At 41.0% G+C, this 67,389-nt stretch overlaps 12 protein-coding genes and 1 long non-coding RNA gene across 18 annotated transcripts in view; 7 read left to right on the forward strand and 6 right to left on the reverse strand.

Moving 5' to 3' along the window:
- Positions 1-806, reverse strand: part of LOC109723416 (uncharacterized protein At4g22758-like) — a 1,959-nt gene extending 1,153 nt beyond the window's left edge. Inside the window, exon 1 of the mRNA XM_020251775.1 lies at positions 1-806. This exon is cut by the window's left edge and continues 593 nt beyond it. The gene's annotated coding sequence lies outside the window, so the exon portion shown is untranslated.
- LOC109723405 (protein TIC 100) lies at positions 2,628-10,288 on the forward strand. Of its 2 annotated transcripts, XM_020251752.1 has the most exons (12): positions 2,628-2,789; positions 2,919-3,606; positions 4,128-4,199; positions 4,524-4,613; positions 4,684-4,857; positions 5,415-5,505; positions 5,730-5,792; positions 5,867-5,933; positions 6,469-6,572; positions 6,651-6,777; positions 7,596-8,332; positions 8,925-10,288. In XM_020251752.1, exons 2-12 carry the CDS (start codon positions 2,963-2,965, stop codon positions 9,276-9,278), a joined length of 2,523 nt encoding a protein of 840 aa, XP_020107341.1. In that variant the 5' UTR covers positions 2,628-2,789; positions 2,919-2,962; the 3' UTR covers positions 9,279-10,288. The 2 variants fall into 2 exon arrangements, with proteins under 2 accessions (XP_020107341.1, XP_020107340.1); XM_020251751.1 differs by having other exon boundaries at positions 2,628-3,606.
- Positions 10,375-12,687, forward strand: LOC109723287 (arogenate dehydratase/prephenate dehydratase 6, chloroplastic-like). The gene is made up of 2 exons (XM_020251612.1): positions 10,375-10,407; positions 11,221-12,687. The coding sequence occupies exons 1-2, from the start codon at positions 10,375-10,377 to the stop codon at positions 12,364-12,366; spliced, it is 1,179 nt and encodes a 392-aa protein (XP_020107201.1). The 3' UTR covers positions 12,367-12,687.
- Positions 19,482-20,770, forward strand: LOC109723417. Its single transcript, XR_002219662.1, has 3 exons — positions 19,482-19,819; positions 20,028-20,113; positions 20,267-20,770. It is a non-coding gene; the product is annotated as an uncharacterized LOC109723417 (long non-coding RNA).
- On the reverse strand, positions 25,047-29,243 carry LOC109723407 (heat stress transcription factor A-3-like). Its single transcript, XM_020251755.1, has 2 exons — positions 28,426-29,243; positions 25,047-26,346 (listed from the first exon to the last, which is right to left on the reverse strand). Exons 1-2 carry the CDS (start codon positions 28,945-28,947, stop codon positions 25,264-25,266), a joined length of 1,605 nt encoding a protein of 534 aa, XP_020107344.1. The 5' UTR covers positions 28,948-29,243; the 3' UTR covers positions 25,047-25,263.
- On the forward strand, positions 31,785-33,485 carry LOC109723412 (serine/arginine repetitive matrix protein 3-like). The gene is made up of 3 exons (XM_020251762.1): positions 31,785-33,105; positions 33,280-33,296; positions 33,335-33,485. The coding sequence occupies exons 1-3, from the start codon at positions 32,117-32,119 to the stop codon at positions 33,361-33,363; spliced, it is 1,035 nt and encodes a 344-aa protein (XP_020107351.1). The 5' UTR covers positions 31,785-32,116; the 3' UTR covers positions 33,364-33,485.
- On the reverse strand, positions 36,179-39,046 carry LOC109723409 (methyltransferase-like protein 13). The gene has a single exon (XM_020251757.1). The coding sequence runs from the start codon at positions 39,016-39,018 to the stop codon at positions 37,612-37,614; it is 1,407 nt and encodes a 468-aa protein (XP_020107346.1). The 5' UTR covers positions 39,019-39,046; the 3' UTR covers positions 36,179-37,611.
- Positions 39,565-42,629, reverse strand: LOC109723404 (pentatricopeptide repeat-containing protein At4g02750-like). Its single transcript, XM_020251750.1, has one exon. It carries the CDS (start codon positions 42,388-42,390, stop codon positions 39,592-39,594), a length of 2,799 nt encoding a protein of 932 aa, XP_020107339.1. The 5' UTR covers positions 42,391-42,629; the 3' UTR covers positions 39,565-39,591.
- Positions 42,734-46,894, forward strand: LOC109723406 (2-carboxy-D-arabinitol-1-phosphatase). The gene is made up of 9 exons (XM_020251754.1): positions 42,734-43,254; positions 43,510-43,615; positions 43,716-43,932; positions 44,019-44,137; positions 44,386-44,484; positions 44,704-44,757; positions 44,836-44,934; positions 45,844-45,951; positions 46,200-46,894. The coding sequence occupies exons 1-9, from the start codon at positions 42,749-42,751 to the stop codon at positions 46,575-46,577; spliced, it is 1,686 nt and encodes a 561-aa protein (XP_020107343.1). The 5' UTR covers positions 42,734-42,748; the 3' UTR covers positions 46,578-46,894.
- Positions 48,350-53,953, forward strand: LOC109723413. Of its 3 annotated transcripts, XM_020251765.1 has the most exons (3): positions 48,350-48,933; positions 52,874-53,493; positions 53,578-53,953. In XM_020251765.1, exons 1-2 carry the CDS (start codon positions 48,490-48,492, stop codon positions 53,456-53,458), a joined length of 1,029 nt encoding a protein of 342 aa, XP_020107354.1. In that variant the 5' UTR covers positions 48,350-48,489; the 3' UTR covers positions 53,459-53,493; positions 53,578-53,953. The 3 variants fall into 3 exon arrangements, with proteins under 3 accessions (XP_020107354.1, XP_020107353.1, XP_020107352.1); XM_020251764.1 differs by having other exon boundaries at positions 48,350-49,038; positions 52,979-53,953; XM_020251763.1 differs by having other exon boundaries at positions 52,874-53,953.
- LOC109723411 lies at positions 49,914-52,833 on the reverse strand. Of its 2 annotated transcripts, XM_020251760.1 has the most exons (3): positions 51,990-52,833; positions 50,934-51,341; positions 49,914-50,838 (listed from the first exon to the last, which is right to left on the reverse strand). In XM_020251760.1, the coding sequence occupies exons 2-3, from the start codon at positions 51,339-51,341 to the stop codon at positions 50,107-50,109; spliced, it is 1,140 nt and encodes a 379-aa protein (XP_020107349.1). In that variant the 5' UTR covers positions 51,990-52,833; the 3' UTR covers positions 49,914-50,106. The 2 variants fall into 2 exon arrangements, with proteins under 2 accessions (XP_020107349.1, XP_020107348.1); XM_020251759.1 differs by lacking the exon at positions 51,990-52,833 and having other exon boundaries at positions 50,934-51,980.
- LOC109723415 (dehydration-responsive element-binding protein 1F-like) lies at positions 56,991-57,966 on the reverse strand. The gene has a single exon (XM_020251774.1). The coding sequence runs from the start codon at positions 57,802-57,804 to the stop codon at positions 57,088-57,090; it is 717 nt and encodes a 238-aa protein (XP_020107363.1). The 5' UTR covers positions 57,805-57,966; the 3' UTR covers positions 56,991-57,087.
- LOC109723606 overlaps positions 64,725-67,389 on the forward strand; it is a 6,647-nt gene continuing 3,982 nt past the window's right edge. The window contains exons 1-2 of one of the 2 annotated variants that reach the window (XM_020252045.1): positions 64,725-64,900; positions 65,024-67,099. In XM_020252045.1, the coding sequence (XP_020107634.1) occupies positions 65,217-67,099 (1,883 nt within the window). In that variant the 5' untranslated portion in view covers positions 64,725-64,900; positions 65,024-65,216. The remainder of the gene's footprint in view (positions 64,901-65,023; positions 67,100-67,389) is intronic. The other variant, XM_020252044.1, reaches the window with a different exon arrangement.

Below are 67,389 nucleotides of genomic sequence, written 5' to 3' on the forward strand. Positions count from 1 at the left end.
ATATGCTCAGGGGGGCTTGCGAGTTGGACGGCGAGGAGCGGTAGTAGAAGCAGCCTTAACAATAAGCGGCGCTGGTGAGGGAATCCGATGGGAGGAGAGGCGCTGCTACTCTCCGCCTCCCTTCTCCCACCCTCATGTCGCATAACCCGCGGACTATGTATATCAGGCCTACGTCCAAAATAACGAACGCTCCAAAGAGGGAGAAAAGCCAGAGAGCCGGGGAGTGAACGAACAAACAGCGCCGATGATCACTGGTTAGGAGCTGGCTTTATCTCGCTCACATTATCGGGTGGGACGGCCTGTGGGGCAGGAGGGCGCTGATCATTTATGGTGCGAAAGATAGATGTGATTGCTGGCACCTGCAAGTGGGAAACTTTTCGAGAGGCTTGTAGAGGTCCGTCACAATTTCCTCCTCTCTTCTCCTCTCGTGGCGTGACGCAATAAAGCGGGTAAGGCCCTTGTGCGATCGACAGTACAAAAGAAAACCACCAATACTTTAATTAATACCCAAAAAAAAGAAAAGAAAAAAAATTGGAAGAAGACGTAAGATTCGCAAGCTGGGAGGGGGCGGATGATGAAGACGGAGATATTAGGATTTGGCTAATCAGAATGAATGAATGTATGAGTTTAATAGGGGACGGAACTCGGAAGGTGTGCAAGGAAGGAGGACGTCCCTTTCTCCGCTCTCTGTCGCTTTTGTCGGTTCACGGTCCACCGCCCCGACCTCCAAATCCAATGAACCACTTGTGTGCCCGCCCAAGCATTCGCTATTGGTGCAGCTTCGCTATAAAATTTTATTCTTCCATTATTTATACTTCCTAAAAATACCTATATTGTTTTCAAGAGCAACATGCCAATATCTACAGAACAAATAGGTGTATCCAAAATTAGCCCTCTTATTAGTGCCCTCTCTTGAAATGAATAAATAGCCTTCCACCAGACCCACCTGGCTCAGCCGTTGAGCGAACGAATTGAAGCTAGAAATAGATTCAAAATAGTCGTTTCGTTTCATTTCTTTGCACGATGTGATGCAACCAAAGTGCTGTAGTACTGTACACATCGAAAAAACCCAATTTTGCCTCCCTCTTTTACTCAAAAAAAAAAAAACAAAAACAAAAATTACCACACTCTGTTCTTTCTTTAAAAAAAATTTTCTTTTCTTTATTTAGATACTTTAACGGGCTCATATTCTTTCTAGAGCAGCGGTAATAATCTTCTTTTTTTTTTTTATAGAAAAATAATATACTATCCGTTTCGTTTATTTTATTTAAAAATAAATTTAGCTGAAAATATAAATTAATTAGAATTCGAATTTAGATCTCAGATATCAATCATCAAATATTTTTACCATTTACGCTAGAGACAGTCGGTCGGTAATGATCTTGTCGTCGTGCTTTCCCTTCCGTCGCTTTTAGTTATCGTCTTCAAGCAGGGGCAAGCAAGGGACGCGGGAAAGTGAGTGGAAGAGCTGGGGAAGGTGCGATCTCGATCAATCCATCCGTGTCAGCCCATGGCAGCGTGGCGCTGCTTGTGACCACCAATAGTTTACTGCACACTGCACACTCTCTCTCACGTGTACAAGATGCAAAACGAGGAGAAGCAGAAAAGAACGGACTGCACACTATTGCTTCACCCACCCTTCCCCTCGTCGAAAAAGTCTAAAACGTAACATTTATTTATTTATATTTATGATGTAATAATTTAAATTAATTATTTTTAAAAAATTTTATCCATTCAATTATAATTTTTATTATACTTTTTTTTCTCTAATGAAAATATGTAATTAATTGGGAATATATAATATAGTATAAGTGTTATATAGTAGACTTCCTCTCCCCCACAATTTTTTACCGTCCGCCCCTACCTCTCAACATATCTATTTGTGTTTGTTTGCCGATTTTTGATTAGTTATCGAATGTACTATATCTAGCGCTATACAGATCTCTACTTACAGACATTGGTATAGCAGATTAAATTGCATTGTGTTAGAAAAATCACCAATTGAAACATATTCATTATAGTAATAATTTGATTCAACTGACAGTAATCAGTTATATTTCTACATAATAGTATGTTTGATTACGCGATCATTAGTTTAGCTGGTCCAAATGAAAAAAAAGAAAAAATCAGATAATAATTTTCATTATTGCTATGCATACAATAGGCTGCAATTATTAGAGAAAGGGATAGTTTTTGGGTTAGGCGAGGCGTCAGAGTAGGGAATACATATGCTCTTATCCGATTGCAATTTGGAAATTAAGCCAAACTGTTTGTCCGGTAGAGCCGGCCAAAAGTTAATTCCTACACCAGATTAGACTGGGATGAGTTCGCATCCTGATGGTGCCTCTCCCAGTCCCAAACACGGCCCATGTGGGCTCCACCCATCCTTATCTACGGAGCACACTTGGACCGCCCAATTGACACGTTTGAGGAATTAAGAGTCCCTCCTTGTATAGATGGGTAGCTAGATACATTTAGACGCAGCCAGATGCTATACGGGCCTTTGTTGATTTCTGCCTCGTTTCGTTTTCGGGGCCCAGTCCGGGTCAGCCTTCTTACTCAGATAGAGAATATTGTCTGGCTTCGAGTCTCCGTACTATTGTCCGCCTAGGCCGAGCCCGAACTGTATCTAGGCGGAAGTAGCTTTTGGCCCAGGCAATACAAAGGGGATGGGAAGAAGGAGCGGCGGCCCATCAATAAACCGCTGAAATCGCCGGGCGCCAAATAGACGGCCAAGATCAACCCTCACCAGACTTGAGCGCCAACAAGCGAGAGGGCAAGAGGACAAGGCACGGTGACGGAGCTCACTTTCGTTCGGATTGCCTCGCGTAGATTAATTAGAACGCACAAGCGCAGCCGCACCCACAACTATCTTCTATCTGCACGCACACCTTATCCTCCTCCTCCTCCTCCTCCAGGCTCCAGCTCTCTCTCTGTCTATATCTCTATCCGCGCGGCTGCCATGGCGGGCGATGACGATCAGCAGCAAGGAGGAGGAGGAGGAGGAGGAGGAGGACCAGAAGAAGCGGGAGAAGAAGAAGCGAAGGCCGCCGCGTGGGGGGAGGACAACGAGAAGGCAGCGTCCGCGTCCTCGTCCGATGAATCCGAGGACGAGTCGGAGTACTCGTCGGACGACTACGAGGCGGGGGGTTACGAGTCGAGCGAGGCGGAGGAGGACGACAACTCGGCGGAGAGCAACGTGCGCAAGTTCGCGGAGGCGCTGGAGAGCCGGGCGAACCGGAAGCGCGCGGAGGAGGAGGAGCGCGACTACGTGTACCACGAGGACCTCTTCGACTTCCCCCGCGACCCGGAGAAGTGGCGCGAGGAGGACCTGCGCGAGCTCTGGGCCGACGCCCCACTCGAGATGACCAAGCCCGGCTGGGACCCCGCCTGGGCCGACGACGACGACTGGGAGGTCGTCCGCCAGGAGCTCGCCGCCGGAAGGGACCCCCCCATCGCCCCCTTCTACCTCCCCTACCGCAAGTATTACCCCGCCATCCCCGACAACCACTACGACATCTCCAACCCCAGGTCCGTCGTCGAGGAGCTCGACCGCATCGAGGAGTTCCTCAAATGGGTCAGCTACGTCTTCCCCGACGGAAGCACGTGAGTCCTCCGCCCGCCCTTTGCTCTCATTAATTTGTCCGTGAGCTGAGCGGCCAATAGAATGCCTATTGTCTGCTGGAGAAAACTCGGCTCGTAAGCTGTTTGTCGAAATGCTGCTCTGCTTGTTTCCCTTCCTTTTCAGTGCTGCAGCTCCCGAGTGCCTGCCTGCGGCCTGCGGGGCGCCCTTTGTCACTTGTAACTCGACTCGTACCATTGCCATCTCCAGCCGCCTTTTATACGATGCAACATGTTTCTCCTTTTTCTGTTTATTTGCTATCTAAATAAGCAGCTGAGCGAGTAGAACAATTTGAAGTTATTGCTTGATAGAGTATCACGAGGGAAATTCTAGATGTATATGTATGTGATATAAATGCGGTTCGTTTCATTACTGCTGATACGTACTATGTTTAGCATCTTTCTCTGTGATATTTTCTGCCTGCCATGTATAATTAGCATGGATACCACTTTCAAGTGTCAAAAGTAACTACTTTGCTATGCTTTGATTTATTTTGCTGTTACAGTTATGAAGGAACTGTTTGGGATGATTTGGCTCACGGGAAAGGAGTTTATGTTGCTGAAGATGGGCTTGTCAGGTGAGATCGCGTATTTGTTTGAAGCCATCAAATGCTGTTGCACCTCGTGGTTCTAAAATTACTATTTCGACATCTTCAAATTACGATTGTTTGGTTTCCTCGTACTAATGGCTCTGAAACAGCTAATTGTGTTCATATAAACTACGAGCAGTTATTACGCAGTTTCTGATAGTTACTTCCTTTTCTTTTCTCTTTTTTTTTGTGAAATTTTTTCCTCCTCCTTTTGCATGACATGGTTGTAGAGTTGCAATTACTTGAGTATATTAATTTTGTTGACCCAAGTAAGACATAGGACTGTCTATGAGGGATGCCTTCTAAATGTAGATATGAAGGGGAGTGGCTTCAGAATCAAATGGAAGGTCATGGAGTTATTGAAGTAGATATTCCTGGCGTAGAGCCTGCACCTGGTTCAGAGTACGTTGCAAATTGAGCGTGTTACAGCTAATCTCATGCTACAAGTCTGACACTCTATTTTAATGACCAGGCTTGAAGCTAAAATGCGTGCTGAAGGTAGAATTATATCCAGAGATTTCATGTCCCCGGAGGACAAAAGGTGGCTGGAGATGGACATGGAAGATAGCTTATTGCTTGCTGGAAATAAAGTAGAAATCCCATTCTACGAAAGGGATGAATGGATCAAGGTGTTCGGAGAAAAACCGTAAGTGTTTGATTTTTTGCTTTTTGTTTATTTTTAGTAATGATCTCTTTGTAGATTACATGATCATTTACCTTCATATTTAGCATGCTTCAGTTTATTAAATAATTTGTGTGATCCATCAATAAAGCTATTTTTATATCTTTTGCTGCTGCTGTAACGTTGGTTTTCGTTCTGTTTAGAAATTAATAGGGTTGCATTAACAATGCAAAGCTGTTATTGTAATGTACAATCAATGGTTCAACCTAATATGGCAAGATTTTATTTTTGTTTGCTAATTAATAGGACCGCATTAACAGTGCAGATTTTGTTTCTCGTTGCAATCTGATGATGATGAAATATTGGTGTCGATGCGTGCGTGGACCTTTGGCTGTATATCTTTATTCATAAAGAGATAAAACTTTGGCTCCTAGTTGAGTTGTTGATGTCTTAGTTGAACAGATGCGGCTTGGTCCATGACGTTTCCTAGTTTCTACTCGTTCTTGAACTTTTTTTGAGCTTACATTGGGAAATTCTTTCTTCTCATATCTTATATGTTTGCAATTATGTTCCTCTGACAGAGAAAAAGGTCGATACAGATACGCTGGGCAGTGGAAGCATGGAAGAATGCATGGCTGTGGGGTATATGAAGTTAATGAAAGGGCTATATATGTATGTGCATGCTGACTGGATGCAAAATCTCATCTCGCTTAACTTATTGTATACAGCTTTTCATGATTGGAAAGAAATTGATGCCTGAGTTATTAAAATTTATCTAGCCTAGCATTAGTTGACCAAAGGCTGTGCAGAATGGGTTATTTACAGCCTGAGACAACCACTGTTTCTATAACTTGTACAAGTTGTTTAGGACCTAAAAATTTTTTTATCCTTGACAGGGAAGGTTCTACTTTGGAGAGCATCTAGAGGATTCAACGGGTTGTGATGAAGATGTTTCGGCGGTATGGCACCTTGTTACCATGTTGGATATTAAGTGCTTTCTCTCGAATTTGTGTTCACGAACAGGTTTTTTCAGTTGCATTTTGGTATTGCTGAAGTAGCTGCTGCAAAGGCACGGATGTTCGTTAACAAGCCTGATGGAAGTATATCTCAAACTTTAACTTTTATTCCTATCACTGCTTTCTTGCTATAGAAGATATATGAAGGAAAGACAGTTGCATATTTACTAGGTTGAAATAATAAAACTCTGGAGTCTCTGATTGCCTGCAAAAAGTGATGTTCATGTTAATATGCCCTAGATCCCTTTTTCAATAGGATTAACCTATCTGTATCAGATCTAACGCTTCCTATTTGGATGCTTTCTTTGTTATCGGGAGCCAGTAGTGGGAGATATTTCTTCTATCTTTGAGATGAACTGATATAATCCTATATGTATGCTAGCATGGCATTTGTTTCACACATGCTGTATAATGATGATCTAAGTTAGTATTACTTAGCAACAGTGTTAAACTGTTTTTTCCTCTACATCTATATAATATATCCTTTTTTATTGTGAACAGATTTATCCCTTCTTTTGTCCTTCAAATTTCAGTACACTTGATGACTCTTTAACATGCATACAGTAAGATTTTATTGAAGACTAATTACTATTTTATTCCCACTTAAAATTTTCTATAGTGGTTAGGGAAGAGAGAGGTCCTTATGGTGATCCTCAACATCCATACTTCTATGAAGAAGATGATGTATGGATGGCTCCTGGGTTTATCAATCAATTTTATGAAGTAAGCCAAGTGCTACGTTCTTTTTCTGTATGATGAACTATTATCATTTCTCTTGCGACAATAATTTGCTGGGCTCAGGTTCCAGATTACTGGAAGACATATGTGCAAGAAGTCGATCAAGAAAGGGAGCTATGGTTAGGTTCTTTCTATAAAGCACCATTGAGGATCCCTATGCCTGCTGAACTTGAATATTGGTGGTCTAAAGGTGACTTAATTTTTCTAGTTAGATGTGCATCATCTCAGTCTTTTTGAGTTTTTAATTTGTTTTTGTTCCTCTCCTGCCTACATCTGCCCTCATATATATATACACAGTCGTACATGAAACTTCTATCTACATAATGCTGTATGAACTTATCTCTTCTTTTCATTTAATTGTTTTGTTTTAAATGGTTGGGCTTTCTAGATGAACTCATTCATGGTGAAAATTGTCCAAAACAAGAAATCCATTGTATGAACCGAGTTGTCCCTTTGAGCTATGCAGCATCTTTAGTTTCTGGTCATGGGCCTAAAGGAAAAAAAAAAGAAGTAAAAGTAGCTCTTGTTCTTTTGTTTTTTTGAATGTCTCTGTAGTTGCCTATTAAATTGTGTCAGATCGTTTTTCAGTAGTTATGCATTTAAAAGATTGCTCGGCCTTTGTCTTTCACATGATACTCTGGACACTTGTACGCACAGGGATTGCTGGTGGTGTTGTCTATAGTAGTCATCTGTGCTTAATTTTCTTCTTTTTTCTCTGCTTGTTCCATTACATCCATTTGGTTGTTGGATTTTCCCTAAAACAGGAAGTATGCATTAATTTAATGATCTTCATCACTCTTCATGTAAGTTTAACTGTAGTATCATTTGTACTTGGCGTGAATGCTTGCGAGTGTTTATCCAGTATTATAACTTAAAACCTCTTTTTTGTGTGGAAAATTGAATGGTCTAGTTGCAGCATGTTTTCCCTAAACTTGGGTAATCTCATTTTCTTGTAGTTGATTGTATCAATAGCTCCATCTAATGCTAGCTCTTTTTCACATGAGCTAGGTGATGACGATCCTGAATTTGTTCTCATAAACAAGGAACCTGAACCTGACCCTGAAGATCCATCAAAGCTCATCTATACAGAAGATCCTCTCATATTTCACACTCGTACCGGCAGGCTTATTAATTATGTGGATGACGAGAAATATGGTGTTCGCTTATTTTGGCAACCTCGCTTAAAAGAGGGTGAGGATGTGGATCCTGAAAAAGTTGAGTTTTTGCCTCTCGAATACGATGAATTCTTTGGAAAAACATCAGGTGCAAAGAAGGAGAGCAAATTGTCACGCCTAATAACAAAAGTAGAGAATGCATTGAAGCCTTTATTTGAGAAATTTGAGAAGTGGGCTGAGGAGAAGAAGAAAGCTAGTGAAATGAATCTGAAACTTATAGAGAAGGAGCTGGATTTCATCGAGGCTGAAATATGCCTGGAAGAGACATTGGAAGATATGGAAAATGAGTTGAAGATGAAGCAAGAAGAGGAAGAGAAGAGAGCTGCAGCTGGAAAGGACAAAGATGAGTCATCCCCTGCTGCAGCTGATCAGGATGCAGCTGCTTCGGATGATGGAGATGACGAGGAAGATGAAGATGGAGATGAAAGTGCACCTGCAAGCTTTGGTACAGTTCGCCAAGGGAGAGCTGATGAAGATACAAGCACAAATTCTCTAGGGGAAAGTAAACCTGGGAATTCTCCTTTCTCTTCTCTCACCTTGTCAGTTGCCTCTGGGAATCTGATTTCACTTGTGAGTTTCTTTCCTCTTTCTCTTTATTTATTGGTACTTATTAGCTTTCCCTTGGCCAGTGCTCGGACTATGCAATTCCGCTGCCTTGATGTCTTCATTTCATTTTCAATTTTACCATAAATTCTTCCAGTTCTGGTTCGCGGCGTCAGCTTGGACGCTCAGTTATTTTGAGACCCATCCCATCTCTTACTTATAACAACCACTATTGAGCTGCAGCCATTCCCCTATTTCAAAATGATTTTCCTTATGAAGAGTGGGATTTGGAAGCGGAAATGATATATATGGCAGATCATGTAGGCAAGTGAATCAGTAATTATGTCATTTCCAAGAGATGAATAGTAGCCATGTCAACATCTCTTGCGGAGATGGCAGAGCATCTATCTTTGATGTCACTTAAATATTTGGTTATAAAAACTATGTGGAACTTGACGATGTTATCCAATTCAAACATAAATCAGTTAGTGCCTTAATTGGAACAAATGAAATTTCGGCAACCTAAACCACACTTCCGCTTTTAAGTTCTGTGAACGGTGGTGGTTGAACCTTTGTTTAGTTTGCAGCTGGTGATTAACGTTATTTTATGTGTTTGCAGGTTCCCGCAAAACTGCAAGAATCCTATCTGTTCTGGAGGAAACATGCACATCCTTCTATTACAGAGCAGTCCTCTCTGCGTAAACATGATCGTGATACCCCAAGAAGTATTCATTCAGTCAATTTCCCTCTCACATTTAATTATGGAACAAACTTGAGGGCGCGGCAGCAGCTGCAACATTGTGAAGAGAGCAAGCGCAGGTACTCTCAGAAGAGTTCTTTAGCTCGGAGTCTCTCGTCTTGCCGGACTTGCAAGAAGTCCCAAGCGGATCAGTTGAATGATAACGCAATCGGTGCTCAAAATTTCAGCATTTTGTCATTGCATGTCCCAGTTAGTGATGTTTTTACTATCTGAGGACACCTGTTGTTCAGCTGCTGTTTTCATTGTTTTTTATCAATTTTTTTTCTCCAAAAGAATATAAATTTTTTAGATGAGATGGACCAGATTAGTCTTCTTTTATTTTTTTTGGGGGTCCAGAATGAACTAGATGCTCCATTCTTTTACCCGAAAATGGAAGTGTGAAGAACGAGTTGCATTGAGGGGCAAGTCAACCACTTAGGCTAAAAATGAGTTGAGCTGAGGGTGGCTATCTTTCTGTTGTTATATTGGTGCAATGATCGAGATGCAATGAATGCTCAACCACTAGTATGGCAAGAGAGAGCCCAAGGTAGAATCCTCTTGGGTTGTGTATGTTATGGAACAAAGATCTGTTCCAATGGGAGGAGCTTTCCCCCGGTGTTCGCAATTGGGAAGCTTATACTACGTAATGCTGAGGAGAGAAGTTTACTAAGCTTTATTTGGAATTCAATTGGGCAGGTGCATGATCCTTTGTTGAAATTTGTGAAAAGTTAGCCTGAAGAAATGGAATGCCCAAACCAGGCCCGCTTCTGGATGCGTCGAACTTGCCCCCTACGGCGTCTGGGTCCAGCCCGGTTCCCTGCAGCACTCGATGTTTCTGCTAATTTATTTGGATTTATTATTTATTATTTGCAGTCCCTTCAACTAGCATTGCTGTTGCATCACCAATAGACTTTGGACACCGTGAGTCTACCACGGCGGCCGCTCTCAAGACTAACCTCGGTAGTACACGGCAGTTGTGCTGACTGATGCTTCAAAAGTTCTACCAACTAGTAACCGGCAAAGGACCGAAAAGAAGCGGAGCAGTAGACACAATTATCTTGAGTTATTATTATAACACTGAATGCAAATATGCGGATCCAGAGTGTCGAGATTTAATTTGCAGACCCCACGAGAAAGTCATGTTTCCCGTCCGATTTTCATACTATGCAGAAAATGTAATTGATAGTTTATTGGCGGACGTCTGAGAAAATAATACCATTTTACGCCCTCAATGGTTATGATGATGATGATGATGATTTTTTTTTTTTTTTGAGAAATAGGTAGCAAGCTACCCGCTTCATTCAATAAGAGGATGAACTAAGCTTACAGAATGGAAGCAGTCAGGACTTCCGAAGGAAAAAGAGTAAAACAACGTAAACAAGAGAAAGGAAAGTAAACAGAAAAAAGAAAAAAGAAAGAAAGAAAAAAACAAAAGAAGTCAGGAGTCAGGAGCGTTCCAGTCGGCCAAAAGTGCGAAACTCGATCCAAACATCGGGTAGGATTGGGAAGGGTCTCGCGAAATAAGAAGTCATTCCTCTCCGACCAAATTACCCACCAGATAGTTAAAAGAAGAGACAGAGAAGAAAGTCTCTTTTTGGTGTCAGATGATGATGATGATTATTATTCTTATTATTATAGGAAGGAAAAGAAGTAATTTTATTGAAGCGTGCAGAGCGATGATATATATATATATATATATATACACACACAACGGAGCTGGTGAGCAGGAGAAAAGCATGGCATTTGGCAAGTTTTACATTTGAAATTTCCGACGTGAATATACTACAATAGAACGGATCAAAGGTAGCAGTAGTAGTAGTAGTAAAGGGGCAATTTCTCGTGGTAGGTGGCCGAGAGATTTTGACCAGGCCCATCACCACCAAACCCCCTCCATTAATTTACCTCCTAATTTCCTTGGCGCCCCCCACCAAACCCTTTTTCTTCTCCCTCGCCACCATATATTAAACCCCGCATTCCCCCACCTTGGCCGTCTTAAGCTTTCTACTCCAGAAAGCTAGGCTGCAGAAAGAAACAATAAAGCAACAAACAGACAAACAAACAGACCAGTTAGATAATACTAATATTGAGGAGGCCTTCATCCAAATTAATTTGCGCTCCTCTTTTATCTTTCTTTCTTGCTTTTTTTGGTAGCAGTTGGCTGTTGGTTATTTCATAGGTTGAGATCAGGCGGGGCGACCCCTCCTCCTCCAACTCCTCCTCCACCGTCCGCTACCTACCCCCCGCCGCCGCCGACGACGACGCCGAGGGGCAGCATCAGCCCCTGCAGCTCGTCCCCGTCGAGCGGAGCCCGCCGGGATTTCTGACGATAGCGGACCTGTCGGCGCCGCCGCTGCACGGGTCGCAGCTGCGCGTGGCGTACCAGGGCGTCCCGGGCGCCTACAGCGAGGCGGCGGCCGCGAAGGCCTACTCGGACTGCGAGGCCATCCCCTGCGACCAGTTCGAGGCGGCGTTCCAGGCGGTGGAGCACTGGATCGCGGACCGCGCGGTGCTGCCCGTGGAGAACTCGCTGGGGGGCAGCATCCACCGCAACTACGACCTGCTGCTGCGGCACCGGCTCCACATCGTGGGCGAGGTGCAGTTCAACGTCCACCACTGCCTGCTGGCCCTCCCGGGGGTCCGCCGGGAGGCGCTGACCCGCGTGATCAGCCACCCGCAGGCCCTGGCGCAGTGCGAGCTCACGCTGACGGGCATGGGCCTCAACGTGGCCCGCGAGGCCTTCGACGACACCGCGGGCGCCGCCGAGCACGTGGCGGCCCAGGGGCTGCGGGACACGGCGGCCATCGCGTCGGCGCGGGCGGCGGAGCTGTACGGGCTGGAGGTGCTGGCGGACGGCATCCAGGACGACGGCAGCAACGTGACCCGGTTCCTGATGCTGGCCCGCGAGCCCATCGTGCCCCGGACGGACCGCCCCTTCAAGACCAGCATCGTGCTGGCCCACCCGGAGGACGGCACCTCCCTGCTCTTCAAGGTGCTCGCCGCCTTCGCCTTCCGCGACATCCGCCTCTCCAAGATCGAGAGCCGCCCCCACAAGCACCGCCCCGTCCGCCTCGTCGACGACGCCGGCGCCGGCGGCACCGCCAAGCGCTTCGAGTACACCTTCTACATCGACTTCGAGGCCTCCCTCGCCGAGCCGCGCGCCCAGAGAGCGCTGGCCGAGATCCAGGAGTTCACCTCCTTCCTCCGCGTCCTCGGAAGCTATCCCATGGACATGACCCCCTGGACTCCCTCGGCCTCAGCCAACACGCCTCCTCCTCCTACTACTACTCACAATAATAATGCAACAAGACGATACCACTACTGAATGAATATCCACTTGCATGCGCCACTAGCGACTTTGTTTGTCTGTCTATACACGGAGCTAGCTATCTCGCGAGCTAGGCGCCACATAAAAAGGTAAATAAGATTGGTTTTGATTCTCTCTCTCTCTCTCTCTCTCTCTCTCTCTCTCTCTCTCTCTCTCCTTAATTTAATTATTATATACTTGGTGAATGAATGATTGTATAAACAAACAATTATCTATCTGTTTGGCCGACTTTCTATGAGCAAATGAATGAAATGTAATAATAAAGAGCACGTTCAGATTTCTTCAGCAATTAATTTTTCCTTCTTTATTTTTCCTAAATGCCTGTAGCTGTAGGTTATATATGTACCCCGTCCGGCCGATCGATCGGGTAGACTAGTTGGTCGACCAACTAGGAAGCAAATCTCTTACAACTCTTTTATATATACACACGGAATTCATTACTTAGTCGCTAATTAATTTAATTTTAGTATAATTAATATGCACCGTCCAATTATAAACGGTGCGAATTAATGTCGTGACCAATTCAATCCCGATCAATTAACACAAATTCATGGGCGAAGTCCATTAGATTTAAATTACTAGCATCTATAGGGTGGGCATATATCCTATCTTAATGCATGCGGCCGATTTCTTGTAGTGAATGATATCTAAAGCTAGTAAATTAATTTGCCAGAAACATCTAATTAATTTTGTCAGCATACCGAATCAAGACAAAATATTTAATTTGGTGGCTACGCCTTTTGATTTAAGCCCAACTAATATTCTTATTGTTTTCTTTTTTTTTTTTAACCAATAACAACAAGTTGGGGTGGTAGGGGGTGGTTGCTACAAGCACCAAGTTGAAACGAAACTACTAGTACTAGTTATTATTATTATATATATATATATACGCGCATTTGCTTACGGGACGGTGGGTGTTGTTCACGACTTAGTTTGCTGATGCACGAAGCTACCAGCTAATGCACTGCTGATGCTTCCTAGCTACGGCAGTGTTTGGACCGGGCTGAAAGTGTAAAAGCCCATCTATCAATATCCCACTGTAGGGCCTGCAATTTGCAAGGCACGCCAGCCGGTCAGTACAGCTAAGGTTGGCCAGTCAACCTCGTTGAATCATGGTTTGATCACTTTCCCAGCCACCTCACCCTTCAGAAAATACTTCGGGAGGACGGTCGGTCTTCCCCGGCACCGGCCCATGGTCTTTGTTTCGACTTTCTCACCCCTTCAGGTTTCGTTCACGTCTGCTCGATGGTGGCAATGAGACTTGTGTTCCCACTAATTAAGCTCTAGCTACTTGAATACATGTGCATGCCGAACATGGTCAGGAGAGATCAGTTTGAGACTGAGTAATTAATGCTTTAACACCGCGCGTAGAACATCTCCTCAAGCGAAGCGTGAGTGATGATCGACTCATGAATCTCTATGCGATAGACGAACTAGATTTAAGTTTGAAATGATGATCGAGTTAGCAGTAACACACCGACATTTTTACGGATGCTGACTAATTAATTATTACTTACCAGCACTTAAAAGGGATAGGAGACATGCACCTAACAATTCCAGATAGAGATAGGGAAATTAAATCTCTAGCTAGGTGGAATCATGGTAACTACTTATTCATGAGAATTAATGTGCCAAGTAATTGCAAAATCCTCCGGGGATATCAATAACAGATTACTGTAATGTGACTCGCAATTGCAAACTAACAAAATATTAGCCTAAACTTGCAGATTTTAAAAGCGATAATTTTCTATAAGAAATGTTTTGTCAAAAGTAAGGAAGACCAAATTAATGTAACTTCCAAACCTAGATTGCTAATATTGTACTTTTTTCGTAACTTTGCATACTATATATAGTGGTTTATTAAGAGCGGCCACATGTAGAGCACGGATTAATTTTCTGCAATCACACATGTTAAAAAAAAGGACGAAACTATATATTCCGCCGCTCATTAGCAGCATAATGACAATTATGTTGTCTATAAATGGCACAACATGCCAATCTAAAATTATATAAATTAAGGAGAGTATGCATAGATAGCGTCATGTTTGTTTCTGAGCTCATGACTCGCCTATGTCTGTTTTCGGCAAAACGAATCAAAAACAAGAAACAGAAGAAGAAGAAGAAGAAGAAGAAGAAGAAGAAGAAGAAGAAGAAGAAGAAGGAGGAGGAGGAGGAGGAAAAGGCCCATGAACCATCAAAGGCTGATTGAAGCTGGCGGTTGGGTTTATCAAGTCGGTCCATTATCAAGGTTCTACAGCTACGTCTGGATCAAGTTGATAATATATATATATATATATATATATGTGCGTGGTGTGTGCGTAACAGGCGGAGGAGGCAAGGTGGAAAGATGAACGTAGACAAAGCAGCTAGCTCTCGCGGCCAGCACAAAAAGTGCCTCGAAATGCCAAAGAATATATCAATGCTTTGATCAAGCCGTCTCGTCCCCGCTGGGTCACCGCAGTCGCCACGGCACGCATTTTATGGCCACTTCAATCAATCAACCAAAAGAAATAAAGCTTTTTTCTATCTTCTCTTTTTAACCTCCTTGTCTTTTTTTCTGGTCTTACTTTTCTGCCTCAGATCGACTTTTTTAACAGCAAAATTAAACATGAGGACTAAAAAATAAAGAGTTAATTCATTCATGAAATTTATTTTATCAAAATTATATAATAATTCTCTTTATACCAGGTAATAAATTGTCAACGTTCAACGAATATTGCACTCTCTGCAATAATAAAGCCAAAAAAAAAAAAAAAGGGTCCTCCTTAATTTCTCTCGTGCTTCTCCATTACCCTCGCCCACCATCACGCATCCCTATTGAGGAGTGGACACCACTAGAGGAAGTCGTTGCTTTCTCCTCGTGTCGAGTACCCCACCCAACCAGTAATATTCCTTTTCATCTACAACGGGCTGCCATATTAATTAATTATTATGAGCGTTGTTTGTTGGGCTCCTCCGAGGATGTCCTCGATCCGTCTCACAAACAGTTACATAAGAATTGAACTAATATACTGATCATTGCTAGCGTAATTAAGTCGAGAAGGCTTAATAGTTAATATCCGACATTTTAAATTTAAATTTTAATTATTTTTAAAAATAAATGAAGTTGATAATATACTAATTTTCTCTTTCTTAAAAAAAAAAAAAAAAGCAATATAGCACATAACCACCATCCTTATGCTCCGTGTTGAAACATATAGGAGCTTTTTTCCTCGTACAGCTCGATCGAGAAAAATGATCATCATCTTGTTTGGTTTGCTTTTCGTTCCGGTTTTTCCGCTCATATCTTGTTTTTGTTACCCTTTTTTTTTGTTTTGGGTAGTTCTTTTTTTTTTTGGGTAGTTTTTTTTTATTTTCCTCTCTCGCATCTTTCTAGAGACTTCATTGTCTTCTATATATTGTATCATAGTTTATTCTTTTTAATGAATAAAACGGAGAGTGTGTTACCATTCTCTCTCTCTCTAAAAACAAAAACAAAAAAAACTATACCAACTTCTGTAACTAGATACATGGGCTGGGTTAGTTCAAATCAAAACAGATGAAATAATATGCTCTAGCTCTTTATAAATTATAAATAGATTTGGGGAAAATTTAGATTGATGTGATTCATTCTTTTGAATGGTATCTAAATCTACCCAAATCATGATTTTTTTGGGTTTTACTCCATCCAATCCCATGACTCCCGCAATTAATTGTCTAATTGATATTAACACTACTATCTTTACTAATAAATCTATTATTATATTTTATTAAATATGGTAAGTAAATAGTTACTAAATATATATACAGAAATAAAATTACCTGATTACATAGTCAATTCTGACTTATTATAAGCACCATCGGTCCCTTCTAAAAGGGTGCCTGTACGGCTGTACATATATGTCCCGTATATAATTCCTTGGATTTTATCAAGACCGCGGCGTTTATCCATGTATTTAATATGGCACAATCAAACCCGTAAACAATATTTTAAACGTGGCTCATCTCATTAATTGGATTAATTAAAGCATCACATATATTTATATGCACGTTCTGTCGGTCAATTCCATTACCTACACAGATTGATATATCTTGGGATTCTCTACACCGCCTTTCATCGAACCGGACCACTCCAACTGCGACGATAAGCTCACCTTAATTCCACGCTAATTAATTTACGAAATGCGCGGAAATTTTAATACAATTCGCTTTTACATTAATCCACAGCTAGCCATATATCCATCATCTATCCAAGTACGGACAGATCCTAAATTTGTGAGCTCGTTGTTTAATCCTCGTCGATTGTTTACTACAAGACGACAAAATATAGAAAAGATGCTGCTCGTATTAGTTGCATACACGTGGCCGGGATGCATACGGAAGAGAATGGAGGAATTGAGGAAAGAAGGTAAGATAATATAACCGTCTGACTGTCTATTGTTGTCAGCAGATCGATCAAGCCAACTCAATTACGTATTCGCAAAAGTCAAAACTACGCTCCCAGTTTCGGAATCAAAACGACATTCTAGCTAGGCTTGCTCGAAAAGAAAGCTTAATTAAGTAGGTGTCGATCCAAATAGTAGGGGTACAGCGATATGCACAGCATAGCATTTGGAGCATCTATCACAATTAACACACGGAGTTTTGATTGCTTGATTATGTATTGCTTATATCATACTCTAAAATCACTTCCATATAAAGCCAAAATAATAAATTAAGCCAGGTGCGACTGTTAGTTTAGTTATCTGTCGGGATTATCTATCTTTATTTAAGTTATAATTTAGTGTGGAGACTTCTTCTTTACAACTTTGAAAACTATTATGTGAAATTTGAACTGAAAATTTTTTACTCCGATATATATATATATTCAACAAATTGTTTCTCTACAAACTTAAACTATTGAAAAATAATTCAATTTGTTTAAGCATGTCCCACGTCTAACAAATTTTTTTTTTTGGTAATCTGTTTGATAAATATATTAGAGTCCAGTACAAATTAATGAAGGACACAGTTAACAAATTAATTAAAGATTAATGACTCAATCTTATAAGCAGCGGATCACTTGCTTCGTTCTTTGTCTCTAGATCTCTCTCTAACGCGCGCCCAAACATGCCCAGATTCATCTTGTTTATTTGAAAGCATAAACAAAATCTCTCTCTCTCTCTCTCTCTCTCTCTCTCTCTCTCTCTCTCTTAAAAGTGCAGAAATTGTCGATCCCCTGCCAGAGAGACTAAAAGAGTAGGTGTCTTGTCCGATGCATCCAATAAAGGGCATACCCCGCAGAGAATCTACCGAGTGCTTCGTGTTCACGAGGGTGATCATCGCATTGTTTGATATAAATATATTGTGGGTTCCTACGTGGATTTTTCAGCTACAAAACAAATTGAAGGATAATTTTGAACTGACTTGATATCAGTAAATCATGATCATTAGATATGCTAGATGTGGAGGACACGAACGCATGTGTCGTACGAGCAATGCTACTTTGTATACCTTATTTTTATAATATAAATTTTACATCTCTTTATTAATCAAAGAGTTATAAGTTTTTTTTTTTTTTTTTTTTTTTCTTGTCAACATATTTTGATAAAATTTTCTTATAAAATATTAAAATGTTAAAGATAGTGTGAATCCTAAAATGTGGGTGTAAAATACATACCTCTAATATTATTTTTTTTGTATCATATATATATATATATATATATATATATATATATATGATTGTCCAGGGTCAATTAAGTATAATGGCCCCCTGAAGCCGTATTCATTATTATTAATTATTATTATTACGTAGCTCGCGGGTTAAGACAGGTTTTTTGTCACAAAAAAGACTTAAGAGTAGAGGTCAATCCGCATATTTTACTCGAGCCTAAACTCCGCTTTGTGCGTCTTCTTTTCACACCATGCTTTTAAAAGGAACGGGACAGAGATATTTGTTACACACATTGAGTTATTTTCGTCTTAATTATATGCACAGCTCCACATTGCTAGCTTCCAATAGGCAGGATCATTGAATTTTCGTTAATAAAAGGGATGCATCCCACCTTTTCCTTCTTTTTTTTATTCCATCCAAACTAGATAGCCAGGATCGCTGAATTTTACTTAATAAAAGCAAAATTAATAGATAGTTTCTATTATATATAATAATTAAATCACATAAGATATACTTTTGCTTCATTTAAATGAGACAGTGAAATACAAATTAAAAGCAATGTAATTAATTTAAACTCAAATAAGGTCAATAGAGATTATTCTTATACTCTATATCGGATTAAATAAATTTAATTAAATATATTATTTTTATGAATATTAATTAGATAGAGAAGGCTTAATTTCTTCTTTTTTTGAGAAAATTAAAGGTAGCTACCCGTTTCGTTTATTATTTTTAGAAATAAATTTAGTTGAAAATATGAATCAATTAAAATTCGAACTTGAGATCTCGAATAACAACTACCAAATTCTTTGCTTAGAAACAGTTGGTGAAAAGACTTAATTAATTTCTTACATTCAAAATATATACATATAGCATTTGTTCTTTTCGCCTCTCAGCCGTACGTGCCAACATGAGATATACGCCAAGGCTGTTCTCAGTGCTGTCATTGATAGTTGACTGATTAATACTAATTATTTTTCTCTAGACCAAGTTGTACGTGTTATATCCTTAAACCAAACAGAGCCCTGCTTCTCCAGAAATTTCTTCTTTTTCTTTTTTTCTTTTTTTTTTTGCCGTGCACCAACCAAAAACACCACAAGCTAGCACTGCGTAGGAAAGTAATTAAGGCCTCAAAAATCTAATTAATAAACCAGTATTAATTATTAAGTAATTTATTTTTTTTAAAAAAATCTACGCACGAAGTATGACATGACACCGTCCGTGAAATCCATACTGAATTAATCAATCACCAACTGTCATTATTATATGTAATATGTTTGAGAGTCCAAGCAAATTTGACCCCAAGTAGAACTGATTAGAACTGATTAATTAAAATCGAAAAGCAGCATGTGAGCTAGAGATTAGCACAACCGCGTTAGTGGGGAGTGGCTCCCACACGAGCCGTGCTGAGTTTGTAGGCAAGCGGGCGCCTCCCTCCCCCGGGATTCTGATCCCATAGATGTGCGTGCATTTATCTCTGTATATATATATTAGTATATATATACATACATATATCTATCTTATAAGCACATTCCCCCTCTCCCACTGCTCATCATCATCTCCAGCTGATTTTGATCTTCGCATTCGAGCAATTCTCTTCTCTTCTCTTCTCTTCTCTTCTCTTCTCTTTTTTGCTTTCTTGCTCACAACCAATTTATCAGTGCTGGGGCGACGAGGATATTAGCATGAAGCAAAGCCCTCACTCTCATGGGGCACCTCCCCTGCTCCTGCTCATCTTCACCATCTTCGTCTTCTTCTTCTTCTTCCTCATCCACACTTCGAGAGCCTCTCGCGATCTCTTGAAACAAACACAAAGAGGTACGAATGTAAATAAGGCCTAAGCTGGTGCGGTCCGTTTCTTTTTCGTCTCCATGATCCTCATCATCGATCGATCGAAATCTTCTGCCCACGTTTTCTTTTTCGCTTTACTTTGTTAGACTTTTTCTCTTGCTCTTATATATATATATATATATATATATATATATATATATATATATATATATATATAATGCATTAATTGGAACAGAAGCTGCGAAGTTGTTGACGGCCTCTCACAGACGGGTCAGCAAGGCAAGGCGGAGAGAGAGGATTTAACGACGAAACTTCGATATTGTCGGAAGCTTATGCATCTTTTCCTCTACATGAGATTTTGCTCGATCGTTTCGCCAGAAACTTAGTTGTTCCCTTCTCCTGTCCGCGGTGCATGTCGGATTATGTTTTGAGCCATTAATTAATTTCTCTCTTAATTTCCTGTGATGATTTCAGCTAATGGGAATGGAAGAGTGCGAGGCCGAGCACGGGAATGATGAGGAATGCTTGAAGAGGAGGATGATCTCCGAGGCCCATTTGGACTACATCTACACGCAGCGCCAGAACAAGCCGTAGAGATCAGGAAGACACAATTAATTAAAAGGGAGGGAAATTCCCTGCACGAAGTAATTAGCGTCACCGAGGGTTACATATGTTTTTATATAGATATAGGTTTTGCAGTACATCTCACCAGACCCCGCCATAAAACATAAAATAATAATCTTTAATCAGTGGCTTAAGCTGGCATATTTGTGGGGGAATATATTAATTATGTAGCTAGGGGTCTTGGTACCAAGTCATGGGCGTGCATGCATGGTGCGAACCGACGCCGCCCTCGCTACTCCATATGATATATGGCTGCTATTAATTAATTGTCTCCTCCGTGTTCTTGCTCAACTAATCTTGAGTGCACTCACCGGTCGTTAATTATTTATAACTAGTGATTTTTTTTTTCCTCCATTTCCTTTTTTTTTTTTTTTTTTTTTTTTTTTTTTCCCCTGCTATTGTTTTGGATCGATCTGATGTTTCTGTCCTCTTTTAAGAGCACGCCACTCGGAAAGTGAGGGGACTGTTTCCTGCCCACTCACCGCATGCACCACTTCTTAATTTGTTTGGCTCTCCTTTTTTGAACTTCGATCATGCATGTAGTAGCTAGAAACGGTGATGTTCATATGATATATCGCACATAATTAATTTACTTGCTATAACCGACCGTCCCCAGAGCAAGTGGCAAAGGGCCTGATGGTTGATACCCGAGACCTAATTTCGAATCCTCGTTGATTCACATTTTTAGCTAAGTTTATTTCTAAATGAAATAAAACGAAACGGATAGCGTGCTACCTATTTCTCAAAAAAAAAAAAAAATTTACTGGCTATAAATTTAAGCATCGATGCAGCAGTGCTCGCTCGCAATGAGCATCTAATAAAAAAATATATATATAATAAACACATCTAGGTAGGTGTCGGACAATGGGGGTCTCGAATATTATGACATTAATTAAGCAACATTACTTACTTACCATGCCGCGCCTTTTAATCAAAAAGCCCACTGCATGCATGCGCTAAGCCACTAGCCAGCTAGTCCGGTGTTGCTGTGCTTTCTGATCTGGTATAATAGTTGAAGCTTTTTCTAATATATATATATGAGCATGCACGTCGAGAAGGGATTAATTTGTCCTAAATCCTAATTACAAATTAAGGTGTTGATGCTACCAAACACTAAATTTAAATGGTATCTGCGCGGGGCAGAGAGGTTAGTTAATTTCGGGCAGAAAAAGGAAAATATGGACACTAGTTAGTCTGAGTCGTCTCCCTCCCACTACGCCCACGGAAACAAATTTAAGTGGGCTACCATCATCAATCAAAGAATCCCGTTGCTACTGGAAAAAAGTGGTCGCCCCATTTTGCTACTGTCTTTTTGCTCAATGGGTTGCAGCTAGCGTCTGAATCGGCTCCCGTACGGCTAGCGCTGTGGGTAGCAGTGGATGGGCGTGGACTCCCACGTGCCACGTACTTTCAATTTTAGGAGGGGTGGGCAAGGTTCAATTTGGTCATAGCTAAGAATAAAAAAAGAAAAAGTTAAAAATCCATAGTTTATATATATATATATATATATATATATATATATATATATATATATATATATTGGAAGCTAACTGAAGAATTAAGACTAAAAAGTATACATATACATAGAACTATATATATATATATATTCTAGCTTAATTTTATATTCTTTAGGATCATTTTCAACTGAAGAATCGTGTGATATATGGTTAGTTTTAATATATTCGCTCGGACCGGCCAATCTGTTTTCTATTTTTCGGTTCCAGAAAAAAAACAAAAATCAAACCGATTACGAAAGAAATTAAGCCAGTTTAGTTTAGTTGGACCAAACCAATCAATCGATCGTGGTTTGATCCGTTCCTCACCTACCCCTACCTTTTAATTTAGATGGTTCGCTCGCTCTCTAGAGTTGTTACAGGACAAGCGAAAGCAACGGAGAGTGATCTCATGAGCCCAACCGCAAATGTAAATTAGTCTTTGGTTGTTGGCGAGTCAAAGCAGCTAGCTACATTTATGGGCACTTCGTTTCCCACTCGCGGATAAGGAGGCTAAAAGTTGGTAAGAGGCTGTTTAGCCTGATTTTGGAAACTACACTTTTCATTTTTTATTTTTTTTTTGCGTATACAAATACAACAACTCGTCATCGTAACTAGGGTGAAGAACGAATAGCATTTTCCAAATGGAGAAATCATAGCACATCCTACGACTAATGATAGACTAATAAGAAAGATCAACCAACTCATGAGCCCCCAGAAAAGAAATAAAGATACCTCCCCTAGCCGTGATTGGTTGGTAGACCCAAGAATAAACACCATCCGCGTGTTCCGCCCGTTCAAGGATTCCCATTGTCCTTGTCATGTGCGCGTGGTCCAAACCATTAACACCTTTTCTCACTATAATTACAGCATTTGATTTTTCAAGAATTTCGAGTAACTAAGGAGGACGAGGAGAGACCACAAAGCTGGCATAGAGTCAACTTGGATGATCCTCTGGTCAAAAGCAACATCGAGTCGACGACTGGACCCCTCCATTTGTAGGAACACATGGCACGCACCACATTCATCTCATCAGCTAAAATTATGAGAACTCAACTGTTCAAACAGAAAAGGTATATTGTACACCCTCCGATATGTATAAAAAAAAAAAAAAAAAAATCCTTCAATTAGAGACACAAACCCATTTGTTGCATAATGTGCAGAGCACCATCCGAGCTGCTGCTATAGTTCACAACACAAGAGGAAAGCGAAAGAATAGTTATGAGGACCACAGCAACACTGGAACAGTGAGTAAAAAGTAACGCACTTCCGAAAGAAACGCATCCCCTTTATGGCGCTAGTGCAAGACACACTGGGCTAGCTTTACCTCTCAATTGATTTAGAGCAAAAGAACAACAGACAATGGCAGAAAATCTGTGATATGCGCTTCTTCTCGAGTTCTCTAGATCAGTCACTAAAAGACATGCAGGTCAGATTGCTTTGTGGCAATTTTTCATATATCTTTCTTAAGGACAAATTCTATAGGACAGAATGAGCGAGTTTCACCCTATGAGAGATTCAACACTGATGCTGAAGGAGATGTTATCCGAGCTCAGACCTAACAGTGAAAAGGACATTGTTACATGGAGATGGGAGCGATTTGATAAATTCTCAGTCAAATCACTGCATGATTTCCTGCAAGATGGTGGTGTTAAAGACACAAGCTTTGCTCAGTTGTGGTCTATCAGAGCACCTCTGCAAGTAAAGTCTTTATTTGGATAGTTCTGAAACGTAGGGCGCTAATGATAGTTAGCCTGTTGAAAAGTAGTTGGCACGGGGAGGAGGATTGTGTTTTTTGTAAGGAAAAGCTAGAGTCGGTAGATCACCTTTTTGTAGTTTGTGATACAGTTAAAATGCTATTGGAGGATCAACTACCGAACAAGAAGTTTATATACAATTGCTCTTCTGCGAATAGACTTGGGGACGCAAGCAGCTCCAAAGGTGGGGTCTTAGGGCGTCGGGAGTTACTGACAATTACTTCTTCATGGTGGTCTATCTAGTTAGAGCGTAACAGTGGGATTTTCAAAAAAAAAAAAAAAGGTCCCCACGAATTAGTTATTAGTGAACATCCGCTCTCTTTGTACCCTCTGGGACTCTTTCTGCATGTAGTTTTTTTATTTTATTTTATTTTTTTTCCATCTCTCTCGTTCTTAAGTCTGATTGTCTTACTTTGTAGTTTAGTTCATCATTTTAACGAATAAAGCGGTAGCATGCTTCTTTAAAAAGAAGCCAAGGCTCAACTCTTGTCTGAAATCAGAACCATCTAGACCAATCACGAGACAAGCAGATTACTTCTCCACAATAAAATCCAAATGATTCATGAGGCTAATAATTCAATTACAGGACAAGCACCAGATCCATTAAGTCTCATATTCTACTTCAAAAGATGAGAATTGGGAACTCAAAATGACAGAGCAAATCACAGAGAACCATCTGAACTGCCATTTTGTATTGAGAATTTAACAGAAAATCCCACAAAAACCATAGGGAAAAAAAAAAAAAACCATAATCGTGATAAGGCTAATAACCTAGCAAAACTGCAACTCAAAAGAAAAGAAAAATCCAAGAGGACTAAAAGGATCAGCGAAAGAGAAATGCCATATAGCTTTTAAACAGCAATTCAATATCCAGATTGGAACTGCAGTATTAAAAAACCATGGAAACCATTAATGGAGAACATCATCTTAATTCATGCTACATTTCTCTCTCTCTCTCTCAAAAAAAAAAGGAAAAAGAACATCCTAATTGAGCTAATGACATAACCGAGTAGCAAAGATCAAAGATCATCACAAAATATTGACAGTATGAGCATGCATCATCCAAATGGACATATAAACCTTACTATACTAAATGTTCTAGAGGTATACAAAAAAAACAAAAGAAAAAAAGAAATCTTTGAGGTACTATATATGGCATCTTACTTAAATCTCTTGGAGAAGCCATCATTGCTCTATATTAAAAAAGAATACCGAAATCATCTCATCCAACCCATTTCAGCTATAAATACCTGCATCTCACATCACTGATAATTATTGTAAGGAGAACAGTTAGCCAGCAGAAAATTCCAATTATTAGTATAAAAGAAGTGTAGGAATATGAAATAATTATTTACTAGCAGTCAATTAATATACAAACAATTAGCAACATCAGTCAGAACAATCACATATTTTACTGTAAAAATTCAGTAATTGTTCAAAGGCTTACAAGCTATCTATAGTGACTCCATAATAGCTATCGTTTCTAACCTCTCTTCAGTAAATCGTGATCATCTCTTTACTACTTCCAAGAAACAAAATATATATATATATATAGAAAAAACAACAATCTTAATGATTGAATACTCGTAAACTCCTACTAAGGTTCCATGTTCTCTGTATTTCTGTTGACTGCCCTTTGGTTTCCTTTTTCATGGGAAGGTGAGTCATCATGAACACTGTTCTCGGACACCAATTGTTCCTCCAGGGCTTGCAGATCAAGATCCCATGGGGTACCCGGTTCAGCACCAACCTCCAACTGCTGGAAATCATGACCTATACTGTCCCATATAGTATAATCAGAACTAAGAAAACTTTCTCCAGCCCCAAGTCCTACACTCCATGTATTCTCAAATGAACTATCTTCAGGAAATGATATAAGGTACTCAGAAACAGAAGAGGCCACATCTAGTTTCAAATCAATGACATTTTTCCCCTTGGGGTCAGCAATTGTTGGGTCTGACCCTGCCCTTGAACTTGGAGGGAACACTGTGCCCTGTAGAGCTTTATCTGGATCAATATCTACAGGAAAAGATACAGAGTACTGAGCACCAATATCTGTTTGAGCGCTTTCTAGATTCTCATTCTTGAATGCAGCAGCATCAGATTCCAGAAATAAAGTACCAAATTCTTCCCCAGTTTCAGCCAGAACTCCAGTGAGTTCCTGCAGACCATAAGATGAAGCAGGAGCAGTAATCTCTAGTATATCCTCTCCACTCTGCTGTGTAACAGCTTCTAGGAAATCACTGCAGACAACCTCTTGATGCTTCAGAAACTTTCTTTTTGGCCTCGGCAATGCAATTCGCTTTTGCTCTTTCTGCTGTTTAAGACAGGCCAAGAACTCTGGGTTCTTGAGTAATTTTGCCAAGAAGGAAACCATCTGCTTCTGCTTCTCTTCAGCTGATTGCAACCGCTGGTTGAGTGCACTCACCTGTTGGATTGTTGTGATGTGCTCCTGCTTCAGTTTTGCCACCTCCTGCATTAACGTGTGCTTTTCCCTCCTAAGTGTGTGAAGCTCACCTTCCACAGCAGGACTTGCGAGTTCAGAAGAACCTATTTGAGTACTTACTTGCTGAACTTGAGATGACCTGCGCCTGATTATGTTTTTCAACAGACCCTTGCTTCCTTTTAGGAAATCTTCATTAGCAAACTCCCATCTATCAGCCTCAATTTTGCGGAAACCCTGAAAAAGCAAGACAAGGATGTTCATTTAGTATGTTGCAGAAGAACAATAATAACACCTCTGACTCAAAGCACTTTTCAAGAAAGTATAACTCGAAGCAAGGTAGCAGTTAATGACCAAGTTTTTAAGCATTTAGGTGAACAGTGAACAAGAAGAGATGAGAATGAGTGCCAAAACTTGAAAAGATGCAGCATTAGAAGTGGTTATATAGGCTAAAGAAAACCGAGTCCTTCCAGCACCTATCTTTTAAATTCCAGAAATTACAAAGCAACACATAAAGTAGTGATCTGTATCTTGAAGCAGCATACGAAACTACAAAGCATTCAACACTAACAATTTCATTTGTACTAAACAAATATACGATCCTGTGCTTTGCTTCCCACACTTGGTGCTACGATAACATGTGCCAATTGATCATTTGGAAGAGTAATTAGATCATGAAATACTAAAAAGGGCCTTGATGCCAAAAGTTTTGTCAAACTCCCTTAACAACAAACATTGACCACCGATCTATCTTTCAGAGTAGAAATACAATCCCTCTTCCTGTATCTATATTTATATTCAAAGGACCATCACAATGTCAGTTTACAAACTCCGTCATCCCACATCCAAATAATCAAGTCTCGACTGAATGATAAAGTATTTTTCTATAATTCATTAGTAATCATTTTGAAGCAAGTCATCGATGTCTCCAAGTAATCAACCATTTTCTCAGGCTTTTTTTTTTAATCTATTTTGATTCAACACAATCTTTTGTCACACAATCTGGCAACAACAGCAACCTAGAAGAATTCCAAGGACATGATTCAGCAGATATAGATATACTACCTCTTTGTTACCCCTAAGATCTGTAAATACTAGTATAGCAATAAACTCATCAACTTATTTACACACATTCACAGCATCTTTACAGGTTTACCCCTCAGGAAAAAAAAAATCTGCACAAAATTTTCCTTCAGGACAATCTCTAACTTAAAGTTTGCCATCAGAAACCTGAGATCTCTCTTGTTCTACATATCGATTCAAAAATTCTGCTAGGTATATGTAGGCTTTACTTCCTGATAGAATTCTGTGCTAACTATAATCCTGATCTTTCAATACAATAAGCATGTTTCATCCTAATCAAAGATGTCGGCCATGAAAAGTAGCTACATGGGTAATATATTCCAGCAAGATCGCACTATCTCATATTTCACCATGTAACAAGTGAAAAAGATTGGCATGACCACATTACAAAGAAATATCATTTCTACGTTCTTAAACCAAACTCAGAGAAGGCCTACAATTAATTTGATAAAAAGAGAAGGAAGACGAAGAATTGCATATAGTCGTTGAACAAAAAGGTCGAATCTCGAAACAGATATGAAGGCCAGCATAAGTATGAACACAAACAAAACAAACTGTGATAGGAAATAATGTGCTTAAGTTAGAACGTTATCTGCAAATAATAAGTGCTAAAACCAATATTTATATGCTATATGTACATCTTTGATGCTTACCTGTAGGAACACAAGGCCCACGCCAACAGACCAATCACCACCAATACGATGAACAGTGGATTCTGTAATTCTCCTAATTCCTCAAGGTGATGTTTCAGTATGCTATTTAAAAGAAAGCAAAGCTCATCTTACAGAGCCACTTCTCACTACCCTTACATTACAGAGCTCAACATCGCCTCCCCCAAAGAAAAGGAAAAAAGAAGAAGAAGAAGAAGAAGAAGAAGAAGAAGAAAGAGCATGAAAGCTACATATTTTCACATCTCCAAAATTTCCCAGTTCAAGGTACAGGGGACTTAAAAAAAAAAAGAAAAGAAAAAAAAAACAGTACATCATTACAACTTTACAACACCAATTCGTAGGCTACAAGGATTCATTGCGATTCTACAGTAACGTCTTCAGCAGCAAATCTACAGCGCAACAGAATTCATCAATACGCAGTACTCGCCAACACGACGAACAAGAAATGAGATACAGATAGAAATTACAGAGTAAAAAAGAAGAAAAGAACACAGAGAACGACAGAATGGAATGGATAAGAAGAGAAAAGCCGCAGCAGGCAAAAGTTTCAACGAGTACCCACATAGGTATTTAGCTGGCGGACGAAGCTGGAGAAGTTGTTGTGCTTGAAATGCCGAGGAAGGACCGCTCGCGCGAACTCAACAGGATCCCACACTACAAAGCTTTTGCCGGTGGGCCCCCACGAGACGACAGGATCTAGCGACGAGTCGTCGACGATGTCGTAGGTCTTGGAGAGGAAGGGTGGGATCGGAGTTCCCTGGAGGGCCTCGAGCGGCCGCGGCACATCCGTAGCTTCCCCCTCCCCTGCTTCCCCTCGCAAAGAGGTCGGGGGAACAGAGGGAGGAGAAAAAGAGGGGAACTCCAGAATATCGCCGGGGGGCTCGATTTTGGGTTTGATCGGCAGAAGAGGAGAAGGGGAGCTCGGGTGTGCGAGGAAATGGGAAGGGGAGGAAATGGGGAGATCCACTGTGCTCGCAAGGTAGCGGTACCTGGTGCCCATGAGAGCAGAGGAGGAAGAGGAAGAGGACGAGGTGGAGTGAGTTGGAGTCGCAGGAGGACAGGGCTTTTTGTCGCTGGGTTCCATGCAACAGCAGGTGAAGCGGAGGGGTGAAGATGGCCGGGGGAGTAGGCGGAAAATTTATAGGGTTCGGGTCGAACCCAACCGCCTTACTGTAAAATGTAAATGTATGTTGGGACTGACCGGCGGGCCCGGCTACACCAGTAGAGAAGGGCCCATCATCTGCCCCTTGACACGTCGTCTGCTCCAATAAACGACGTACACGTCTGATGAAACTCCTGCTACGGCCCATGCCGTGCCAGATCAGTGTTTGAGCCACACACACACACTCGGAGGAGCGGCCAGAGGCAGATATTTTTCTTTCGGGCTTTTTTTAATTCCATTTAGTCCCTCTCAAAAAAAGGAAAAAAAATTATAATTAATGATAACAAATTTATACGTATAATTTCCTTCTTACTAAGCGAGTAATATATTTGTATTTTTAAATTGTATACGATAAATTACTTACTGTATTTAAACACAAATAACTATGTTCATATTCACAATATAATTTTTTTTCTTTTCATTTAGGGGCGAAAAAAAATACAAAAAAAATATANAAAAAAAAAAAAAAAAAAATTTATAATTAATGATAACAAATTTATATTTATACGTATAATTTCTTTCTTACTAAGCGAGTAATATATTTGTATTTTTAAATTGTATACGATAAATTACTTACTGTATTTAAACACAAATAACTGTGTTCATATTCACAATATAATTTTTTTTCTTTTCATTTAGGGGCGAAAAAAAATACAAAAAAAATATAATGACCTAATCATTGTATTTAAACAAAATGATTGAATTACTATGTTTAATTTAAAAATATCATTAAATTTTTGTACGATTAAAAAATAATTATTTAAATAAATATAAATTTGTTACAACTATTTATAAATTTTATTTTAAGAGGCCTGAAAAATGCAAAAAAAAAAAAGAAAAGAAAAACCGTTTTTTTTTAATTATTATTTTAGGGAGGTCGTTGTCTTCCCGCTTGTCGGCGGTCGTCGCTGTGCAGCCGCGGCTGCAAATAAAATCTAATCTATCTTGCTCGTGAAGGAAGGGGTCTGGGGACGCGGCGGATATCCTTTGGGCTGAGAGGCCGACACGTGGACTCACGAGCGATACATTTTGAGGCCCGCATGGTGGTGCGGTGGGATGGACGCGGAGATTGGTGATAGGCGGGCGATTCCCCGGCGACGGTTGCCTGGCGTGGAATCAACCTTGCGCAAGCACGACCGTGGATCCGATTTGACGCCGAACCGACCTTCTCAACAGCCCTTCCTGCGTAGCCACTACTATCACTTCTTTTTACCCCGACATCCGTGAATCATGTCCACACGCTCCTCGGATCAAACCGCAAGCTTTGAAGCTCCAAGCAAAATTGGTCATGAGCCTAACCTGGCATGCACATTTTTCTGTAACCGCTCGAGGATGGGGCGGATGCCACACAATATTTTTGCTTAGAAACAAGCGCGCTACCGTTTGGCAAGAGAAATGCTACGGCAACGTATCAATTTTGCAATACTTTACAATGTATTATATATGTTATGATATTTAATTAATTAAAAAATATAAATTACGAAGAGATGAGCATAACAATTTGAGAACAAGAGCTCATCTTACCTGATCAAGGTTTTGAAAGAAAAAATGAAAGAAAGAACCGGAGGACATAAATAAAACCCTTCCCCCCCGCAAAAATGGGAGGGGGATGAAACCCCATCTCCAGCTCACATCGACGAGATTGGGATCGGGAAAAGAGGTGGATTGCCGATGTGAGCCGGAAGCCAAAGCGGATCCAATTTCCAACCTCCTACCTCCACCATCGTCCATGGCCATGGCCCGTGAAGATGCAAATAGGCCGCCTTAGAGCCTGCCCGACATAACGTGGCGGCCCAATCCGATCCACAATTATGCAACATCCGGCCCATCCTAAGTCAGAGCCCACATCCACATGAGTACGGTTATACAAAAAAAAACAAATAATAGAGAATAATATTATTTTTATAAAGAATTATTCCCGCCCCTGCAAACCAAGCTGATTAACTTTGAGCTTTTGTATAGACCATCAAAAGTATAGTTTAGTGTGAGCGGGTATTGGAGAGTCAGATAGAAACATCATCCTCAAACTCAACATTATAAGATTCATCACCCAAAAAGGAAAATAGAGGAAAGCATGAGCAGCTAGTTTAGGCTTTGCACCAGTACAAGGCTCGGTCAAAAGAAGAGCTACGCAGATTTCTAACTCCTCCAGATTTTTCATTTGCAGTAACTAACAAACACCGTCAACTACCATTGGTTAGGGCGGTCCAACGACAGTTGTTTATGGCCAAATGACTTATTAGTTATTGGGTCATAGCACACAATTGTAATTGTTGAGACAGAACCTCGTAGCCTAAAACATCAATACATTTGCACTCTCTATCAATTCCGCTAGTTATAGCCTTTTGAGTTCTCCTTTTTTTTCCTTTTTTTTTTTTCTGGACTTTTATGGAAAAATCTTTTCCGTCACAATATTATCTTATAAAATAATTTTCAAATTCTTATATAGTGCTAAATAAAATAAAAATAAATTAATTAACAATAATATAATATGTATTTAATAATTTAATTAAATGTTATGAATTCTATTTGCCGGAGAAAACTTTTTGCTCTGGGAGGAGTCATCACCCACCGAACGTAATACGTGGCTACACGTCAAACCGATGACCAATCACCTAGCGACACGTCATCGCGACCTGCAAGAGGAGACGGGCACAGACGAGGGTAAAAAGAGGAGGATAATTACTATTAAAAAAATAAACTTAATTATCTCGAAAATATTATGTGAGAAGTGAAAAGAAAATAATAAAACTAAACCGGGAATTAATAAAACTAAACCGTGGAGTTCTCCACCCCTTCTGTTTCTGATTTCCCTTCGCCTCCTCGTGAACCATTCCAATATTCCTTTTTTTTTCTTTTTTCTTTTTTTTATTCCCTCTCCTCTAGTCCTCTCCTCTCGCACTTCCTTTTACTTGTATCTCGTCCCTCAGCATTATTCTCTTGATACGAACCCGACGGCGAGAACACCAAAAAAAAAAAAAAAAGAAAAGAAAGGACCAAAAAAAAAAAAAAAAAAAAATCTTCGGCGGCGTGACGGGGGAGACGATGAAGAGCTAGCGCAGGAGCAGAGAGAAGCTTCGAATCGCCGAAGATGGCGTCGTCTCCCTCCCTCGACCCCCGCAGCGGCCGCCACAACCTGCCCCCGCCGCGCTCCGGCGCCTCCAAAACCCAAGCGAGCCTGGCGAGGATTATCGGCGTCATCTCCACCGTCCCTCCCCCCAGTCTCGAGCCGCCGCGCGCAAGGGGAGACGAGCGGGGGACTCGCCTCGATCTGCGCCTCAGATTAGGGCTCGCAACGGAGATCGGAGGAGGCTCCGCCGCGGGGGAGGGCGTGGGCCCCACCGCGCGTTGCATTGCCGGGGGAGACCACGCGTCCGGGGAAGTGACGGCGGCGGAGGAGTCGATCTCGGCAGCGGAGTCCGTCGCGGGCGAGGGTCCGGCGTCGAAGAGCTCGGAAAGTGAGTGCGATCCGTCTGGGTCAGGAGGGCGAAGCCCCCCGAAGGAGGCGCTGCCGGGCCACGGCAAGGAATACTCGGAGATCACGAATGTTCGAGAAGGAGAAGAAGAGGAACCGAAGGAGATAACCGAAGACGGAGGAGGCAAAGAAGAGGCGGGGGCGGGGGCGGGGGCGAGCAACGGATACCTCGACCTTCTCCTGGAGGCGGTTCGGGAGGTATTGGGCGGCTTCCTCGACGAAGAACACGAAGGAGCTGCAGGCGCGGAGGAGGAGAAGAAGATGGAAGCTGCGGGTGAGAGCAGGAGGAGGAGCAGGAGGAGCAGGAGGAGGAGGAGGAGGGAGAGACGCTGCAGGACGAAGACTAGTAGTAATCTGACGAGAAGCAGAAGCAGCAGCAGCAGCAGCAGCAGCAGCAGGGTCGAAGCGGAGGGAGGCGAGCTGGAGCTGGGGAGGGCCGTTGGATGTGTACGAGGAGACGGCCCCCATCGTCCGATCGAAGCGCGGGAGGAGCCAAACGCTCCCCTCTCGGTATCGCGACTCCGTGCTGGAGCCCTGGACGACGAAGCCGCCCGTCGTATCTCGCCACGGCCGCGCCGGGAGGCACTGACCGACCGCACCTCCCGGTAAGCTTACCGCCAGCTCTCTCCTGTGGGCCCCCCCGCTAGCCTACTCTACAAAATTCTACACCGTTTTCAACCAACGTTTCCACCGTCCCAACCTCTACAAGTTTAATTTCACGCCTTTTTTTCTTTCTTTTTTTTTTTTTTTGCTTGCTAATCTTTTTATTTTCTATGAAGTTACGGAGCTACTATGGGGAGAGAGAGAGAGAGAGAGAGAGAGAGAGAGAGAGAGGGAGGGGATGGTGTTCCGTTTTATTGTGAGAGCGGGGGGTGTTGGTCTTATTTCTCGTCATACCTTATCTGTGGCGCCACCAAAGCGAATGCTGTAGCTTGCAGGAGTGTTAGCTTCGGTTTAATCTATTCTCTTATATCCACCTACATAACTATCCTCCCTCTATTTTTGTAAAGCATATTCATGTTCGAGACCTAGGGGTCGTTTTGTTTCTACTGTAATTATAATTATAATTATAGACAATTTTAATTATTAAATTTAAATTTATTTGCTATAGTTGAAGCTGTAGGAGAAGGCTGTAGCAATTTTAAACAAAAGATAAATTTACCTTTCTAATAATATTTTCATCAAAAAATATACCTTTTTTTTCTACAGTAGTAGCAATCTCACTATTTGAAAAAATTTTATAAACGTATTTTTCAATCTCACAAAGTTAAATAATCTATTATAACTACAACACTTTCAATTGCATCAAATCTAATAGAATGCAAATAATTATAATTATTTTATTTTCAGCTATATGCACCTTCAATTATATCCAATCAAACGGCCATTATAATTACCTCCTTTTTGTTCTTTTTACTGTATGTGAATTGTATGTTGCACTGTATCCTGGGTTAAACATTTTCTCAATACATCTCGATAAATTAAATATTGGAAGATGGTAAATTTTACATTTATCTAAAAGGTTAGACAAATTTTGAATGTTTTAGTACTAAAGAAAAAGTACCGCTGCTTGTACACTCAAATAAATAAAAATCTTACTTTCTATCCATACAGAAATTAATATATTTTTTATTAGTCTTATCATCTTTTTTTATTTTCAACATTTAAAAAGAATGTTCAAATGATGGATATATATAAGATTTATATTTTACTTTTGAGTATACAAGTAGTACTACTATTACTACTGCTCTTAAAAAAAAAAAAAAGAGTGTAACAATATTAGTGTGATAAGCTAAGCTCTTGGATGGAGGTGGTGTAAAATTTACACCCATTTTTGAATATATATGTGGCATTTTTGTAGAAAATCTAAGTGTGCTGCTCTATGAACCTTTTTTGATATATCTTGTGCATTTATTTTTAATAATAACATTCTTTAATAAAACACTTAATTAAAAATAAAAAAACAGAAAGTAGCACAATTAAACAAGCAAAAAAAAAAAAAAAAAAATGAAAGTAGAAACATCCTTCTATTAAACAAGGAAAATTGTCAAACAGAGTTGCTTGGTGTATAAAGAACACGAATACCTGCTGAGGCTTTCAAGCGGTGTTTGACTCAACGTCTACAGCATAAAAGCAGAAAAAAAAAAAAAAATTGAAAAAAAAGAGCAGTAAGATAAAAATTTATGTAACAACAATTTTGATTTATTTGCTTGGGGTTCCCAGATATGCATGGGTGTGGGGACGTGGTGACGTTACATGGATAGGAATCAAAGAGCGGCCTTGTGGGCCTAACTTTGCAAGCATCAGGAAATGGAGTGAATAATCTCTTTCCGTAGAACATTAGGCCGGTCAAGGGCGTGTAGCGAAATCACCAAGCAGACGCCACGCTCGACCAATGGGAATGAATTCCATCATTCTAAATTAAAGAATATATATAATATCTTACTTGACCCTACAATTTAATTAGTTTCTATCTTATTTAACCTTGTTTTCAAAGTTGTTCCTGACTATTATCTCTTTTGCCTCTCAAATAGTATCAATTTTTTTTTCCAAAATATCTCTGCCTTGGAAGATTTTTTTGGGTATATTTTGAAATTTAGGATGATAGATTTGAAAATTTAAGTATATTTGAAAACGATAATTTTTTTTAGGGAAAGGTGACACCCAGCTTAGAAACACCTCTGTATCAGGTTCATGGTGCGTCCATATGCGGTTACACTTGTAGCGGCGGGCGCTCAAGACCATACCGTACCGTCTCTCCCAAATGAAACTCGAATAAAATCTGGAACTGTGAAGTTGATAGCTGATATGGCTCATCTACAACCTCCTTTTTTTACTTGAAGACGGAAAAATTCTAGTTTCTGAGGGAGCTATGAACCATACTAGACCAATAGACTTTCCAACCACCAGATTAGAAGGTTAGAACAAGACCATTAAGGATGATCAGTTCAGTTCTTGGTGTTGTCGATTTTGCAGCGTTACGCCGTTGGTTGAGGGCACCTGCGCAGCTCCGAATAAAGAAGAAGAATTGTAAGGGCCCTCTATAATACCTTACCACTGGCTCTGTCTGTGTGTGTGTGTGTTTTGATGAAGTATTAATATTGTTGGAATAGTGTTACTGGATAAATACTATGTAAATTTTTCTCACATTAAAAATATATATATATAAAGTACATTGTTGCAATTGCAATTGCGCAATCTCATGCAGATTTCAATCTGGCGTTTGGTTCGATGTGTTTGAATTCAACTGTTGTAATTTCAACCGAAGCAATTGGTGAAAGTAGTTCTAAATAAGAGACAAGCTTATCGCTTTAATTACCTTTTAAAGAAAAAATACTCTTCTCTTTTATATTAAAGGTAATCCCACCAATGTATATATAAAGTGGTAATATTTTACCAAAGCAATTCTTAACCAAAAAAAATAATTATAGCACTTTCTACTATACTCATCCAAATAAAATATATATAATTATAAATATTGCATTTTCAACTATATTATAATTCTAATTTCTTAAACCAACCGGCCCCTAATAGGAGAACTAGAAACACTATTTTGGCCTTTGAAGTTCAAAATCCAATAGGAGCTTCATACAATTTGTTAAAAACCTTTATTCCAGAGAATACTATGGCGGAATGCTGTAGGCCTGTAGCTGTCCGAGGAACATTTCCTAATAAGAATTGAAATGAACTTTGACCCCACGAGCAAAAATCAAAAATAGGAAAAACAAAGAAGACCCCACAAGCACCCCATGGTTTCGGCCTCCAAAGATGTTCTTATCCTCTTGATGATACACCCTCCGGACCTCAGTTCCCGAACGAACAAACTTACAAAACAGCCCAATTTACATCGTTGAGAGGGGAAATAAAACAAACAAACAAACAAACAAACAAAAATGCCAACCCGATGACTTGGCCACGTCCAACACATGCAACGCAAGAAAGCATTCTGAGCACCTGCAATAAACAGCTCCAATTGAATGTTGGAACTCAAATTCCGCAGAGGCAAATTATAACCACATGAAAAACTGGCGAAACACGGTCTGAAATTTAAATGAACTCCAGTCCAAGGCAATTCACCCCCCCAAGAGGCACTACAAATTGAAAGGGCACCTGCAAAAACGTAATTGGTCGCTTTCAACCCATATGGTTGCGAGTCTGACAAACCAAGACCCCAATAGTAACATCATTCCGAAAAGCTTATCAGACCATTTGTTTGATGGCCAGAGTAAATAACATGACATTAAAAAAAACTCTTCAATGAAATGAGTGTGTAGCATCAAGTAAATTATTCACAACCAATTTTACTAGGTAAGGATGAGTTGCCTCACAAAACACACTTGGATACAAATTTTAGCCGTTAAGTGTTTCTCACACAATGTCAGATTAAGATTTTGTTCACAATGAACAGAAAGTTGGTCCAGTGAGAGTTACAAGAGTTTCAGTGACCTTATTTCACTGACAAACAACTAGATCCATCACTAAACTGTACAAGTAGCCGTGTAATATTTTAAGATAGATAGAACAAAAGTCAAATAGTCAAATGATCAAAAACCACTTACTATCCGCTGAGCTCCGCAAAACAGTTTGAAGCATCATGTAGTTAAATAAGATAATTGCACAAAGGAACACCTAGGACAACAGAAGCCATTGATTCTCAACGCTAGAAAATACACCTAAGCAATCAGCTGGAGGATCCAGTACATACCACCCGAGAAGCATCTGATCCTTCGGCAAATTCAGGTTGTGGAGTGTAGTTGGCCCAAACAAAAGCTGGGATCTGGCAACATATTACTAAATCTAGTGTAAAATGAATAGAAAACAATGGCTCCAGTGTATAAAAGGTACTGGAGCATTCACAAGGAATTATAGGTAGCTGAAGACCCATCGACGCAGAGACAATAATAAACTTCCAGCACTTGAGCACAACAACTAAAAGATGACTGATGAATCAAAACTATGACCAAGAGCAATTTGCGAGGCAAGTGTGCATCAATGTTATGTTCCTTTATAAATGTCATAATAGCATATGGCTTCCCTATACTACACGAAAATTGAATGAAGATGTAAACGAGGTACAAGAATAACCGAACTCTCAAGGAATTAATTTGCTTTCAGATTTTCCTAATACCATCAAGCAATCTTCTCCCGAGAACTTCACTCAACTTCTCATAGACCGTACCTGTAGATTCTGTAGTAGCTGTTCCAACTGGTGAGACCATTGCAAAGATAACAAAATTCTCACCATTCCCAACATCTAATTCGTATAATTCAGAGAAAACCTCACGAAAAGATTCAGTCAGCTCTTTATAGAAAGACCCATTCGAAGGAATGACATTAACTATGAGAACTCCCTTCGCATTGAGAACAGACTTTGCAGCAAGAAGAAAGCACCTTTCAAGAATCTCCATCGGCGGTGCACTGACGCCATTCATAGCATCTTGAGAGTCCAAATCCACGATGATAGCGTCAAAACATGAAGGACCTCCCAATGGGCCCTCTTGTTTCCCCTTTCTGGAGCTATTGACCATTTGAATTCCATCACCAACAAGGACCTGAAGCGACTCATCTTCCACTAAACCAAAATGCTGCCTCGCAACACTAACAACAATCTCATCCGCTTCCACTCCAACGACGTCGAATCCGAATTGTGTTCTCAAGGACATGAGAAGAGCACCACCGCCGACTCCAATACAGAGAGCCCTTGGTCTCAAACCGGTGCTGGCTCGCTCCTCGATAGCCGAAGCTATGAGCGAAAAGCCGGCGACCATCGGCCCGAGGTAAGGCTGCACCAAAGATTCCGCCTCTGGCCGACAAGGGCCAAATTCTGACGGCGAAGACAGAGGAGTGGAAGTAGCAGGATCGGGAACGAGCCGAACCTGAGTTTGCACCAGATTGGGCATCCGCTTGAACCGAAGCCTCCGCCGTAACTCCGGCGGCTCCGGGGACCGGTCGACGGCTACGTCCTCCACCAGCATCTCCCCGACGACGGGGCCGACGAGGGTCTCCACGGGGGCGATGCGGAGCACGCCGTCGTCGAAGGAGAGGAAGGGGACGTGCGGGATCTCCTCCCGAGTGAAGGCGGATTTAGGGCAGAGAGCAAGGAGGAGCGGGAGGAGGCTTTGCTGCAGCAGAGTCGCGTCCGGATCCGATCCGAATAAGGGGCGGATGTAGGGTTTGGGAGAGGAGGAGGAAGAGGGAGAAGGGACGCCGCCGACGAGGACGAGGCGGGAGAAGGGGTCGTCGTCGTCGTCGTCGTTGGAGGAGGAGGAGAGGAGTTGGAGGTGGCCGGAGACAGTGGAGAAGATCCAGTCGTCCTCGCGGCCGAGGGGGACGAGCACGGCGGCGACTCGAGGACGGGATGGGCCCGGGAACGGCGAGTCGAGGACGGCGACGCGAAGAGGATGGCCGTAGGGGTTGCGGGGGTTCGGGAGTGGGTTGGGGAAGGTGAAGGAGACGAAGCGGAGAGGAGACAGGTGCTCGAACGCGCCGGCCGCGACGTGGAAGGCGGAGTCGTCCATCTTTTCGCCTACGCGCGCACTGGAACCGTTGGTTTGTAGGAATGTGGCCTATGGGCCCGATTGGGCTCCCTCCTCAGTTTGGCGGCCCATGTATATTACATTTAGCCTCTAGTTCATAAATTTTTATGATCGTTGCCATGATAATTGTAATGCAAGCGTCCGACGTTCGGAATTATTACCGACGGAAAACCTCGTCAGCATATCAGAGAAGAAAAACCAAACCTTCGGGACTTTCCATATGCATTGCAGCCTTCATTAATCGAACTTCTTAATGCAGCACAGCATAACTTCTCCTTAACACAAAATCAATATGAGAAAGAGGTAACTGCTCTCAAATTTTCCTTTCCTGAATACTTCTTTTATTTTGATTCAAAGTCCATCATGGGAGAGAATAACTTATAATCTCAGCCGCAAACAACTCAACACTGAAAGTTGGCATCAAACAACTTATACTGCCATAAGTCAGATATGTGCCAGATGGCACAGAGAACGGGGAATTCTACCCTCTGAATTTTATCCCGCGATCCGGGGCACAACCAACTGCAGAAGCTCATAGTTGAGCAACTTTTCGAATCACCAATAGTCCCCGCAAGAACATTTCCCGCCTCTAAAATGGTGAAATCTGTTACCATCCCTAACATCAATTTCTCTCTCAGCAGCCTTTGATACGAACTTGATGAAAGTGTGGCAATCACCGCATATTCTGAGGTTCTTCATAATCTGAATAGGCGTCCCTTCGGGTGTAGCTAAAAGGCCATAAGCAACGGCAAGCTTTTCACTGTGGCATAGAAGAGTGTTCTCCTTCTGCTCCTCATCCACATCATGGAGAACATAACTTGTATCAGGAACATAACCCGTAGCTCTCAATCTACCATACAGCTCCTTGAGAGTAGCATATATCTCTTCACTTAGTTCGTGCTGCTTATCCCCTGTAACAAATGAGTGTATTTTATTCTTTATCTGCATCCAGCTGCAGCCTGGCTCTTTTGTTACTGCGCGACGCCTCATCAACTTTCTCACTTCTTCAACCTCATCCCACATCCCAAGAGAAGAAAATATGTTTGAGAGCAGCACATAATTGCCGGAATTATCTGGCTCCATTTCGAAAAGCCTTTCTGCAACCCGTCTACCGACTTCTGCATTCCGATGAATTCTACATGCACCAAGAAGTGCGCCCCAAACTACGGAATCTGGTTCAATAGGCATATTCTCTATAAATGCTTCGGCTTCGTATAAGTGGCCGGCCCTACCAAGAAGGTCAACCATGCACGCATAATGCCCCTCAAGCGGCATGAGCCCATAATCTTGGCTCATAGACTTGAAATAGTGCCATCCTTTGTCCACCAACCCAGCGTGGCTGCACGCACATAAGAGACCAACAAAAGTGACTTGATTTGGGACTTCTCCTTCAGATTTCATCAGCTCAAAAACCTCAATGGCTTCTCTACCAAAGCCGTGCTGGGCACAACCAGCGATGACGGAATTCCATGTAACAATGTCACGCTCCTCCATGTAATCAAACACCTGAAGAGATTCTACACAACCGCATTTAAAGTACATTGTAATTAAAGCATTACCCACAAAAAGTTGCAGATCTTGACCCAGCTTAATTGCAAGGGTGTGGATTTGCCTTCCAAGCTTTGCAGCACCTTGCATACCACAGGTGCTAAGAATACTGGTTATCGTTGACGAATTTGGTACAATTCCTTCGCTCATCATTCTGATGAAAAGTTCTAGCGCTTCGTGCCCATGCTCGGCCTGCACGTATGCAGAGATTATCGCAGTCCAAGAAACGATATCTCTATCAGGCATTTTATCAAAAGCATTTCTGGCATCCTCTAACATGTAATTGTGCGCGAAAGCAGCTATCAAAGAGTTCCAAGATACTGTGTCCCTTACTTTCATCCGGCTGAACACTTGATCTACATATTCCATGTTATTACATTTGGCATACATAGTAATGACGGCATTGCACACATAGGTATTTAACTGAGACCCCGCCTTTATTGCTAGCGAGTGTAATTGCTTTCCAACCTCAAGAGCTCCCATGTTAGCACAAGCAAAGAAACAACTGGTAAAACTGGAAAGGCTAGGCAACATGCCAGCCCTATGAAGTTCCTGCAGCAGTTCCAAAGCTTCTTCATTCCTTCCGTTTTGTGCGCAACCAGAAATCATTGCCGCCCACGAGATTGTATTCCTGGAAGGCATTAGATTGAATAGTTCTTTAGCTTCATCAAGCATGCTGTTCCGTGCATACCCAGCAATCATGGCATTCCAAGATACCGCATTTGGTGCAGGAATTTGTTCAAATAGGTGACGTGCTTCGTGAATCCTGCCATTCTGCGCAAAGCCTGTCAACAATGCAGTCCGACAGGCAATAGACTTTGTGGGATCTCTCTCATAGATGGACAAAGCATCATCCAGCCGCCCAACCTGTGAGAGTGCAGCAATCATTGTTGACCATGTGTACTCATTCCTCTCCGTCATACCCTCAAAAAACCTCATTGCTGTGACCAACTCATTACTTTTTCGTGTGTACACATTAAGAATTGCCGTTCCCACAACTACATCCACCTCAAAGCCCGTCTTGATCGCCAACGTGCGAAGGTTCTCCAGCAGTTTGAGGTTGCGGAGACCCATCACTGCTGAAACAGCAGCTGCGAAGCTGGCCTGGTCAGGTCTCACCCCTTCACAAAGCATTTTATGGAAAACCTCCCAAGCCCTCGCGTGTTCATCAATCTGCACATACCCAGATATCATCACAGTGCAGGACACGAAGTTCCTCTCAGGCATCCGTTCGAATAGGCTTTGCGCCTCGTCCATCTGATGGGAATGGCAATACCCGGTGATCATCGAGTTCCACGATGTGACGTTCTTCTCAGGCATTTCGTCGAACAACTTCCGAGCCACTTTGATGTCTCCGTTCTGAACGTACCCACTGATCATCGCATTCCAGGAAACGGTGTTCCGCTCCGGCATCGAGTCGAAGAGGAAGCGGGCCTCGCCCAAGCGCCCGGTCTTGGCGTATCCCGAGACCAAGATGGTCCACGTCCGAGTGTTTTTGCCCGCGAAGGCGTCGAACAGAGAGCGCGCCTCCTCGACCATGCCGTTGTGGCAGTAGCCAAAGATCATGGAGTTCCAACTCACGGTGCTCCGGCGAGCCATTCCGTCGAAAACGCGGCGCGCTTCGTCGACATGACCGAGCCGAGCGAGCTCCTGTATCCTGGCGTTGTAGCTGGAGACGTCTAGTACGGGGTGCCGATATATGGGTAGGGTAGCAGCAGTTGAGATGAATCGAAGAAGACGACGAGGCATCATTGAAGGGAAAGAGAGGCGAGGATTCGTGCTCCATATTCTCAAGGCATGCACCATGGAACTCTGGGAGGAAGGAGAAGAGCGTCCATCGGGCTCTCGAAAATTTTTCCGCGGTATGTTTCACTCCCCACGTAGGAAATCTTACCTGATAAAATACCGAAAATGCCCCTGGGAAGGCAAGCACGAGGGAATAGAGATAACTAAATATATGACGAAGTCGGAGTCGGCGCCGAAGAAGCTTGTTTGCCGACTTATTCTTGATAGACTCAATTTACATAGAGTCGGCGACGAGAAAGGAAGCGCTGACGAATAGCGTGAACTTAGAGAGAGCGGAGGCAGAGACCCATTCCCAACGAGGCAACGAGAGGTGAGGAGACAACGGATGATCGATCAATCCACGTGTCGCTCCCATGTCATGCCACGCGGCACCCTTCTCCGGAAAAGAGTGTACGAGAGGCGGAGAATCAGCACCAAGTACGGACGATGGCGTTCGCTCTTCCTAAAAAATCTCCACCTTCTCCTGCTGCGGCCTCTGCTGTTTTGCTGTAGGAGAAGAAGAGAAACAGCGGGGGTGGGGAGAAGGGTTTTGGAGGAGATGCTGTCGCTGGTTCTCCCTCGTCCCGGCGCGCTCTTCGGCGTCGGCGGGGGAAGCCCTAGAAAGGGGGCCCGCCCCTGCTGCGCGAGCCTGCGCGAGATGGAGAAGCCCCCGGCGGAGAGGCTCCGGGGGCCGGCGCCGGAGATGCCGGGGATACGGGAGGCGAAGAGGGTGGTGCTGGTGCGGCACGGGCAGAGCACGTGGAACGAGGAGGGGAGGATCCAGGGGAGCTCCGACCACTCCGTGCTCACCCCCAAGGGCGAGTCCCAGGCCGAGACCTCTCGCCAGATGCTTCTCTCCGACTCCTTCGACGCCTGCTTCACCAGGTCCCTCGTCTTCCTCCTTCCTAGTTAGTTGCTCTTCTGGAGTTTTAATCGCTTCGTGCGCAGCTTGAGCTGGTAGGTGCCAACTCCTAAAACCTCTTCAGGAGATGGGGGTGAGGGGGGGTGTGGGGGCGAATCAAAATCACAGATCCGTTTGGGTGCCATTAATAAGTGGTTTTGTAATATGGGCTAAAGCTGGCTCGTTTAGGCCCAGGAAATTGGCAGTGACGTTTATATGAGCATTGCTGTGTGGTGCAGTCCCCTGATTCGATCTAGGAGAACGGCTGAGGTCATTTGGGGAGCTCGGAAGGAGGAGATGATTACTGACGCCGACTTGCGGGAAATTGATCTTTACTCGTTCCAAGTTAGTCAGGCTTCAGTCAAATTCTCATTTTTCTTTTTTTTCCTTTAATTCTTTTTCTGAGAGGTTTTCTGTTCTTATTTGATGCATGAATAAATATTAGGGTCTATTGAAGCACGAGGGGAAGGAGAAGTTTGGAAGTGCATTTCGCCAGTGGCAAAAGGACGCCGCAAATTTTAGCATTGATGGCCACTATCCTGTGAGAGAATTATGGGACCGAGCGCGAGGCTGCTGGAACAGAATATTGGCTCATGATGGGAAATCGGTGCTTGTTGTCGCTCACAATGCAGTTAACCAGGCTCTGGTTGCGACAGCTTTGGGTGTGATTTTTTTTTTTTCTTTCCCTAATGTACGTTTCATCAGAATTTAGTCAAAGCAAACTTACGACGCGTTGATGCTCGCGCAGGGCTTGGGACGGAGTACTTTAGGATTCTACTCCAAAGTAACTGTGGAGTGAGTGTGTTGGATTTCATCCCCAAATTTGATGGTGGCCGTCCAGATATAAGCCTCAACCGCTTAAATCAGGTGGTATAAGATTCTAATTGATATGGGCACATGGCAAGTTACTGTGTGTTGAAGTTTGTCCCCTAAGTGTTGCTTCCTTTTGTCTATTTAATAGTCTGCTATAATCTGCATTTGAAAATCCGGATTATTTACATTTTTCCAAAGTTTATCATGTGTTTAGCTTAATCAGGGTCCATGTAAATTAACTGTAAAATTTTCATCTACTTTTATATTTCATTAGAAGTTACGTTTTGCTAAAATTCTTACAGACTCCAAATTCTCCAATTGCTGCTGGAAGTTCTGGAGGAAGAAAAACAAGCAAGAGGATTGTTTTAGTTTGTCAGGGAGTGACACAGAGCAGTTCCGAGGTATGGAAGTTTTTCAGAGAATCAACAGCCTTTGAAACGTATATTTGTTTTCCACTGATAGAGTCCTTTTGATTTGTATTGGTGGTCAACACACATTATCTCTTAACTTGTTGCGAGTTGTGGACAGAATCGCGTCAGAATCTAGGTCTACTAGGATGGGTTTATTACGTCAAAGATTTTCTTGTCTTAAGTAACTAACTTAGATTTTCTAAATTTCAGGTCAGTTTGGCCAATATTGGGTATGAACCAATGAACATGCTTGGGGTTATACAGGTAGCATATTTCACTATTTGCATTTCTGGCATCTTCCTGTTGAGGAGTAAAGTCATTTTTGGACCATTATAATTGCAGTCTCAGAAAACTGCGGAGTTACTCTTAGACTTGAATGTGAATACTATTCTGTGCAGCCCACGAATAGCTGCAGTTGATACTGCGACAGCTATATCTGAGGTAACTTGTTATTCGAAATAATTTCTCCAATTTATTTTATAAAAAATGGAATTTTCTTCAATGCCAAATATCTGCATTTAGGACGTGTTTGGTTCGAAGTCGGAGTCGGAATCGAAAACGAAATCAAATAAGCTGGAATCGGAATCGGAATGACTCATTACCTAATTTTGTTTGGTTTACCATTTGAATCGGAATCGAAATAAATCATTCCCATTGTTAGTGTTCGGTTCAGGTGGATATAAAAAACGTAATCAAATTAATATACTAACATTATCTTTATAATATATTAATTTAAATTTAAATTAAATATTAAATATTAAAAATTTACATCAAAATTTTGAAATAATGTCAAAATTTTAAATCTATTTTTTTAAAAAAAATTAAACTTTGAAGTTGAGTGGATAATTCAAAATATAAAACTAAATTTTGATTTATTCAAATTCAAACTTAAAATTACAATTTAAATTTTAATTTGAATCCATAAATTTAATTTAAGTTTGAAATAAAATTTGAATAAAACTTTATATAAATTAAAATTTAATTTAAATTCAAATTCATAAGTTAGATTCGAAAAACTTGATTAAATTTTAATTTTTAATTTAAGTTTAAATTAAAATTTAATTTTTAAATTTTAACTCATATTTTAATTAAAAAAGTTGAAAAAATAAATTTAATCCGAATAAATAAATCCGTCCGGATTCAACTTCCAATCCGGCCTTCTAGGCCGGATTGAAAAAAGAGGAGATTGGGAGATTCCCATTCCACCTGGGAATCGGAATCGGAATGGGTCTCCCGCATACTAAACACCCACAAACGGATTCACTCATTCCGATTCCGATTCCGATTCCAAGGTAAAAAATAAGCGAACCAAACACGCCTTTACTCTAACTGAGCCGGTGTTGGTTTCAGGTTCAAGAGGCTGCAGACTGTTTAGGAGCAGACTGCATGCCGCGTAATGTTGAAGTGAAGAAAATGCTGGACCTTGAAGTTGAACCTATTTTTCAGCAAACACGAAAGGTTAAATATTTTTTTTTCTTTTTTTGTTTTTTGACAATTGTTAAATTTGTGAATCTTCGGGCCCAATTTAATCTTATGCTTATATTGACTTAGTAATATTATGTATAATGCTAGTATCTATCATCAAAGACATCTTTTCCGTATACATTTTTTGTGGCAACTGAAAACTACAGATCTAATTGCCAAATGGTCATTTAGTTCCTCAGTTTGTAAATGATCACTAACATTGTTTTGCTGTTCTACAACAGAAGTTGGAAGAAACTACAGTTTCTCAATCTGGTTGGTTGCATGGTTTCGATGATCGGGTCTTAGAAGAGTTATGGAATAAGTCAAAGAAAGCATGGCAAACCCTTGTACAAGAATTGTCCAATGATGAATCAAAAGCAGACGGAAATTTGGTGGTTGTGGGGCACCCTGCCATTCATAAAGCATTACTGAGTCACTGTCTTAAATTAACCATGGATTGGATACCATATTTCCATCTAGATTCAGGTAGCATCAGCGTGATTGATTTTCCTGATGGACCGGCAGGAAGAGGCGTGGTCCGATGCACCAATTACACTGCACACCTGGGGAGATGGTCTATACCGATAACGAGATCGACATCAGATGATGAAGAGTTCTAGCCGAACTCACAGGTACTTCTCTTTCATTTCCTATTGAAGAGTGATTTGGAAAGTGGGATCATGTATATGTATATTCCATCTAAGTGTACATAATATATCAGCTTTCGAACTACAAAGATGCATTAGTCTTCATCATAGTTCGAGTTCATGTACCAGCTTATTCTTTATACCACTCGGAGACTTAGGTTAGCTGATGGTTGTGTATAGCAGATTCTAGCGAAGAGTAAGTTACAAAGTTACTCTTTTGGCAGTTGCTATGTCATTGCTTCAGTTTTGGTTGATATTATATCAAGCAAAGTGCTTACTTTTTCTGGATACAACTCTAGTCCCATGTAAGGAAGATAAAATTGATGAACCTGGACTTAGCGGCCTCGGCATATATAATAGGAAACGGAAGTGCAAGTTTGAACGTAACATGTTTTAGCATAACCAAAATGGTATTGTGCTTGTATATCAGAAAGTCAGAAAGCATGGTGCGAGTCTTGCGCTCGCTGCCTGTTGGTGCAGGGGACAAGTTAAGCCATTGGCAGAAGGAAGCTCCTTTTTTAAATATGCAGAGCGTCTATATTGTAGTTGTTGTGCACTCGTGCCTTTGGAGGTAATGAACACCACCACCTAATAAATCTGAGCTAATATCTTAGTTATTTTATCCAAATAAACATTCTTCATGTCTATTGGTTATTCTAGCAATCCTGATTGTCATTCTTCAAATGGAGGAGTAAAAAAAAATGTGCATAGGAACCATCATTCGCATTTTGAATTGGGAAATAAAAAATATATTATATCATTTGCATTTTGAATGGCGCCAACTACCGATTATAAATTAAGAACCTTCATTTTAGCACGTCCCTTGTTTTGCGAAAGCTTCTGCAAATATGTCAAACCACATAATCCGAACTACTTCTACCTCTTCTTTCATATGTCTATTTAATATATGAAGCGGGACCATGCTTTCTACACCGCTATTTTATTGCTGTTTCTCTGGTCCAGATTTGAACTCTAGAGACATTCCCTGAACCCTATCCCGTACCTTTTGGTGCTTGATGAGATTGCAAGGTGAAAACAAAGCTTTGCATCCCACAAAGTAAAAAATAAAAACAAAAAACCTCTCTTACTAGAAAAATGTTGTGCAACTTTCGTTGGGGAGAACGGGAGTTGATCTTAAGAAGGCTGTGGCCCGGGTTAGTCTCGGGGATCCAGTTTTTAGGTTTTATTTTAAAAGCCCGTAAGGAGTGCAGTTAAAGGCAAAGGATTTGGCAAGTGGTATTCAAGACCTAAGTTCGAATCCTACTTGATTCATATTTTTAGTTAAATTTATTTTTTATTTTTAAATGAAATAAACGAAATGAATAGTATGCTACCTATCTCTATAAAAAAAAATTAAAAAAAAAAAAAAACACTTTTGTGACTATGAAGATGAACAGTTGGTTAGTTTCAGCAAACGCCATCCGGATCACGCTGTTAAGATCCTTCTCCGATTTATCTCTCCCGCGATTCTCCTTAAAACTCGCGACAAGAAATGGAAACGAAGAAAAGATAATCACTATTAATTAACCCTATTACTGTTGCCTAATATATGAAACTTAACCGACGGAGATGAATGGAAGCCGTTAATTAGGCCAAACCCATTACCAATTTTATTTCCCTCTGCTTTTAGACCGGAATTAGGTGAGTTGGCAAGAGGAGGCAGTCGGAAGAGAGAGCAGCTGAACAAGGCAAGGCAAGGCAAGGCAAAAGATTATTCCTCTCTCTCTCTCTCTTTTTCTCTCTCTTTCTCTCTCTCTCTCTCTCTCCCTTTCCTCTTCCCGATTAAATTTAAGAAGAGATTCCTTCACGGGATTTTCCCTTCCCTTTTGGCCCCCTCCCTTCCCCCGTTTCTTGCGGAAGTAGTCAAAGCACAAGAGTAGTAGTAATGGCGGGCAAAGCACGAAAGGCCCATCTCGGCTCTCACCTGCCCCTCCTGGCCCCCGCCATGAAGGACTTCGCCTCCTGCTTCAGCGACCACGCCGTCCGAGTCTCCGACGTCGCCTGCTCCGGAGCCAGCAGCACCGGCGCCTCCGCCGCGCTCGTCGAGGCCAGGTCCGTCCGGAGCGCCGTCACCGCGCTCTACCGCGCCCGGCTCTCCACGCGGAAGGAGGTGCTCGTCGCCGTGGCCTGGTGCAGGGGCCACGACGGCGCCGCCCTCTCCGTCGGGGTCGGCGCCGCGCCGCGCCACGCCCTCCGCAAGAAGAAGGGGGGCCGAACGCTCGCCGCCGGAGAGCGCCACGTCGACGTCTTCTGGGACCTCTCCGCCGCCAAGTACGGGGCGGGGCCCGAGCCCACGGGAGACTTCTACCTGGCGGTCCTCGTCGACCAGGAGTTCGCGCTCCTGCTCGGGGATTCGTGCGGGGACTTCGTGAAGACGTTCGACGGCGGGACCCGCCCCGCCGCCGAGTTCGCGATGGTGAGCCGGAGGGAGAAGGTGGTGGGCCCCGCCGCNGACACCGCAGCCATCATATTTTGTGAGGTGAACCCTTTTCGACATCGAAATGGTGCTTGTTTACTCCTTTTGACCACTACTGGAATATGTGTTCCGTCGATCGCACCAATAGCATTCTACAGTTAAAAAAAAAAAAAAAAAAATATTAGTAATAAATTTTATTTATACACCAATGTATTATACGTATAAGAGTGTATGGTTACCTTGAAAGGTTGAAAATTTGGATTATCCCGAATTCTTGGATGCACGGCAGCATTACTCGACGGCAACATTATGTACTCATCTTTTAGCCTCACAATGCCGCGTAGTACATTGTTAAAATGCCTACTGATGGTTTCTCCAGAATGTTGGAATGTTTCCGCCAATATTCGGTTTGCCACGCCATGCCCTACGCCATATAGAAATATGCCTAACTGCTCATCAGCAGTCATATTTCTTGTACTACGTATTAACCCCTTCTCGACTAAAGCATCGCGGAGTGCAATAAATGTAGTTGCATTCATACGAAAGTTATGGCAGCAACGTTCATGATGACCAGATATGATATCACACAACATTTGATGTCCGGTAAACGGCCGAGTCCGACACCTTTGTCTTGGCACTCTATTTGCAATTGGTTCAGATTCTAACTCAAGTAGCATCATAGCCTCGATAGATTCATCATCATCATCTAATATTGTCATAATGGTGGCTATGGTCTCTGAAGAAAATATTCTTTTGTATAGTGGGTTCGCCATTAATGTCTTTCTAATTGCAACTGTTGTAAAGACCGAATAAATCAGCACTTAATAATAACTATAGCAAGAGGTAATATATATGGCGCAAACATATAATAATCTTCCAAATACTCTCATATATGCAAATCTAATAAGAGTAAAGGAAATATAAATCAAAGCGTCATACAATCAAGAGTCATCACCACAAGGTAGAAACTATGCAAAGCTAAGATAAAGATGAACTACCAATACCACCACAAGTTAGAAAATATGCATGTCCACACGCAATATAAGTCGAGTTTTGATAAAGATGAACTACCAATACACCATTTGTCTAAATCCCGGAAAATGACGACCTACTATAGTATAGATTATGCTGCGCAATTTCTCGCTCAATCCACTTTCTTGCATGACTGTCATTCAATGACATGAAAGCATTGCGATTCTTCTCTTCCTTAAACGCATCACAGAGAACTAAGATATCATCATCACTTAACCCCGTCATCCCATACACTCGTTGCATGCATTGGTTCTGCGATGGCATATCAGTGCTCTTGCGCAGCTCTAGCTGACATAGTTGCCGCACCCAACCAAGCTTTTCCTTACCCTGCTCCGCGATGTCAAGGAAAGCTGAAGTCCGGGCATCTACTTTCTTTTTTCCTCCCCTAGATGTAGATGTCGTTTGTGCTTGCTTATTGCTAGGCTCTGGAGAACGAGCTCTTTTACTACCAGAGCTATGACCAGAACCACTTGCACCAGTTGTAGGCATTACGGGTGGGCTTGGGGAGCGTGACGTATTTGCTTCATCACAGTTAGAATATCTAGCGCACCCAGATGCCCCTGCTTCAAATGGCTCCGATGAGAGATTACAAGCTGTCATTCCAATGCCAGCAGTAATATCATCCTCATCAGGGGATGACCCAGAGGAGCTTTCAATTATAGGGGGAAGCTCCACAGCACTTGTAAATGCATATCTTCCTGTCGCAGTTGTATTTTGGGTAAGAAATTCCATATCATCGTAGGCGGGAAAGGGCTTATCCCTACACCTGGCGTACGCCGGGTTCTCCTGAAGAAATAATAATAACGTTCAATTTAATATTATCATATAATGTACATGTCTTAATAACAGAGTGACGCTATTATAAAAGAAATTATAATTACCGCTATTACAGAATCCCAGATTCTTGCGTCACCAGGTGTGGGAATGTGCAAGTCGGAGTTCCATCCCCACCCACTCTTATTGGCAAGAGAATGGTACAAATTGAAAGTTTTTTTTAACACTTTAAATCGATTCTTCAATTGTGCCTTTGTTAGGTTCAAATTGTTTCGACTGTTGAAATCATTTACCATCCGCTTCCAAGCAATCGGAATGAATGACCCATTTACGCAATTACCAAATGTATGTTCATCTCTCATCAGCCCCAACAATTGCTCATCCAACATGTTGCTCCAATTTTGACTCCTTGTTCTTGTATCAATACGAATACCACCGCTAGCCTCATTAGGTGAGTTATCTGCCAACCCACTTTGTTTTTGTTTGGACTTTGAAACTTTTTTGAAGGGACGCATCTGTAGTTAATAATCAACAAGTGCATGATGGATGCATGAATATGAGTTCAATACACTGTACCATTTACATGCAATTTCAATGGCGAGATAAAGTACATGCGAAATAAGATAATGTATTAGCATTGCCTACAATATAAGTAATGCAATAGAGACTACACATTTACACAAAATGACATAGCCTAGACAATAAATTAGTATTTACATGCAATAGATTTGAGAAATGAGCAAGGTAATCACAGATAGGTGGTTCGTTCCAACTGTTGGCTCAAGTGGTTTCCAACTAACATGGGGTTGCAAAGATTCTACAATCGATGCCATCCATCTTATGTTAATTGCAAACCTTCATCATCGCCGAACCACGACTTGTAAACCTTTATTTGTGTCCATCATATTACCAAGCTATCTTAATCAACAGTCTGTGCACAACAATGACATGGCAATATTATACATAAACTAAACCATGTCAATCGGAGATCTTTCATAACACCTAATAGCATACCAATGTTCAACATAAACCGAACATTCATAAGTTGGATTAGATCTACCAATATTCATCATCGGCATATGCGCAACCATCATGCAAATATATAATCCCGAATCTCAGCATTCATATTGCAGCTAGGTAAAATATAAAAAAAAATTTCAGACCTGATAGTAGCACACAGAGCAAGCGCACAGCAGGGGAGCAACAATGAAGAACCAGAGGGCAAGCTCCGCGAACCTCGGCCAACCTCGGCCAATGAAGGCCCAAAGACAGGGTCCGACCAAAGCAAAGAGAGAGCAAATAATGCGGCAACACAAAGCACGAAGCCCTTACAACCGGCGACCAACAATGAAGGGTTTACGACCAACGGCGACGATTAGGAGGTCTTCGGATTTTCGGCGACCGACGACTTCCTTCGGCCGGACGCCCTTGCGACCGACGGCGACGAAGTCAAGCAGGGAGGACTTGCTTTGGCCGAACGCAAGCCCGTCCAACCCGCGGCAACCGAGGAGGGGCAGTTTCGGCGTTCGGTGGAAGAAGAGGGAGGGATTCGGCGTTCGGAGGAAGAAGATGAACAAGAGGAGAGAGGAACATACAAAACCCCCAAATTAGAGGTGAAGGCAGCTCAGATCTACCCAGATCTACATCCAGGGCTGTGATGCAACCCGGAAGTCAAGCAGGGAGGAGAAAGGAGGAAGCGGTACCGTCGTTACTGGAAGGTATTACGAGCAACGGCGACGTGAAAGGGGCTTCGGATTTTCAAGCTTGCCGATACCCTTACAACCGGCAGTGAACGGTCTGCGACCGACGGTGAGGAGGTGAAGCAGGGAGTTGTCGGTTCGGGCGTACACAACGCCGTCCAACCCACAGCGACGAGGTTGATGGGAGGAGCGGCTGTGAGAGGAGGATGCGGAAGAAGGAGTTAGGAGGTTGGGGGAGGAGCTACAGTAGTGCGTTGGGAGTGATGCGAGGGTTCAGCCAACCCGTGAAGAGAGAGAGGGGAGGGGTTCAGCCAAACCCGTGAAGAGAGAGAANCCTCGTCGACCAGGAGTTCGCGCTCCTGCTCGGGGATTCGTGCGGGGACTTCGTGAAGACGTTCGACGGCGGGACCCGCCCCGCCGCCGAGTTCGCGATGGTGAGCCGGAGGGAGAAGGTGGTGGGCCCCGCCGCCTACTCGACCAGGGCCCGGTTCCGCGGGGACGGGAGGGAGCACGAGATCACGATCACCTGCAGGGGAGCGGGAGAGGCGGCGTCGTCGGATGCGGATGCGGATGCGGGTGCGGGTGCGGGTGCGAAGGAGTCGGAGCTCGCGGTGTGCGTGGACAAGAAGAGGGTGGTGTGCGTGAAGAGGCTCAGGTGGAACTTCCGCGGGAACCAGACGATATTCGTGGAGGGGTCTCCGGTGGACATGATGTGGGACGTGCACGACTGGTGGTTCGGCGGCGAAAAATCCTCCGCCGACCCCTCGGGCCAAGCCGTGTTCATGTTCCGCACCAGGAGCGCGCTGGACAGCCGCCTCTGGCTCGAGGACGACGACGACCACGACGACGACCACGACGAGGCGCTCTCCAAGGACAAGGAGCAGCGCTGCTCCGGATTCTCTCTTCTAATCCAAGCTTTCAAGTCCCCCTGAACCTGAACAACAACATCACCCCACCCTGCTTATTGGTTTGCTCTCGCTCTCTTTTCTAGCTCCTTTTTTGGTTTTGTGCTAGGAAAACAGACAATGAATAACATAATAATATTTTCTAGGTTGGTTTGGTTTGGTTTGGTTTGGTTTGTGGAGGAACGATAAGTTGCGGAGAGGATGCTAATCGATCTGAGAGTTGCACAATCACTGTGGATAGAAGAGATTTTTATCTTCCTTCTGTTGATACTCTTTTTCTTTTCTTTTTTTTCTTTTTTGGGTTAAATTTGGAGAGGTTCTTTATTATTATTTGTTTTTTTTACTCGTGTAGGAAGTACATTTCTTCAATGTTTTGTGTTGCTAATTACGATTTATTGTAAGTGTTGATTGTCGATCTAAAAACGCATCACAGTTTGGAATGCGGCCCATATTTTTGCCTCTCTTCTTTTATCTCTTTTTCTTTGGAGCAATAAAATTTTCGAATTATTCTTTTGTCGCGCATTCGAGTGTCTAGCAACCTTCTTGTATTGTTTCTGTCTTGTTTCTCTCGTCTCCCTGAGTATCATAGCTATGCAGTATCTGTTGTTATATTTTCTCTAGTTTCTTCCAGATTGGTCTCTACCGAGAGAATTCTTAGCCTCAAGATTGTTCGCAAGCTACATATGACCACTTCTTTATTTTATTCGCTTCACATTGCGTCCAAGCGATAAAGATATAAGCGATGGAAAAAAAAAAGCTGGGCGCACCCTTGGACGAAGGGACCTAACAATTGGCTAACGGATGGCCCAGGTGTTATGATCTTGGGCGCTTCGAATTCGGAGCAACTAGCACTAACTCCTAAAGTAAACGACCGTATAAATCTGTAAGTTACTTATCTTGTTGAGAAGATGATGATGGTGATGTTGAATTGTCTCTGGCCGGAAAGGATGTCTCTCGGATAAGATCTTCTTAAAGATTCTGTCTCTTCTTTCGGCGGAAGAAAGTGAACTGGCTCAGAAACTGTTTTGCTTGAGAGCAGAATCAGTAATCCTTTAAAGCTTATGATAGGATTTATTTATTATGCAGATCTTCATGTTTCATTTGAAGATATATTGACACGTACGTTGTGTGGATGGGTATTGTTCTTCCATTCCATATTTGGTTTTAGTTCCACTAGTTTTAGCTCAGGAAAATAGTGACATAAAATTCTCTTCAGTCCAGGCGTAGACACTATCTATGTTGGAGGACGGTACTCATTCTATCCATATATTTATCTTTTTTTTAATGAAATTAATGACAACGAAAGGACTAAGAAATCTTACATTCTAAGATTAGTTCAACTAAAGCAAAAAGTGTCCATGGCACAAACCACAAATAGGTTAAACTAGGAATTCGAAAAGCTAGCTTTTAATTGAACCGCCCCAAATATTTTATGTCGTCTTCCGTATTTCTTGTACCTTTCTCTGTTTGCTGATTATGATTGCTTAGGCCAGAGGTGCCGCTTAGCCCGCAGCATTTATTTTATCTTCAGTGCCCTTTTCCTTCCGCAAGGAAAAACGACAGTAAATATAAGATATTGTAATTCCCACACTTCTTTCCATTTGAGGGACCATTAAGGACAATTAGTAAGGACAATTAGTTCGCCATTAAAGACAATGTCATCAGGAGCCAACACGGCAATTGATTAAAGCGAAGATTTTCGTGCCTCTGCCCAAGGCAAAAGAGTGCCTTGCGAAAACAGCTAGTACTTATGATGCTTCCTTTTACGCTGGCCCATTTTGATGAATCATGTGACGTGCTAGCACTTGATTACAATCTCCTGCTGAAAATTAAACAACTTGAGCTCCTGCGCTATTCAGCTGCAGGAGATCTTCAATAACCTGGTTGATGGACCTAGGCTACTGCACTTCACTCGATTAATCTGCGCTTTTTTTCTCTTTTTCTTTCTTTTTTTGATGAATGCTGAGATTGCAAGCCATGAGTCGTTGAAAAGAAATGTGCACCTACACGTACCTATGGTTTTCATATATTTGATTGCCATCGTGGTTTTCTCTAGATGCTATAGGTAATAGAAAAGGCAACAAGCCAGCAGCGAGAGTTTCTCGTGCTACGGTGTACGGAGTTTGGATAGCTTTTTGCGTTATATTACCTACTCATTGATTTTGTGGATTATTTTTTGAAGGTAAAAGATGGAGAGAAAAACTGTCACGGTTTAGTTAACAACGTATGTGGCTGTAGGGCGGCTATCATTAATTGTTCTATTGAATGTATGTTTATAATAGAGAAGGCAACTAAGGCAACTGACGCTGCACATGCTAGTGCGGAAATGATGCATGTTGCATAGTCCTTTTATAGATTCACTGGATTTCTTTGTCTCTCCATTGCATGAGCTGAAGCATAGTCTGGAATTCTAAATTGAAATAGGTTCAATTTGTCTCGGGAAGAGCTTCTGAGAAGGTAAATTTATATAGAACGGTTAAAATAAAGCTTTTTAGTTAAACTCCACCTAATAGCCTTGGTTGCAGACTTGAATTAACTTTTTATTTAAAAAAAAAAAAAAAAAAAACTCTCGAAGTCGAAAAGAGCTAATTGATTTTATGCCTGGATTGAAAAACTAAATTGGATCATGGGCAAACCCCTCATGCAAGCCTCTATGATATGCTTTTTGCAGGTTTGTTTTGTTTTCGTTTTTGTTTTTTTCTTTTTCTTTTTCCTTCTCCCAGTGGACGGAGGGGAATGCGAAGCAGAGAGGGATAGCGCATCAACTGTCAATGAGTTGGGTCTGGCTGGGCCTCTTTGAGGCCGAACGAAAAAAACTTGGGCCGAAGGTGATCCGAGTTTAAGGCACCCGAGTCCCTGACCCAACTCCGCCCTGGGACTGAATCGAGCTGTTCTAACTGGGCCAAGCTGGATTGATAAACTGACCCAAAATTAACCGTAGCACGCAATTCTGGTGGATTGTTCTCGAAAATCAAGTTTCAGGGCCTGGGCCCCTTTATTTTCGGGGATCATATCCTCTTCTTGGCCAACTCGGTGGGTGTATAGCCTGTAGGCCTCTGGCAATTGCAAACCATGCTCAATCCAACAGGTAGAAAGCTTGAGAATTAAAGCACTATTACCTGGTATCAACTATCAAGTTTTGTTTTGTTTTTTTTTTTCTTACAAAAGGGGGAAAAAAGAAAATATTAAACTATCTTCCAAATTTGTACATCATAACAGGATAGAACATGCACAGAGATAGCGGCCCCAAATTGTAACTCTACCTTTACTCTTTTTTTATTGTTTTCAACAAAAGACAAAATAAACGTCTGTCTGTCTATCTTAATGTTTTTAATTTCTAACTAATTCTACATGCAGTTCAGCAACTAATGCTGGTAGCTACCGACCGTCCCTAGAGCAAGTGGCAAAGGATTTGATGGTTAATACTCGAAACCCAAGTTCGAATTCTAGTTGATTCACATTTCCAACTAAGTTTATTTTTAAATACAATAAATGAAACGGGTAGTGTGCTACCTATTTCTCAAAAAAAAAAAAAGAAAAAAAAGAAAAAAAACTGGTAGCTGGCATTGCAGCGAAAAAATAAATAAATAAATAAATAAATAAATAAATGATTTAAAAAAAAAAAATGACGCGAGTAACTATATACGTATAATATTTTAATCAGCCCAAAGTGTCCAATCCTCTGCGCATTCGTCTGCATCCCAGTCGAACGCCCTTCGCAGAGCTGGCGGAGTCAGCATCATCCCCTTGGCCATGTCATCCATTAATCCCTGCATATTGAACACCAGCTCCTCATCCAAATACACAGCCGCCGGTCGGACCACCTTCTCCTCATCGGCTTCTCCTATCCAGCCCTGATCAGTCGAAGGCGGTGCCGGCAGCTTCTTTGCTGGAGACGATGTCTCCCACTTCAACAGCGGTGGTGATTCGTGCAGCGCACAAGGCCGGAACATCTCGGCTGCTTTCGCGGCGGCGAACCTGACGTCGTCCGCCGACCCCGAACCCGCTCGCGGCAGCTTCCACACGGAGTCCGGGAAGTTGAGGGGCGCCGCCTCGCCGCGAAGTGCGAGGGCCGCCACGTCGTGCGCCCGCGCCGCCATCTCGGGCGTGGGATACGTCCCGAGCCAAATCCGGCTCTTTTTATGCGGCTCCCGCACCTCGCACACCCACCTCCCCCCGTTCCGGGACCGCACGCCGCGGTACACCGGGTGTCGCGTCTCCCGGAACTTCTTCCTTCCGGCCTTGCGCTTCAGCGACGGCGTGGGCGCGGGCGCGTGCAGCGAGGAGGACGATGACGAGCACGGGGACTTCGCGGCCGGTGAGCGCTCGGTGGGGGAGCACCCATTAGAGGAGGATGAGGTCGAGTCGTCCATGCCCGTTATGGTGTGACTAGCTAATAATGCGCGCGGATCGATATCGATATTAATTAATTAATTAATCAGGAGTGAGAGAGCTGCTGAGCATGCGAATTAACTAATAGGCCGGGTTTAGGGTGGGAAATATACGGGAAGGAATATTATTGGGCGTTGAAGATTTTTGAGTTGGAAGGACCAGGGGAGACCGGGAGAGAGCGGAGTATTTAAGGGAAGGCTTCAAACTTGGGACCCGTCGAACTCTACGCCGCGCCGGACGCGCGCGCGCACGATGAGATTTGCGGGCGGTTACGGCCCCTTCCTGTTCCACGTGCTCCATAACCCCTCGCGGGTTTACTTGTTGGGGAAGCAAATGAAAAACGTGTTTTGGATTAATAAGGTACGACGCGATCCGGGTCGGCGGAGGAACTAAGTCATTTCACTGTGGGGCCACGTGTGGATCGGCTCACCCGCGCCACTCGTCTGGGGGCCTGGGGCCCTTTGTCGCGGATTTCATTTTCAGAATTAAGGAATCACAAGAGACAGTTTAAAACGAAACGATAACAAAATATAATAAAGATGAGGGCGACTGCGGCTGGAGTCATCGTACTAATGCAATCAGCTCCTCATGATTCAATTAATTTTTGTTGCAGTCAATAAAGCGCCTTGTTGTTCACAATTATTTTTTAAATTTTATTACTTAAAAATATAAAATTACTTGTTTCAAAAAATATAAACAATTTAATAACAATTTTAAAATTTAATTATTACAGTGATTTTTTTTTTAGAAAAAGATAGCACGCTACTCTCTTCATTCATTTTGAAAATAAACTTGGCCACGAACAGTGAGGCAACATAGCCTCGAGAAGAAAATTATAGCTTAAAAAAAGCAAAAAAGAAAATTAACAACACAAGTAATTAATCGGCATTACAGTGATAATTTTTTGAATAAGATTTGATAAGATTATATGTTAGATACAGCCATGGTAGGTATAGTAATTGCATGTCTAAATCTTTTCTCTGTTTTTTTATATTTTTTTATACTAATACAGTTTTTGAAAATTTATAAATAATATTAATTGTTATATATAAGATTTAAGTTCAATACCTATTTACTCAACTTTTCTAAAAACATTAACAGATCTAGAGGAATAGCTAGCTACACTTTTCTTAAAAAATAAAAAAAGATAATTAAATAAAATCATTATATATTTGTCAATAACTGGAAGCAAAAGTACCGGCTTTCACTGTTGCATACCTATAACCTTAATCTATAACTTATAATCTATCTATAACTATATTTTAATCCCTAATCTCTTATACACATAGTATAACCACATCTAATAACGTTATTGCGCGCACTCAGTTTATAATCTTACATATTCACTGAATATTTTTTAAAAAAATTGCAATTATACAATTAAAATTTAATTCAATAAATACAATTTAAATCGTATAGAAAGTCTACACAGAAAAAATATATAGTGATGTTTAAGAATTATAGTGTCCATAATATACTTATACACATGGTGTTTTTTTTTAAATAATATTTTCTTATCTCATTGCTCTCGAGTATGAGAAAATATTTAGAGCACCCGGTCTATACATTAGTGCACTTCATGCACCAAACTATTGAGTGTTGAGTGGAATTGTAAAATCAAGTCTAATTCAATCGAAATGATCTAAACTATTAACCATATAACAAGTTTTTGTATAGAATATTAAAAATATACTCTTATACATCTAGTGCATGGAACCATTTCCTCTCTTTTTCTTATCTTCTAATTATTTTATTAATTTATTTGAATTAATTTTTTCTAAATGCTTTTTCATATATTCTTTATATATAATAATTTAATTTAATTGCTAATAACTATTATATTTCTCATGCACACTTTGTCTTTTTTCTAAATCAACTTTATTTCATTTTTCAATTATATTATTTTCTTATTTTTTATAATTATCGTCTTATAAATTTATCTAATTACTAATTAGATCTACAAAACTTTTTTATTTTAAATTATTTTAAATATTTATACCTATATTATTAGCCATNAATATATATATATATATATGATGTATTAATAATTTTAATTATTTAATATTATTGGCCATTTACTTATATATATATATATATATAACATAATTAATTAATTCTTTTAAAAAAGGTACATTGAACGTACACCGATTTAATTGTTTTTAGCTGGATCCTTTGCTAGTAAATTAAAAAAAACTTCGTTATCTTTATACGGAATTCAATTTAATATTTAGATTTCATTGTCGGCCTCTTTGATGATGTGTGACTTTTTGTGACACTTGATAATTTAGTGCGATTTGATCTTATCTGAACTATTTTTTAATCTAATTAAAATCTAAAAATATTGAATATAAAGTTCAATCCGCCGACTGCGTCTAGCGCAAGTGGCAAAAAATTTAACAGTTGATATATGAAATTTCAAATTTGAGTTTTAATTGATTCACATTTAGAGTTATATTTATTTTTAAATAAAATAAATCGAAATAAGTAGCATGCTATTTCTCTTTCTCTTGATAAAGTATTCTAAGTACTCTCCTTTGTTTGCAAGTTCTCATCTAAAAAAATAAAAAGAAAATGCAGTACCTTATGGTGTGTTTGGATTCCTGTAAAACTCCGTTGAAAAAAAATTTTCGGTTGAAATTTTTTTTTTCCATGTTTGGTTGTCTGTAAAAATTGTATGAGAAAGTTATTTTTCAGATTTCTCAGAAAAATCNATATATATATAGTGCGTCTACTATACTTTCGAAAGTACCGGGACCTTCGTGCTTGTAAGTTGTTTTCGATGATAGGACATCCGATTTGACGATCGACTCCGTTAGGTATATCTACCCTATTGGAACTATCTAGAAACCAAATTTTATAATTTTTTGACATCATTTACTAAGCGATCAAAAGGTCCCAAAAATGACTATTTTAATGGCCGATGCGGCACGTTTTTAAGTTCAACGGTGTAGAAGCATCTAAATTACATGAAAATTTAATAGAAAATCCTACTTAACGTCAATAGCAAGATCAATACTTTCGATTTGAAATTTGAATCCTTTATCATTATTTTTTATGAGATTTTTATTTTCAGCCGTTCGTTTTGAGACTACTCGTTCACTAGGCAAATGAAGTCAAAAAATTATGAAATTTGGTTTAGAGATAGTTCCAATAGCGTAGATCATGTCTAACGGAACCGATCGCTGAATTGGAAGTCCCATCATCGAAAACAACTTACAAGTACGGAGTCTCCGTACTTTCGAAAGCATAGGAGCCTAGCTCTCTCTCTCTCTCTCTCTCTATATATATATATAAGCTTTAAATATATATTTATTTATTATATATTCATTTATTTTTATATAGAAATATTATTATATAAAATTTTATTTATAAATTTATAATTATTTCTTAATATTTTTAAATATATAACTCTTATATATTATGTAATATATTTATTATAATTTTAAATATATTTAATTTATATATAAAAATTATAATAATAATATATATAGTATATTAATTATTATATAATAATAATATATATAATAAAAAATATATTAAACAACGTTTCATCAATTTTTCTTTTCCTTCCAACTAAATAATCATTATGAAAAACTATTTTTCTTTTCCTATAAACTAAACACTAAATTACGTAAAACTTTTTTTCCACCGAAAATTTTTTTCAACTGAAATTTTTTTTTCCCAATTTTACGTCAAACCAAACAACCCCTTAGCAAAAATCATATATCCAGAATTTAGTATTAAAAATTTATTATAATTGCTCTAAAAGTTATTCTATAATATTGCTTATAACTCAACTTCTACTAACAAGATAGGTAGCTAGTGGATCAACTTTTTAGATTAATATCAACTAGCCTGCGACATTCAAAATTTGACATTCAAAAGGTACTTCTACTTCTAGTCTTACTATGATCAAAGTAAAATGAAATAAAATTGTCAATAGACATTTGTTTAAAAAAAAAATCTGTGCGTGCTCGCAAAAGAGTCAAAAGACTTGTCAGCAAAGGCGGAGCCCACTCCAACGCTTTTCCATGCATAAAAATATACAAGTGAAGACCGCGCACATATAAAAGTATTTTAATAATAAATTTAATTGATATTTTTATATTTTTTATATAGTTTTATAAGTTTAATTATTAATTAAATGATATTTTCAAATTCCAAATAATTTAATATTTCTCTCTATTCAAATAAAAATGATTAAAATTGGCATATGTGCAACGTACGTAAAATTATATAATAGCTTATTAGTAATTAAATTATTTTTTAAAAATCTATGTTGAAAAGATTTGGAATAAATCTATTAAAATAATTTAAATAAATTAATAAGTAAAAGAGAAATCAAAATAGTAGAAGAAATTATTTAAATAAAATTAATTAATTATATACGCACACATACTATATTTCTAAAATCTTATTTCATAAATTTAAATTCTCTATTTTTTTTATACATCGACATTTTACGTGATTTAGATTGTATATATCGGATTAAATTTTATTACGCAATTTATTACATATATTATTAATAAAATTAGTTAGTTATATTATATATACAATTAATTAATTAATTTTAGGGTTGATTTCATACAAATCCCGTACAAACATAGTTAATTACAAATATATCCTTACAAAGTTCAACTACATAAGTTGTCTCTATAAAAATCTTAATATTTTCAAATATGTTCATGCCGTTAGAATCCGTTAGAAAATTTTAATTAATCATAAGTTAAATGCTTAATTGTTTAATTTATCAGATAACTTGATATTTTGCCCCTATTATATTGTACTGTTGTGGTTTTTGGAGAGATATATTTGTGAGGGCAAAATTGATATCTCGCTTAAAATATAAATAGTTTTGTAACGGTAATAAATCAAAAGAACATATATAAAAATATTTAAACTTTTGTAGGAATATATTTATAATTTATTATGTTTGCAGGAACGTGAATGCATTTAACTCTTAATTTTATAGGGTTCAGAAGTTTAGGGATTTAAAATTTAAAAATAAATATTATAAAATTTTAAATTTTAGAATTTAGAATTTAAAATTTTAAAACATATATATGTATTATATTATATATAGAGAGGGAGAGAGAGAAGTGGAGGTTTTGGAAAAACACGTGTCACTCTTTTAAGTAGTAGAAAGAATAAATTATATATATATAGAGGGAGAGAGAGAAGTGAATGTTTTGGAAGAACATGTCACTCTAAGATTCCCAAACCTTTTACTTAATATAGTAAAATGAAAAGATAGATTTGACAAATTCCACATCGAGCGATGGGGAGGACCCAAGGGTTGAGAAACACAAAAGTGTAGAAAGATTTAAGAAGTTGACCGCGGAACAGAAGAGTTGAAGGAGATGTAGGAAAGGGCCTTTGATGGATTTAACACATAGTGCTCGTGACCGATTGTTCCTAGAGCAAATGGCAAAGAGCTTGATGGTTGGTATCCGAAACCTAAGTTCGCATCCTAATAGATTCACATTTTAAGCTAAGTGTATTTCTAAATAAAATAAACGAAACGGGTAGCGTATTACTTATCTCTCTCAAAAAAAGAAGAAGAAGAAGAAGACATATAGTGCTGGTGCACCTTAGTTTGTATTCTAACTCATTCAGAATAAAATAATAAATAAACATAAAAGATAATAAAATTGTGAATAAAAATAAAAATTAACGCATCATGAGTCTTGAAATTTTAGTGTCGACAACCACCACCTTTCTCACGTGAAATTTTAGCAAACTCCATATTTATGCATTTTATACCCATATTTATGCATTTTATATGGATACAAAGGGAAACGAGATGGAAGGAATGAATATCATTTTTGACGGAATTTACGACAGGTTTGCATCCGTATTTTAACGCTACACGCCTACCACCCCCTCTCTCGGCCGACAAACATGGGCAGCGATGTCTGACATCTGGAATCTGTTACAACGGGCTGATAGTCAGTCTGCTTTGATTGGGCCTCCATGTAGCCCTGTTAAGAAAGACTCCGTCGCAGCTCTATTTGTCGGGCCTGAGATTCTTTACTTGTTGGACAGCGCTAACGCAGCCCACTCGGCACTCAGCACTAGGGGTGGAAACGAGCCGAGCTCGAGCGAGCTTATGTCTGCTCAAATTCAGCTTGAAATTAATTTCGAGCCTAAATCTAGGCTCAAGCTCGGCTTGAAATTAATTCGAGCCGAGCTCGAGCGAGCCTAATTTCGAGTCGAGCTGAGCTCGAGCTCTAAACGAGCCGATTGAAATTCTCGACATTATATAATCAATATTTTAATTTTTATAGAACATTACCTACAATTTGATGCAACATGTCCAATAGTTCAAAATACAAAATAATTATAAGAAATGTGAGCTAGGGTGACTTCCTGACTCGATAAGGGTCTGAGAGAGAGAGAGAGAGAGAGAGAGGAAAAAAAGTAGGGATTTGAAAATTTGAATGTTATTATGTTTTAGGGTTATGTGCAACAGTGAAAGTCTGAAAGAGAGAGTGTGTTATGTAAATTTAGAGTTGGGCTCAATTGCACGTTTGTACTTGTTGGGTTTATTTTATGGGCCAACAATAATGGCCCAAATTAAATTAAAGCCTATATATAATTTAAAATACATTATATATATATATATATATATATATATATATATATATAATAGGTATATCTGATCTTGAATTNACCGAGCTATAAGCCGAGCGAGCTCGAGCTGAGCTTTAATTTACTCGGCTCGAACTTGTTTTATTTTCCGAGCTTTAAGTAAAGTTCGGCTCGAACAACACGAGTCGAACGCGAGCCGGCTCGCTCGTTTGCCAGCCCTACTCAGCACCTCTTCAACTGAATTAAAATAAATTTGAAATTTTAAATAAATAAAAACCTTTATAAAAAAAAGTTAATATGCAGATCCACAGTTCCAGACCCCCCAAAAAAAGAAAAAACACCCTATTTTCCGAAGCGGCGTCAGAGCATCGCGGCAAGGCGATCGAGCTCGAGAGAGGGGGAAACGGAACGAGACTAGCGAGTCGACCATCCATGGCTGCGCTGGCCTCTATCCCTTCTTCTCTCCCTCCCAGTCTTTGCCCCAAGGTCAGAATCTCATCTCCTTAGTGTCTGTTCTGTTCTCCAATTTGCATTATGGTTAGAGATTTAGGGTTTTCATCGCCAGAATTTTCATCACCAAAATTTTCTCTCCCAAATCTCTGATCTCAGCTCCTATATCATATATAATCCTCGTTCCTGCTATCACTCTTGAGTCTGCGTTTGTTTTGCATCAAATAGTATTTATAAGCAAAATCGTTCCGCTGGTGAACATTTCCATCCGATCCCGCACGGCGCGATCGATCTCCGGCGCTCCGGAACAAGTCGCTCGTTGCGAAGCTCGAATCTGCATATATATACAACTATGGTAGGCCGAAGGCCCGAAGCGCGAGGTGGAGGACGGGGAGGAGGGAGCTACAGAGATCTGTCCCCAAATCCCCCTCTAACCTTGAGACGAATCGAGGACCACCGTCCAGATTGGCATCACAGGCCGGACGATCGCCGCCCGCGGCTCAGCGTGAGCCCTCCTTCACGACCGCGCCACTCTCCTGCTTGTCGGAATACCTCCGTTGAACGCAGAGACTATGCCGCAAGGCACTCAGACCATCACCCCCCTCCCAGTCAGCCGAGGAGGAGGCCCTCGCCTTTTAAAGGCCGGAACTACGAGCTCCCGCCTAGTTATATGCTGCCGGATCACCCTTCCGACTTGAATCAGGATCTGAACTCCTCTAGGTTGAAGCCGAAACCAATTTTCTCGGATGATGGTGCTGCAAGAACGGTCCACTCGCTGCCCACTAACTCAATCTACGCGGCACTGAAAACTGAGAATATTATCGGCAGCAGTGGTGGTGCGCTGACTGGAGGGTACCACGATGGTGGGGTGCTCCGATATCGCAACCACGTGAGGAATCCCTATGAAGAGAGAGAGAGGGAGAAGCTTTATTCAAGAGATGTTTCTTACCAGGAGATGCCTCCCTTACCTTTGAGGCCAATTGAAGGTGCCTCTTCATCTGCTATCGTAAAAGATGAACTTTTCCACTTATATGGAGATCGCCTCCATCAACCATCGGATGGTCCTCTCAGGGGCAGTCTCAGTAGGCATGTTGATGACACTTCAGACCAGAGTGCCTACCATCAGATGCAGCTTTCCGATCCTATGAAAAGAGTGCCCTTTAGTCACTCATCTAGAGAAGAATCTAGGGACTACACTATCCATGGTAGGTTTCTTGCATCAGATGACATATACAAAAAGGTGCCCGACTATAGGGACTCACTAGGAGGTTCATCATCTTTTACGAGGCTCTTAGATGCGAAGGTTGAAGGAGCTGCTTTTTCTCGGAAAACAGCTGGTGAGGGCAGCTTCTTGGATCCATACCATTCTATACGTGGGGATTCTGTTTCAGGATACCGTGAGGCGGGGGTTGTCGATGGGGATTATGCTGGTCGTTCAGGTATTGGGCATCCTGGATTTGTGATGAAACCATCACATAATCATGAGATTGCATCTGTCGATGACAGTTACAGAGGAAGACCTAAAAGTCCCGTGTTCCCTGATCGTTGCAAGGGCTTATATTGGCAGGATGTGAGTCCTCCGCAAGGGAAGACACATGTTGCAAGTACAGATATCTATGACTATGACTTATCATCTAAAAGGATGATTAGAAGAAAATATCTCGTGGATGATGATGCAAATGGGTTTAACTCGAGGAATGTTTTTCCTGATGATAGGACTGCTTATAGAGGGATTCTATTGCGAAGTGGTGGCAACGATGTCCGGCCTTATGATGACCGAGAAGGCCATATGGCTTCTAAGAAAATGGCTTTCCACCATTCTCTGCACAAAATGTCCTCACGTAAAATTTTGAAACCTGATGTTTGGTTGCGTTCTGAAGATTCAACTGCTTATGAAGACGGTGGCCACAGTAAAAGCATAAAGAGGAGGTTGAGGCCAGGCCCCTCGGAATTTCATGGTTCATTTACATTAGAAAGAAAAGAATTCAAACCCAACAAATTTAGGAAGAAGACTTTGGAGGATCGGCATGACGGTCGGCATACAATTGATGGAGATGTTGCTGGTGCTGACGCCCTCCTTAGGAAAGAAGATCCACCTGAAGGTTCGGAGGAGTTTAAGCAGCTATTTCATAAAGCTTTTCTTCGGTTTACGAAATTGCTGAATGAGAGCTCGCGCCAGCAAAAAAGATACCGTGAGCCAGGAAGAGGACCTCTACTGTGTTGCGTATGTGGCAGGTCTGTCTTCATTTGCAATACCACTATGGAAGCTAAATGGTTTCTGCGCTATTTTGATTAAGAAGTGCTTTGCTTGACATTCCATCTTGCTTCTGGTCGTTAGTTCGATGAATTATCTGATGATGCAGTTTTGGTGCTACTTTGAGTGAGAATGCTCTAGCATAAGTTCTTTATCATTAAGGATCGTATTTATGCTGTCTGCTTGAATTTTATTCTGGTGTGCCTTTGGCAGTGTGGACCAACAGGCACTGAAATGTATTTTGGGTTTTGGGGCCCGGGGGGAGGGGGAG

The sequence above is a fragment of the Ananas comosus genome, linkage group 17, assembly GCF_001540865.1.
Source record: "Ananas comosus cultivar F153 linkage group 17, ASM154086v1, whole genome shotgun sequence".
Taxonomy (NCBI): domain Eukaryota; kingdom Viridiplantae; phylum Streptophyta; class Magnoliopsida; order Poales; family Bromeliaceae; genus Ananas; species Ananas comosus.

Coding starts and splice junctions, on each gene's coding strand:
- LOC109723405 (XM_020251751.1), top strand. CDS start 2,963: ATGGCGGGCGATGACGATCAGCAGCAAGGAGGAGGAGGAGGAGGAGGA. Junction 5,793..5,866: donor GTGATGAAGATGTTTCGGCG/GTATGGCACCTT, acceptor AGGTTTTTTCAG/TTGCATTTTGGTATTGCTGA. Junction 5,934..6,468: donor CGTTAACAAGCCTGATGGAA/GTATATCTCAAA, acceptor AATTTTCTATAG/TGGTTAGGGAAGAGAGAGGT.
- LOC109723287 (XM_020251612.1), top strand. CDS start 10,375: ATGGAAGCAGTCAGGACTTCCGAAGGAAAAAGA. Junction 10,408..11,220: donor GGACTTCCGAAGGAAAAAGA/GTAAAACAACGT, acceptor GTTATTTCATAG/GTTGAGATCAGGCGGGGCGA.
- LOC109723407 (XM_020251755.1), bottom strand. CDS start 28,947: ATGGAACCCAGCGACAAAAAGCCCTGTCCTCCTGCGACTCCAACTCAC. Junction 26,347..28,425: donor TCCGCCAGCTAAATACCTAT/GTGGGTACTCGT, acceptor TTGCTTTTTCAG/GGTTTCCGCAAAATTGAGGC.
- LOC109723412 (XM_020251762.1), top strand. CDS start 32,117: ATGGCGTCGTCTCCCTCCCTCGACCCCCGCAGCGGCCGCCACAACCTG.
- LOC109723409 (XM_020251757.1), bottom strand. CDS start 39,018: ATGGACGACTCCGCCTTCCACGTCGCGGCCGGCGCGTTCGAGCACCTG.
- LOC109723404 (XM_020251750.1), bottom strand. CDS start 42,390: ATGGTGCATGCCTTGAGAATATGGAGCACGAATCCTCGCCTCTCTTTC.
- LOC109723406 (XM_020251754.1), top strand. CDS start 42,749: ATGCCACGCGGCACCCTTCTCCGGAAAAGAGTGTACGAGAGGCGGAGA. Junction 44,138..44,385: donor GCCTCAACCGCTTAAATCAG/GTGGTATAAGAT, acceptor AAATTCTTACAG/ACTCCAAATTCTCCAATTGC. Junction 45,952..46,199: donor TTTTTCAGCAAACACGAAAG/GTTAAATATTTT, acceptor GTTCTACAACAG/AAGTTGGAAGAAACTACAGT.
- LOC109723413 (XM_020251764.1), top strand. CDS start 48,490: ATGGCGGGCAAAGCACGAAAGGCCCATCTCGGCTCTCACCTGCCCCTC. Junction 49,039..52,978: donor TGGTGAGCCGGAGGGAGAAG/GTGGTGGGCCCC, acceptor CGGAGGGAGAAG/GTGGTGGGCCCCGCCGCCTA.
- LOC109723411 (XM_020251760.1), bottom strand. CDS start 51,341: ATGCGTCCCTTCAAAAAAGTTTCAAAGTCCAAACAAAAACAAAGTGGG. Junction 50,839..50,933: donor TCTGGGATTCTGTAATAGCG/GTAATTATAATT, acceptor TTATTTCTTCAG/GAGAACCCGGCGTACGCCAG.
- LOC109723415 (XM_020251774.1), bottom strand. CDS start 57,804: ATGGACGACTCGACCTCATCCTCCTCTAATGGGTGCTCCCCCACCGAG.